The sequence below is a fragment of the Schistocerca cancellata genome, chromosome 5 (assembly GCF_023864275.1).
Source record: "Schistocerca cancellata isolate TAMUIC-IGC-003103 chromosome 5, iqSchCanc2.1, whole genome shotgun sequence".
In the NCBI taxonomy this organism is placed as follows: Eukaryota; Metazoa; Arthropoda; class Insecta; order Orthoptera; family Acrididae; genus Schistocerca; species Schistocerca cancellata.
Genome location: NC_064630.1, coordinates 668,494,898 through 668,566,986, shown reverse-complemented (window position 1 = coordinate 668,566,986; position 72,089 = coordinate 668,494,898).

Here is a 72,089-nt window from a genome sequence, read left to right as displayed (position 1 = left end):
TTACGTGGTAATTCGAGCAATTGTGTAGCTTCTACAGGGGCCATACCGCCATTGTATAATTTCAACGTGCGATAACCACTTATAGCAGATAGGTGGCGTCATTAGCTGTGTAGGATATTATACACTCCTGGAAATGGAAAAAAGAACACATTGACACCGGTGTGTCAGACCCACCATACTTGCTCCGGACACTGCGAGAGGGCTGTACAAGCAATGATCACACGCACGGCACAGCGGACACACCAGGAACCGCAGTGTTGGCCGTCGAATGGCGCTAGCTGCGCAGCATTTGTGCACCGCCGCCGTCAGTGTCAGCAAGTTTGCCGTGGCATACGGAGCTCCATCGCAGTCTTTAACACTGGTAGCATGCCGCGACAGCGTGGACGTGAACCGTATGTGCAGTTGACGGACTTTGAGCGAGGGCGTATAGTGGGCATGCGGGAGGCCGGGTGGACGTACCGCCGAAATGCAGTGGTCGGCGGAAGGTGCACGTGCCCGTCGACCTGGGACCGGACCGCAGTGACGCACGGATGCACGCCAAGACCGTAGGATCCTACGCAGTGCCGTAGGGGACCGCACCGCCACTTCCCAGCAAATTAGGGACACTGTTGCTTCTGGGGTATCGGCGAGGACCATTCGCAACCGTCTCCATGAAGCTGGGCTACGGTCCCGCACACCGTTAGGCCGTCTTCCGCTCACGCCCCAACATCGTGCAGCTCGCCTCCAGTGGTGTCGCGACAGGCGTGAATGGAGGGACGAATGGAGACGTGTCGTCTTCAGCGATGAGAGTCGCTTCTGCCTTGGTGCCAATGATGGTCGTATGCGTGTTTGGCGCCGTGCAGGTGAGCGCCACAATCAGGACTGCATACGACCGAGGCACACAGGGCCAACACCCGGCATCATGGTGTGGGGAGCGATCTCCTACACTGGCCGTACACCACTGGTGATCGTCGAGGGGACACTGAATAGTGCACGGTACATCCAAACCGTCATCGAACCCATCGTTCTACCATTCCTAGACCGGCAAGGGAACTTGCTCTTCCAACAGGACAATGCACGTCCGCATGTATCCCGTGCCACCCTACGTGCTCTAGAAGGTGTAAGTCAACTACCCTGGCCAGCAAGATCTCCGGATCTGTCCCCCATTGAGCATGTTTGGGACTGGATGAAGCGTCGTCTCACGCGGTCTGCACGTCCAGCACGAACGCTGGTCCAACTGAGGCGCCAGGTGGAAATGGCATGGCAAGCCGTTCCACAGGACTACATCCAGCATCTCTACGATCGTCTCCATAGGAGAATAGCAGCCTGCATTGCTGCGAAAGGTGGATATACACTGTACTAGTGCCGACATTGTGCATGCTCTGTTGCCTGTGTCTATGTGCCTGTGGTTCTGTCAGTGTGATCATGTGATGTATCTGACCCCAGGAATGTGTCAATAAAGTTTCCCCTTCCTGGGACAATGAATTCACGGTGTTCTTATTTCAATTTCCAGGAGTGTAGCTTGTCGGGGGTGGGAGAGCGGAAAACAGTGTAGTTATTAACATAATGGGGAAACAGAGCGATTAGTGTAACTTCAAAAAAGCGTTGCCGATGGCTTTCGTGTCAAGGATGTAAGCATTTCAGAGACGGCTAAGTTTGTAAACTGTCCGCGTGCCGCGGGGTTAAAGTATACCGTGCATGGCAAAATGGTGCTATCCAAGGCAAGTGTGGTGCACCATGATGCGTGAAAGACAGGAGTGAACGACGACTGCGGAAATCTGTATGGGCGAATATATGTGCGGCTGTTGAGTAACTGACCGTCCAGATGAACCAATAGTGTTTCCTCAAAGACCGTTCAGCCAACATTGCTGCCAATGGGCCTGCGTAACAGGTGAGTGGTTAATGCTGACTGCTGTCAATCGGCGACTAAGTCTGGAATTTGCATGACAGTACCACAACTGGACGCCAACTGATTGGCGACAACTGGTCTTTTCATGTGAATATCGTTTCATTCTCCATTGGGCAGATGGCCTGTGGCGTGTACGGAGTGAAACGTTTGTGAGCAAACGACCTGCAACAACATTATGGTCTGGGGAATGTTTTCGTGACATTCCTTACCTGATCTCGTCATTCTGGAAGGCACAATGGATCAACACAGTTATGGATCTATCCTTGGAGACCACGTACACTCCTAAATGCAGTTGTTTTTCTTCAGCATGATGGCATCACCGAGCAAGGTGGGGCAGTGGTTAGCACACTGGACTCACATTCAAGAGTACGACGGCTCAAACCCGCGACCGGCCACTTTGAGTTAGGTTTTTCGTGATTTCCCTAAACCGCAAATGCCAGTATGCTTCCTTTGAAAGCGTACGGCCGACTTTCTTCATCATCCCTCCGTAATCCGATGGAACCTATGACCTCGCTGTTTGGTCCCCTCCCCTTGAATCAACGAACTGTGATGGCAGCTACCAGTTGGACAATGCAACGTGTCACACAGTTCGCAATGTATGTGCGTGGTGAAGAACACCAGGATGAGTTTGCTGTATCCTGGCCAACAAACTCCCTGTATTTATACCCACACGACAATCTGTGGGACCACCTCGATCATGGTGTTCGCAACCTAGCGCAGCTGTCCACGGGACTGGAGTCGGCATTGCTCCAAATCCCTGCTGGTAGCTTCCAGAACCTCACTGACTATCTTCCTGCAAAAGGTTGTTATTCAAGCTTTTGACTTGTGATCACATTGATGTCACTCAGCAGTGTATAATTTGATAAGCAACCACTTTTGTGGTGGAGTATTTAAACACCTGGACATAATAAATAACATAGCCTTCACGTCGTGTATTCACAAGTTAACACTGGACATTTAAATACTAAGGCGCGGGCTCGTAATTTAACAAATAATGAGGAAGATGTCGCATGTGAGAACTACTGCTTCGTCTTTCGAAGATAAAGAAGATGAATGTGGTATACACTGGGTGACCCTCCCAAGAGTCGTGAGACGCATTTTCTCAGGTGTTTATGCAAGATATTTTCAATTTAGTTTTTGTGATATTTAACAACAGGAGTCCGTCCAAACAAATCCTGCTCATCACGTCTTTCAGGCTACGCGCAGTCCGACAGAAACTGTCCTTTTGTTTCCTGTTAAGAACAAAATGATTCTTAAGGTGGACAGGTAGAGTGGCCACAAATTAGTCAAATTCGTTATTTGCCTTATCGACATTTATTAACAGGACATTTATCGCCAGGAAATTAAAAATACGGAGAACAGTCAGTACTCCACCAGCGACAGCACTGCCCTGTCCCACGCTGACTGCCACCGCCATGAAGCAGCGCTACTCAGTCGTCGCTGGAGTACTGGTTATTCTGCGTGTTTTAATGTCACCGTTGACGCATATCGATAAAACAAATAACGCAGTTGACTAATTTACGATAGCTCTATCTATCCAACTTAAAAATCATATTGTTCATAATGGGAAACAAACCGAAGGTTTCTGACGAAAATGGGCGTCGTGTGTATGACGTGATGAGCAGTATTAGGTTTGCGTGACTCCAGCTATGCATCACAAATACCGAATTGTAAGTTTCTGCAGAAATACAAGAGAACATGCGCCTGATGATTCTTAGGAAGCCGGCCGAAGTGGCCGTGCGGTTCTAGGCGCTGCAGTCTGGAACCGCGAGACCGCTACGGTCGCAGGTTCGAATCCTGCCTCGGGCATGGATGTGTGTGATGTCCTTAGGTTAGTTAGGTTTAACTAGTTCTAAGTTATAGAGGACTAATGATCTCAGAAGTTCAGTCCCATAGTGCTCAGAGCCATTTGAACCATTTGAACTCTTAGGAAGGGTCATTCTGTGTGCTTGTATTCAAAGAGAATTGCAGTTTTCCTACACATAAACCACAGATGGGCCAACATACTGCACTATTCCGGAAATTCTTCGTATCATTGCCTAACATGGTGTTCCAGAGGATGTGATATTCACTAATCTACATCTACATCTACATGATTACTCTGCAATTCACATTTAAGTGCTTGGCAAAGGGTTCATCGAACCACAATCGTACTATCTCCCTACCATTCCACTCCCGAACAGCGCGTGGGAAAGAAGAACACAAAAAGCTCTCTGTTCGAGCTCTGATTTCTCTTATTTTATTTTTATGAGCATTCCTACCTATGTAGGATGGGCTCAACAAAATATTTTCGCATTCGGAAGAGAAAGTTGGTGACTGAAATTTCGTAAATAGATCTCGCCGCGACGAAAAACGTCTTTGCTTTAATGACTTCCATCCCAACTCGCGTATCATATCTGCCACACTCTCTCCCCTATAACGTGATAATACAAAACCAGCTGCCCTTTTTTGCACCCTTTCGATGTCCTCCGTCAATTCCACCTGGTAAGGATCCCACACCGCGCAGCAATATTCTAACAGAGGACGAACGAGTGTAGTGTAAGCTGTCTCTTTAGTGGACTTGTTGCATCTTCTAAGTGTCCTGCCAATGAAACGTAACCTTCGGCTCGCCTTCCCCACAATATTATCTATGTGGTCTTTCCAACTGAAGTTGTTCGTAATTTTTACATCCAGCTACTTAGTTGAATTGACAGCCTTGTGAATTGTACTATTTGTCGAGTAATAGAATTCCAACGGATTTCTTTTGGAACTCATGTGCATCACCTCACAATTTTCGTTATTTAGCGTCACTGCCACCTGTCACACCATACAGCAATCTTTTCTAAATCGCTTTGCAACTGATACTGGTCTTCGGATGACCTTACAAGACGGTAAATTACAGCATCATCTGCGAACAACGTAAGAAAACTGCCCAGATTGTCACCCAGGTCATTTATATAGATCAGGAACAGCAGAGGTCCCAGGACGCTTCCCTGGGGAACACCTGATATCACTTCAGTTTTACTCGATGATTTGCCGTCTATTACTACGAACTGCGACCTTCCTGACAGGAAATCACGAATCCAGTCGCACAACTGAGACGATACCCCGTAGGCCCGCAGCTTGATTAGAAGTCGCTTGTGAGGAACGGTGTCAAAAGCTTTGCGGAAATCTAGAAATACGGAATCAACTTGAGATCCCCTGTCGATAGCGGCCATTACTTCGTGCGAATAAAGAGCTAGCTGCGTTGCACAAGAACGATGTTTTCTGAAACCATGCTGATTACGTATCAATAGATCGTTCCCATCAAGGTGATTCATGATGTTTGAATACAGTATATGCTCCAAAACCCTACTGCAAACCGACGTCATTGATATAGGTCTGTAGTTCGATGGATTACTCCTACTACCCTTCTTAAACACAGGTGCGACCTGCGCAATTTTCCAATCTGTAGGTACAGATCTATCGGTGAGCGAGCGGTTGTATATGATTGCTAAGTAGGGAGCTATTGTATCAGCGTAACCTGAAAGGAACCTAATCGGTATACAATTTGGACCTGAGGACTTGCCCGTATCAAGCGATTTGAGTTGCTTCGCAACCCCCTGAGGTATCTACTTCTAAGAAACTCATGCTAGCAGCTGTTCGTGTTTCAAATTCTGGAATATTCCATTCGTCTTCCCTGGTGAAGGAATTTCGGAAAACTGCGTTCAATAACTCCGCTTTAGCGGCACAGTCGTCGGTAACAGTACCATCGGCACTGCGCAGCGAAGGTATTGAGTGCATCACTTAGTCTTGGAAGATATCAGTCCTGCTTGATTTTTTAAAAAAATGAGCCTAGAACATTTAGAAATTCTTGAGAACTGTTGTCCTACCGACTAGTGCTAGACTGCGCCTCATTCAGGACAGAAATGGTGCTTTCGACAACAGGCAAGTCCTCAGACTGAATGAATTAAAGTATGAAGAGAAACTCATGTGTGTTTTCCGACCACAACTTGGGATTACCATACCTGAGCTATGTACTTGCACAAAATGTGGATGAAATACAACAGACTTTATCATCTTTTGGAGGCACATGGAACATAATAAATGTGTGGAAAGAACACTATTAATTGTACATGTATTGTTTATGATACAGTGTCATGTATTAAAGGGCTCCGCGATCACAAGAAAAATTAAAAACCTATCAGTAAAATTATGTGTGATACAACAGAATGCAGCGTTAAAGCAAAGCTGGTAGAAATTGTAATGATACAAAAACACAAGCCATGCTGAGCTCAACCTTTTGTCTTAACTGTAAAATGTAACAAAAGATTAATATAGATTCTAGAGCCACGCTGCGAGATCAGCATGTCGCGACCGACGAGTTGGACCCTTTCTTTGCCGGTTCGAGAGTCTTTGATCTCTCTCTGTGAGGAAGAAAGGAGGTGGTCGAAGTGGGGGTGAGAGTGGGGGGTGGGGAATAGTGTCCGGCCGGCCGAAGTGGCCGTGCGGTTAAAGGCGCTGCAGTCTGGAACCGCAAGACCGCTACGGTCGCAGGTTCGAATCCTGCCTCGGTCATGGATGTTTGTGATGTCCTTAGGTTAGTTAGGTTTAACTAGTTCTACGTTCTAGGGGACTAATGACCTCAGCAGTTGAGTCCCATAGTGCTCAGAGCCATTTGAACCATTTGAATAGTGTCCGGCGGAGCGTAGGATCTTCTTTGGTGGCAGTTGACGAGGATTGCTGGTGCACGGATTTCCTGGGTCGAGTGCCGGCTGGCGTTTACCGCATAACAGGGTGCGGTTGTTGACGTGATGTGTTTGAGGAAGCTACCCCTGTCCTGATTGCGCTAGTCCTCGTGTCTGACGGATCCTCCTGAGAAGTTAGCGCGATTCAGCGAGGCCTAGGGATGGCGGCCAGGGCTGTCCTAGTGGCTCGGAGCGCCTTCACCGTGGGATTTTGTCAGACACCGGATGAACGCCTTTTTGGGTTTTTCGGACGAGAACAGAGTCACATCCTGTCTCCTTCGGTTCACGGATGAGCGTCGTTTGTAATGTTCATCAGAAAATTGGTTGTCTGCAGTTTATTTTAAGTACTTAGGGCTTGCCTACCGTTTGATTTTCAACTACAGTGTGCTGCCTTCCCGCATTTACACTTAATTGATGATTATATGAAGGACTTGCTGGCATGTGCTCAATTCCTTCCTGTATGGAAAATGGCTTACCTGTTTATAGAGTATGTGTTTTCTCTTTTTCTTATTATTCTTGGACGTCCGATATTTGGTTAACGTTTTCTTTTTCTTTTTTTTGTTGTTGTTTTCTTTGCAAACACCGGCCAAATGAAAGAGTTCTAAGATAAAGTTATTATCTTTTACGATGTTCATTGCACAGTTCACACAGTCTTCATTCATGTTTCGATAGAAATTATGGTGAAAACCAGGTGTTGCGTATCATGTTACCACACATTGGAGTTCGTAGTTTGCTTGTTTCTCTCTTCTGTCGCTATGGCGTCGGTTGAGTAGAAGTCGTGCCTGGCGCACTTGTGTTTACTTGCATTTGGCGTGTAGTTTCGTAGGCCTTGGTGGTTGGCAAGAGCATCTGTATTCTGATGTCTTCTATGAAGAAGATTTCTTTCATAAGGACATAAGTCACTTTTGAACGCACTAGCTTCGAAATGCAAATGACTCGTTCATAATGGGCGATTTGAACTTTTGTAATGTTACGAATTCGCTGACTTCGAGTTCATCCAAGATTGTGTGGATCTCACAACAACTGAATAATATACATACAACTTTTTCTCAGATTTCTACTCTTTAGACTTCATTTTTTAAATAGAAGAGTGAGCAGAAGTAATTCATATCAGATTATTCTCTCAACTGACTATCTCCCGATGAGATATGAGCTATAATTAAAAAGTGGTGCCACAAATTGCCTTGTTCATGGAACCTTTGGCAGCTAGCGGCTCCAAGTGGCGTCATCATTTGCGTCAGTAGTGTCCGTCGGCTAATAGTGAGGTGAAGGTAAGTACACACTTATAGATAAAATCGAGCGAATGTTTGTAAACGTTCTGCGACTGTCTGCAGACATGTAGCTAGACAATGTATATAGACAGTCCACATAATTAAAATCTTGTACACACGTGAATCACCTGTTCCTAGATATTTGCTAAATATCGCACATTGCGGACCTTGTTGGGATCTCGGCTTGTGCAGTGATAATAATGGATAGTGAAAGAAATCGAAAGAGGAGATGTTGGTGCAAACGTGTAATGTTTGCGGAGGGGCCACATTTCGGCTATAATTTACTTTCGACTTTGGAAGAGGAGGGGTTTTCTTTTCTCTTTTTTTTTAAACTCTCTTGTGGCGATTTTTACAATCGGAATAACTAACTGTTCACAAATACAGACATCAAAAAAAGGTTTGATTGTGGATAGTGTCCCTTTGACTATTCAGAGATTTCACAAAACTCGCCCAAATATGTAAACAACCATTCAAGAGTAGTGCCTAGTAGACAGAGGTGGTCCGACCGCCGATCAGTTCCAGTCATTCCACCAGGAAGGAGGTACACGGCTCGTGTTGTCTGTAGTTCAACCATGCCTAGACGGTCAATACCGCGGTTCGATCGCGTCAGCATTGTTACTTTGTGCCAGGAAGGGCTTTCAACAAGGGAAGTGTCCATGCGTCTCGGACTGAACCAAAGTGATGTTGTTCGGACATGCAGGAGATAGACAGGAACTGTCGGTGACATGCCTCGCTCAGGCGGCCCAAGGGTTACTACTGCAGTGGATGACTGCTACCTACGGATTATGGCTTGGAGGAACCCTGACAGCAACGCCACCACGTTGAACCTTTTTCGAGCAGCCACACGACGTCGTGTTACGACTCAAGATGTGGGCAATAGGCTGCATGATGTGCAACTTCACTCCTGACTCCAATGGCCAAGTCCATCTTTGCAACCATGACACCATGCAGTGCGGTACAGATGGTCCCAACAACATGCCGAATGGACCGCTCAGGATTTTCATCACATTCTCTTCGCTGATGCCTTCCAGCAGACAATCGTCGGAGACGTGTTTGGAGGTACCCCAGTGTGAGGTAACAGGCGAGTTGTGGCGCCCTGGAAATATTCCATGTTCGGATTTGTCGTGGCCGTGCGGGGGCCTCTCGGCGGGCTGCGGCCCGTCAGTAACCACGCGTTGTCGAACGTTAGGTGATCATGAGTGGTAGTCCCAGCTCGTGGTCCAGCCGCGTGGGTGGGAATTCCATGGTGACGTTGTGTCGATGAAGGAGACACGCAGGGAGCGCCAAAGGTGGCGGACTTTGTGAAACCTTAATGGCAGACATTCCACAGTTCGTATAGAAATTAATAGTAGCCAGATGAATCATGATACCTCAAAAAGACACATGTACATTGCCATTATCTGCACAGCGATTCTGATAGTGTAATCAGATTTTCAATATCTTCATTAGTTTAAACTTTAGTATCTGACTGTAAATTGTACAAGTAACGCCCAGCAACGAATTTCCAAAATCTAAACGGTTCATCCGATTGCGTCGACAGACATGTCTTTCGGAAGTTATTAGTGTAAATCTAAATTGGTATAAATTACAGGCATGTAACTTGAATAGTACATGCGTTATTGGAGGTCAAAGTGGCCAATTACTGTCGATCGCGTCAGGCCATAAGTTCTCCACAGTTACACGAAGAAACGGTAACAGCTTGCTTATAAAGATATTTATTCATCTGTCTTTGTTTGTATCCGCTATATACTATTCACGAAGAAATATTTTCTGTGTTTTAGAAAGCACAGAGACATTAGGCTACTTGCCGACTTTTGCTTGCTGTTCCTTTGATAATTGTTTATTTAATTTTTTTATGTATTTAATAAGGTATGTTAGAGCATGTTTATGGTCCAGCCGTAGGAATATTTATTTAATTTCATTATTTAAATGTAAATCCATTATTTCGAATGTGTTTCATTATATTTGTGAATGTGCATTGACTTGAAGACATAGTGGGAGCGCTCTAGCCAATCACAGCCCTCGTGAATGGGGAGACTGGAGGGAAGTTGGAGAACAGTACAACACAGGACACGGGAAGTGCTGGACGCGACAGCGCGATGGACGCACAGTCGCGAGAGAGACTTGGAGTGTGGAGCGGTTTGTACATGGTCGCAAGAGATAGAAATACTTCGGGGTGCGGACTTGTGAACTTGTGAGATTTCCGGGGCTTCTACAGTGAAGACTTAGTATGCGTTTAGAAGTGAATATATCGCGAGCTATGTTGTCATTCATAACTAATTACGTGCAGTAGGAATCTATTATTTCCCTGTTATTCAACTTATATTTTATTTAAATGCTGGACCGTCGACACCAATAAGTGTTTTGTAGAAATATACCACATTCTCAAAAGTACTTCTACTATCGTACTCATCATTTAAAGTCGTTAAGATAGTACCTGCACATTTTATTTATTGCAATCTTTTATTTATAAATTTCTACTTTACATTCGCATTGCCAAGTGATAGGAACCTTCGACCATTCGATTCATGTGTATATTCATATTGTATACTGTGGACTGAGCAGAATATGGCATGCCAGCTCCTAGACAACGAAACCAGCGAAAACCCTTACTATTTAAATTTTGAATCTGAAAGTATTTAGTTGGGGGCCACCACACCATCATTTTATTTGAAAGCCCGCACCGATCAAGCTGATCGCCTTAGACACACTGTCCAGCGAGTGCAGCAAGGTGGAGGTTCCCTGCTGTTTTGGGGTGGAATTATGTGGGGCCGATGTAGGCCGCTAATGGTCGTGGGAGGCGTCGTAACGGCTGTACGATACGTGAATGCGAGCCTCCGACCGATAGTGCAACGATATCGGCAGCATATTGCCGAGGCATTCGTCTTCATGGACTACAATTAGCGCTCCCATCACCCACATCTTGTGAATGACTTCCTTCAGGATGACGACATTGCTCGACTAGAGTGGCCAGCATGTTCTCCAGAGATGAAACCTATCGAACATGCCTGTCATAGATTGAAAAGGGCTGTTTATGGACGACCTGACCCACCAATCACTCCGAGGGATCTGAGCTGAATCCTCGTTGAGGAGTGGGACAAGTTGGACTTATAGTGCCTTGATGAACTTGTGGAAAGTATGCCACGACGAATACAGGCATGCATCAATGCAAGAGGATGTACTATAGCGTATTAGAGGTACCGTTGTGTACAGCAATCAGGACCACCACCTGTGAAGGTCTTGCTGTATGGTGGTACAACCTGCACTGTGTGGTTTTCATGATCAATAAAAAGGGCGGAAATGATGTTTATGTTGATCTGTATTCCAGTTTTCTGTACAGTTTCCGGAACTCTCGGAACCGAGATGATGCAACATTCTTTTTTATGTGTGTGTGATATCACGTGAAAGTCTTCAGTGGGCTACAACACTTTCGCCGTTGGGCACATCTTGGTCACTTATGTTTAACAATAAGAAAAACAAGAGTAACAGAAAATTGTTTTCCACGGCACAGCCAGAATAACTGGAAGTAGTGTCTACCAACACGTGCACACTACGAAGTGTTGTGCAACGTTGTCTAGGATCTGTTTCATGTTTCCCTTTTGAAACTGGAGTCAAAAGTTCTGCGATTTTGTTGCAAAAACGTGTCTATAGACAACAAATATCTCTTAGTATGAATATATGAAGGTGGCATCTGTGATCCTGCAGCTCTCAAAGAATGTATGAAATTAGCTGCTTACAGGTGTTGATAAATATGAAAGGGGATAGCTGAAAATGTGTGCCCCGACTGGGACTCGAACCCGGGATCTCATGCTTAAATAGGGGACACTATTCGACTGAGCCATCGAGGACGCAGAGGATGGACAAGGCATACCGGCCAATGACCTTATTCAGTGCAGATGCACTCACATTGCTCAAACTCTTATGGGAATCGTTAGATTGACCGCCGCGTGTAATAAGTATAGTGAGCAGGGGCACTACATATGTAGTGTGTGGGCACTAAGTTGGAAATGTGGGTCTCATGGGGAGCGTGCCAGAGATGAAGCCCTGGAGTCGCACTTTACTCATGGCTCAGACGGATAGAGCGTCTGCGTTGTAAGCAGGAGATCCCGGGTTCGAGTCCCTTTCAAAGCACACACTTTCAACACTCCGCGTTGATATTTATCAACCCCTTTAAGCCGCTAATGATCTGGATTTCATTGTAATTTCATATCTGTCAATTGTCTATACATAAAATCACTCGACTGATTATAGACGCTGTCTAGATACAAAAATCGTGCTAATGTGTACAAGACCTAATTGGTCGCTGGCAGTACGCTGTTACTACAGCGAGATTATACTGCAGCGGTGTTCAAGGAACGTCCGACTGCGCCCTAGGACGTCTGAAAATATTTGAGAATGTTGTTACAAGCCAGACTTGTATTCTCTTATCAAGAGCGTATTGTTTTGTCAAGAGAGAGAGAGAGAGAGAGAGAGAGAGAGAGAGAGAGAGAGAGAGAGAGAGAGAGAGGGAGGGAGAGAGAGAGAGGTGTCTTGTATTGCCTGTAAGTGGCGCATTAGAATAATCTGATTTGAATTTGAATTGAAATATTACTGAACGTCAGGGAATTACGGTGCGATATAAGTTCAAATGGCTCTGAGCACTATGGGACTTAACATCTGAAGTCATCAGACCCCTAAAACTTAGAACTACTTAAACCTAACTAAGGACATCACTCACATCCATGACCGAAACAGGATTCGAACCTGCGACCGTAGCGGTCGCGCGGTTCTACACTGAAGCGCCTAGAACCGGTTGGTCACAACGGCCGGCGCGATATGAGTATAACAAGAATGCATTGCAACTGAGTTACTGAAATTCTTGACTTGTGATTGGTAGTGAACTTTATCGAGTGAATCTATTAATGTAGTTGCTTGGTTGAAGTTTTATGTTGAGAAGGAACATTCGTTATTGCGTGTAAAAATATTGACGTCTAAGTGATAGACCGCTTCCATGAGAGAGCTAAACATTTCGTGGCAGAGGAAATGTTTAGCAGTGGCGGTGATTCTGATTTCTTCTCATATTGAATACGAAGCCAGAATATTGGAAAGAATATCTAGAGCTGTTTAGATGAAATGGTTCACAATTTCCCAGGGGATGTATACTTTTAGGCCCCTTTTATGTAATGTCTACTTTGACTGATGACTAACACGGCGCATCCAAGTTCGTACAGGCTGTTAGTGAAATAAGATCTTACCACTCAGCATTAATTAAAGCCTGCAGATAGCCAATACGCAAATCATTTTTAAGTAAAATTTAAAAAATTAATCAATTTATTGTGTATTACATTAACGTTTAGTTTTTCACTATGCTACATTGGAAGCATATTATATGCATACGCATTACTGTTAGCAAGTAATCTAAAATATACTTTGAATAATATGTAATTTACTTAGCTCCGAATTTAATCTCCAGTCTGGGTGTGTTCACCTATCCACTGAATCGTTTATCGATTAACGTGTTATACAAAAAAAAGGTGAGGCAACACTTTGGCTCGGATGTTTAATTCATACTAATAGCAGCGCGAACACTACCATCACGATAATGGAGCGCGCTGCATTTGCCATTGTTGTTGCTAAATGCAATCCCGCCGTTCTCTGTGCAATGCGCTAATCAGCCGTGCGTGGCGCATTAACGGCGCTCTGGGACGCGCCCGCCACCTGGAGAGGACTCTGTGAACTACGCTCTGCTCGGCTTGAAACGTTGAATGCAGATGACACCTTCTACCGCACTGTCTCCCGTCTAATGCCACTTCACTATACTCCATGTAGGTTAACTGACTATACATTACGGCATTTCAGAATTCAGTCGGCCTAAGTACGTAAATCGTTACACTCTCTGAAAACTTTCAATTTGTTGACCTTTTGTTTTCTTGTAACTAACTGTACATACAGTAATTTTATCCTCAGTCCTATGTACCACGTTCAGTAACCCATAACCATAATTTAACTAAGATAAGTTTTCCGAAGATGGGTGCGGTCTACAGGAAATTTAAAGTCATCTTTGGAGGAAAGAGGAGAAGTTGTATGAATATGTGGAGATCAGACGACAAGCTGTTACTAAACGAAGAAGAGAAATCTAAAACATGTGGAGGAAGTAACGGAAATGAGATGAATGAAATGATACTGCAAGATGAATTTGAAAGATCTAACGGATCCACCGTCCCTTACTCAATGATGAGCATGTTTTATTGGCACAGGTCGAGGATAAGCCAAGAATCGATAGTAAAGCGCCGAGTGCACCCAATTAGTAATATTGTTGTAAAATGGTTCAAATGGCTGTGAGCACTATGGGACTTAACATCTATGGTCATCAGTCCACTAGAACTTAGAACTACTTATACCCAACTAACCTAAAGATATCACACAACACCCAGCCATCACGAGGCAGAGAAAATCCCTGACACCGCCGGGAATCGAACCCGGGAACCCGGGCGCGGGAAGCGAGAACGCTACCGCACGACCACGAGCTGCGGGCTATTGTTGTCAAATGCAGCTGAGTAGGTAAGAATAAGTTGCAGTTACTAAGTGGCTGTACTATCGTAGACTTGGCTGAGTGTCTCCATAGGAAACAGAATTATGCTGGTCAGTGATAAACCGTTTTTAGCAAAGGTGACTATAAATACGGAATCCCGATATCACGCGTTCCGGATAACGTGTTTATTTGACATGTGTTGAGATTAAAAATGAACAGATGTTTCGTTGGTTAACGGGCGTCACGTCGCATCATTTTCTGGAAACTACACAATATTTCGACTTGGCAGCGGCGCGAATGAGAAGCCCGTGGCCTGTTTGTACGGCATGGGGCACTGGGGCACTGGATGTCGCCATGACGTCTCAACCCTTGACGCCTACGCTTTGCTAGCGAGTCAGTGTATATATTGGCGAGCCATTGTAGCATCACGTTGGTAAACACCTGAAGATGTCGAGCAGCGGTCTCGTCGAAATATGATGCAGCTTTCAGAATAAGATCCGACGCGACGTCTGTGATCCAATGAAGCAGATACTACGTCGGGAAAGTCTTAAACAGCACATGAATAGCTGTGTCTGCCAACGGTAGTGCTTGTCCCCATTCGTATTAAATGAGAATATATAACTTTACGTTGTGGAATTTTTTCATTATCTTGATTAATGCAAAACCTCTGTTTTTTTAATATAGTAAGATCAAACAGCCATAATCCGATTGAAACAACGCCCGTAGTAGCCAAAACCAATTAGTGCTTATCCGTTAGGCCACGCTCATGTAAAATATAAGTTTAGCTGATACGTTATTCGACAGCTAAAAATACGAATATTTAGTCGTGGGTGTTTCATATTGGCTGCTGCGCCTAGGATCTTTCGTTTCGATCGAATAATAACGAATATCAAACTGTGAAGAATGTGATAGAGCGCATTTTTGAATGTCAAAAATCTCCAAAAGAAACAGTAACATTTGGGATGTACAGTGCAATAATATATTGTAAAGCATGAATAAAATTGTTTTCACATAATCGAACAGTAGAAGTATTTTCCATAATCAGTATCTAAAAATGTAAAGCTTAAAATTCCTACGTATAACTGTGAAATTCATATACTAACGAACTACACATGCAGACACTATTGCGACGAAAACAGATCAAATACTCGTCACGAGCGTAGTGGAGAAGTGTTTTCTAACGATTTTATGTTCAAAAATACATTTTAAAAGGCTGAATGTCTTTCAAAAAATTGTTTGTACAACTAGTTCAGGAGCCCAATCGAAGTGTAAATACAAAAATCAAATAAGTTTTGCATCCTCTCGGTTCCGAGAGTTCCGGAAACTGTACAGAAAACTGGAATAGAGATAAACAGAAACATCATTTCCGCCCTTTTTATTACGCATGAAAACCACACAACGCAGGTTGTGTCACCATACAGCGAGACCTTCAGAGGTGGTGGTCCATATTGCTGTACACACCGGTACCTCTAATACCCAGTAGCACGACTTCTTGCATTGATTCATGCCTGTATTCGTCGTCTCATACTATCCACAAGTTCATCAAGGCATTGTCTGTCCAGATTGTCCCACCTCTACGGCGATTCGGCGTAGATCCCTCAGAGTCACGACTTCCATAAACAGCCATATTCAATCTATCCCAGGCATGTTCGATACGGTTCGTGTCTCTACTCTAGCGATGTCGTTATCCTGAAGGAAGTCATTCACATGACGTGCACGCGGGGGACGCGAATTGTCGTCCATGAAGACGAATGCCTCGCCAATGTGCTGCCGATATAGTTGCACTATCAGTCGAAGGATGGTATTCACGTATCGCACAGCCGTTACGGCGCCTTCCATGACCACCAGCGGCGTACATCGGCCCCACATAATTCCACCCCAAAACAAGAGGGACTCTCCACCTTGCTGCACTCGCTGGACAGTGTGTCTAAGGCGTTCAGTCTGACCGAATTGCCTCCAAACACGTCTCCGACGATCGTTTGCTTGAAGGCATATGTGACACTCATCGGTGTAGAGATTGTGATGCCAATCCTGAGCGGTCCATTCGGCATGTTGTTGGGCCCATCTGTGCATCGCTGCATGGCGTCGTGGTTGCTAAAATGGACCTCGCCATGGACGTTGGGAGTAAATTTGCGCATCATGAAGCCTATTGCTCACAGTTTGAGTCGTAACACGACGTCGTGTGGCTGCACGATAAACGTTATTGAACATGGTGGCGTTGTTGTCACGGTTCCTCCAAGCCATAATCCGTAGGTAGCGGTCATCCACTGCAGTAGTAGCCCTTGGGCGGCCTAAACGAGGCACGTCATCGACAGTTCCTGTCTCTCTGTATCTCCTCCGTGTTCGAACAACATCGCTTTGGTTCACTCCGAGACTCCTGGACACTTCCCTTGTTGAGACTCCATCCTGGCACAAAGCAACAATGCGGATGTTATCTAACCGCGGTATTGACTGTCTAGGCATAATTGAACTAAAGACACAACACGAACCGTGTACCTCCTTCCTGGTGGAATGACTGGAACTGATCGTCTGTGGACCCCCTCCGTCTAATAGGCGCTGCTCATGCATGGTTGTTTATATCTTTGGGCGGGTTTAGTGACATATCCAAATAGTCAACGGGACTTTGTCCGTGATACAATATCTACAGTCAACGTCCATCTTCAGGAGTCCTGGGAGCCGGGATGATGAAAAACTTTTTTTGATGTGAATATAATCGCTCGCTCGCAGAAAGATCGGTACTCGGAGAATGTTAAGTTGCACAAGTCATACCAAAAGCCATAACGCTAATGTCGATTCGCAGCAGGATTCTGGAATGCATAATGAGCTCGAACATTATGAATCACCTCGAAGAAAACGGTTTATTGACAAGTAGCCATCACGGGTTCAGAAAGTATCGGTCATGTGAAACAACTAATTTTTTATTGGTAATGAGTGCTATCGACTAAGTACATTAAACTGATTCCATATTTTAAATTTCCTGAAGGATTTTGACACCGTCTCCTACAGGCGGCGTCTAACTAAACTGTATGCCTATGGAGTACCGTCTCAATTGTGTGAGTGGATACATGATTTCCTGTCAGAAAGATTACCGTTCCTAATAACTGACAGAAAGTCAACGAGTAACACGGAGGTAATGTCTGGCGTTCCCCAAGGAAGTGTTATAGGGCCTCTGTGTTCCTCATCTACATACACGATTTAGGAAACAATCTGAGCTCCCCTTTTAGATTATTTGCAGATGATGCTAAATCATGAAAAGCGTGTAGTCATCTACACGAGCACTAAACAGGAATCCGCTAAATTTCAGTTACACATTAATTCACACAAATCTAAAGTGTGTAAATTCAACTAAATATTTAGGGATTACATATAGAAGTAATTTAATGGGAAAGCGAAGGAAAGACTACGATTTACTGACAAAACACTTAGAAAATCTAACAGGTCTACTAAAGAGACTGCTTGCACTACGCTTGTCCACCCTCTTCTGGGCCGGCCGTGGTGGCCGAGCGGTTAAAGGCGCTTCAGTCTGGAACCGCGTGACCGCTACGGTCGCAGGTTCGAATCCTGCCTCGGGCATGGATGTGTGTGGTGTCCTTAGGTTAGTTAGGTTTAATTAGTTCTAAGTTCTAGGCGACTGATGACCTCAGAAGTTGAGTCGCATAGTGTTCAGAGCCATTTGAGCCAGCCCTCTTCTGGAGTAATGCTGTATTATCGGCATCAGGTAGAATTGACGGAGGACATCGAAAAAGTTCATAGGAGGGCAGCTCATTTTGTATTATCGCGAAATATGGGAGAGTCTGCCACGGGTATGCTACGCAAATGAACTTTCTCCTCAGAGTGTGAAACTATTTTGCCGGTGCTCGTCTACATACGGAAAAAAAATGGAAATTAGCGTTTTGCGTCATTGACCGGGAGGCTCCTTGTGGGGCAGGTCCGGTCGCCTTGGTGCATTCGACGCCACATTGTGCGACCTGCGAGCCAGATGGGGATAAAACGATGATGAAGACAACACAACACCCAGTTCTTGAGCGCAAAGAAAATCTCCGAGCCAGCCGGGAATCGAACCCGGGCCCGTAGGATGGCAATCCGTCACGCTGATCACTTTTTAAAAAAAAAATTGTTCGGTGTTGTTCGTTGGGTTTGGTCTGGGCGGACGTTACAGACATCCGTTCAAGTTGATCGTTGATTCCTTTATTCAGTTTTTTCTTGCAGAGGGCGATCAGCCATCTGACCTAACCACTCAGCTATCGGAGCGGACATCTGCATATTGAGAAATTATCATCATAAAGAAATAAGAGAATACACAGCTCACACGGAAAGATTTATGTGTACGTTCTTCCCACGTGGGGTTCGAGAGTGGAACGGTAGAGAAATACACTATGTGATCAAAAGTATCCGGACACCTGGCTGAAAATTATTTACAAGTTCGTAGCTCCCTCCATCAGTAATGCTGGAATTCAATATGGTGTTGACCCACACTTAGCCTTGATGACAGCTTCCACTCTCGCAGGCATACGTTCAATCAGGTGCTGGGCTCATTCTTCACGGAGTGCTGCACTGGGGAGAGGTATCGATGTCGGGCGGTGTGGCCTGTCACGAAGTCGGCGTCCCAAAACATCCCAAAGGTGTTCTACAGGATTCCGTTCAGGACTCTGTGCAGGTCAGTCCATTACAGAGATGTTATTGTCGTGTAACCACTCCGCCACAGGCCGTGCATTATGAACAGGTACTCGATCGTATTGAAAGATGCAATCGCCATCCCCGAATTGCTCTTCCACAGTGGGAAGCAACAGGGTGCTTGAAACATGAATGTAGGCCTGTGTTGTGATAGTGCCACGCAAAACAACAAGGGATACAAGCCATCTCCATGAAAAACACGACCATACCATAACACCACGGCCTCCGAATTTTACTGTTGGCACTACACATGGTGGCAGATGACATTCACCCGGCATTCGCCATACCCACACGCTGCCATCGGATCGCCACATTATGTACCCTGATTTGTCACTCCACACAACGTTTTACCACGGTTCAATCGTCCAATGTTTACGCTCCTTACACCAAGCGAGGCGTCGTTTGGCATTTACCGGCGTGATGTGTGGCTTACGAGCAGCCGCTCGACCTGAAATCCAAGTTTTCTCACCCCCCCCCCCCCCTCCTGTCATAGTACTTGCAGTGATTCCTGATGCAGTTGGAATTCCTGTATGATGATCTGGATGAATGTCTGCCTATTACACATTACGACCCTCTTCAACTATCGATGGTCCTGTCAATCAACAGACGAGGCCGGCCAGTATACTTTTATGCTGTTCGTGTTCCTTCACGTTTCCGCTTCACTAGTAGGTGGCAGCCCAATGCACCAAATATGAAAAACATATTTTTAGGGGGTTGTCTGGATAGTTTTGATCACAGTGTTGCTTAAAGGTGTTTAGACGAATCCTCTGCCAGGCACTTAATTGTGAATTGCAGAGTAAATATCGGTTGATTTTATGCATACGCAAAAATTCTAATGTGTACGTTAGCTCTGATAATGGCGTTATAATTGTTGAGTGACGTCAGAAAGGCATGCAGAAAAGCTGAGTCGATGAATAGAGATGGTCGAGTGACCTTACACCAAACTAGACCTGATATACACAAGGATTTTGGACATCACAGACAAACTACACCACGCTTTGTGATATTAGCGACTTCAAGTGGCACAACTAGGAACCCTGAGCTCCGACTTCGACATCTAGGGTGTGAGCACCAACAAGGAGTAAGTGAAACTAAAGTGGGAAGCTACTAAGAGAGAAGGAAATCGGCGACTTCCAGTCGATGGTACTGAACTAACGGAGCTAACTACTCTAGGAGTAATTTTTTCATTTAAATCCGAAGTACAATTATTTACTCCATTACTGGTGGATAGTACCATTGAAGAGTACGTTACTGCGTTAGTAACTTGAGGAGGAAATAAGGCCAAAATTCACTCCTAGGCAGTAGTATGAGTAAAGTAAAAGAGTAAGGTACTATCTTTGAGTTCTGTGTTTTAAGTGTCGAATTCTATGGATTATCTGGACTACAAAGATTATATGGAGGTGGAGGAAGAGGTGAACATCCCAAAAATGAGTGTTGTAATCTAGAGAAGGGACCCATTTGTGATGTATATCGACAGTGATTTTAAAGAGCGATTTGGGATTCGTAAGGAATCTTTTGAGTTGCTGCTTGGATTGCTGGAGCCGTTACTCCAGCATTATTCTGAGCGGAACCGTGGTTTGTCTCCTAGGCTGCAAGTTCTTTGTGGACTGAGAACGTTTCGCACAGGTACTTACCGAATCTTAGCAGGGGCTCTCATTAATATCCATCGGACTACTGCTGGAGGAGTTTTAACAGTGTGATAGACAGTTTAATTGCCTTAAAGCCATCTACAGAGCCAAGAAAATATATGAAAGAATAAAAGGGACCTCTGTCGGACTGGTGGACTCACAAGTGCCATAGGGGCCATAGGTTGTGTGCATTTACCCATACTCTGTCCTTCTGGAGCGCAAGCAGAGCTATACAGGAATTGCAAGATCTATCAGACACAAATCATCTGTGGTGCCAATATGAAGATTTTGAACGTGCTAAGCCGGTGGCCGGGTTCCACGCATGATGCACGGATTTGGGAAAATAGTAGAGTTGCTGCAGAATTTGAAAATGGACAATTTGATGGGTTGCTTGTTGGAGATGGTGGACATGCTCCCTCCCGACATCTTACGAGGCCTGTGTTCCGAGCCCACACAGGAGCCGAACGGTGCTTCAATAGAACACAGATCGCAGCCAGAGTGTAATAGAGCGAGCGGTCGGTGTTTGGAAGAAACGTTTCCAAATTCACACTGAAACAATCGATTTAAACCAAACAAGTGTGGGAATATTATTGCGGCTGCTGCAGTTCTACACAATTTTGGATTAGAAGTTAGAGATTTGTTTCACCCTGGTGCCGTGGAAGTGAATGACATCGAACAGTATGCATTTCAGCCAGAAGCAGATTCTGCAGGCCGAACTGTTAGGTCTATTATACTTAACGATTTTAATTAAAATTTTATCTAATTTGATAGTAAAATTAGAGGAAAGGCTTTTCCTTGTTAAATGAATAAAGAAGCCACCGGATGGTCACTACTGCAGTGAAAAGTGACTCATATTATTTAAGTGTAATTTTATAGTTATGTTCTTTCTTTCTTTCTTTCTTTCTTTCTCATTTTTTTACTAGGGGATTAACATTCTCATTTCATTTCTTAATTGAGTGTACTAAGTCATACAATGTTTCGATTATTTCTAATAAAGACTTATTTTATAACATTGCAAATTCAGATAAATATTAGAATGTGGTATTAACAAAAATTAGTACCGATGCTGAATGATAAACACAAAAATTGTGCCATACAAGAAACATAAACATATTAACCATTTGTAAAAATATCAAGGAAATAAAAGGTGTTTTATAATATGAATATTTTCTTATTCATTCGCCAAAAAACAAATTTCTCGAGCACATTGGCTGAAGAACTGGAACCTGAAGTGGGTTCCATTACGTTTCTGAGCTTATTCATAATTTACATTTTAAGGTTATGTTCTTCTTCGATGATTTCGCTTTGTCTTTCTACTAATAACATTACTCTCGTATTAAACGAATTTTTAAGGAATGAAGCTCGTCTGCTTTATTCAACAACTTAAGGTTCTTCACTACAACCACATGTTCTCTCCCTCTTTAGCTGGGCACACCTTCTTATAAGCTCCCATCAGCAAATGCAGGCCGAGGTTTATGACTGTGGGAGAAAGTTCCATCATCAATAGTTTCATTGCTTCCTTCAGAGCAGCTATCATCATCGAAGTGGCTTGAAAATATCACATTATCTTCAGATGTGCTATTGTCGTTAACTCCAGTTATCCACTCGAAAACTTGTGGGATTACATCAACAACAATTTGGCTTATATCGTCGATCTTAGTCTCACCTACTCCACTGACAGTTTGAAATTGTTCTCGATTACATTTAGCTTTCATTTTCTTTGCTTTCGCTTTCACGTTCTTCCAGATTACTTCAAACTACTTTTGTGATCCTTGTGTAAGAGCTTCTGGGTTGTATTCAAAGCATCATTTTTCCTTTTCAGCGTGTTGACATCGAGCTTTTTACTGCCTTTCAGCACGAATTGCTGGGACTTCTCTATATAACAACTCGTACAGTTTCAGTACTCTCCAGTGAACAAAAAGCAATTGGCTGAGCTGATGATATGTACAAGAAAAAGTACCACCATAGCCGCATCTCGAGAGTATTTTCGGCGGCACATTACCACCATTCTCAGATCCCACCAGCGCCAAAAGAGTGATTTGTTGGAAACAACATGGTGTTGAGTATAGACTCCCCATGAAAGATATCCCACGTGTGATACTAACAAGGATCTCACAGCAAATTCGCCAAGGAAATCAAATAGTCTTGTGGTAGTGGTTGGGCCTGAGAATGGTGCCAACGTGACGCCGAAACTAGTCGTGTGATAGGCTTTTCCAAGATACAGCTGTGGTGGCAATTTTCTCATACAGCCACTTCTTCATGCCTGTTTTCCTTATATTCCTTAACACGCTGATTCTGTGGAGAATCTCCTCATTGCTTACCTTATGAGTCTGCTTAATTTTCTACTTTTTTCTGTATCACAACATCTCAAATTCTTTAATTCTCCTCTGCTTATCCCGCAGTCCACGTCTCAGTTCCATACAATGCTGTGCTCCAAACATTACATTCCCAGAGATTTCTTCCTCAAATTAAGGGCTATGTCTGTTGTTAGTAGACCTCCCTTGGTCAGGAATACCTTTTTACCAGTAATAGTCTCCCTTTGATATCCTCCATGTTCCATCTATAATGGAGGATTTTACTGCCTAGGTAGCAGAAATCCTTAACTTCATGTACTTGGTGATATCGTGGTAAGTTCCTTGCTGTTCTCATTTCTGCTACTTTACATTAGTTTCGTATTTCTTCGATTTTCTCTCGGTCCATGTTCTGTAATTATTAGACTGCTCATTCCATTCTGTCCATTCCAATCTGTAATTACTTTTCACTTTCACATAGGATAACGATGTCATATCGTTGATATCCTTTCACCTTGAATTTTAATTCCACTCATGACCCTTCCTTTATTTCCGTCATTGCTTCTTCGATGTATAGATTTAATAGTGGCGGAGAGGACTACATTCCTGTCTTACAGCCTTTTTAATCGGAGCTCTTCGTTCTTGGTTTTTTTTACCCTTATTGCTCCCCCTTGGCTTTTATACATATTGTTCTCGTATACTATCTTAGCACTCGATGCTTCACTGGCGTAGAATGTATGGCCTGCAAAGATTTCTCTGTTTTTATTTAATCGCATTTTTATGTTGTTCACAAACTGCAACATCTTCTAATCTTTTCGCGCTAATTAAGGCCATATAAGTATGGTCTTTTCCGAATGCACTTCTGACCAAAGAGCGATTCTGGTAGCTGGAGTCCTAAGGTTTTGTTGCTCATGCCTTTGCGTTCTTGTGGAGGCATTTCCATAGCAACCTATGCCCACTAACAAATATTTATTTATATCTAACCAAAAAGTGAAATACAGATTTTCATACATTTTGCTTTAAATTTTTTTAATGTCACAAATTATTTTCTTAATAATTTTCATCCCCTGTTGCACTCTCTTAGGGGTTGAATTTCTTTAATTACTAACCAAAAGTCAAATACCAACTGTCATAGATATAGCTTTAAAAATCCTTCAATATTTCTTTAGTAATTTCTTATTTTCAAAAACTTTTAAGCCAAAATATTTCCCCTCACATTGGTAGAATTCCCAAAAATGCTGAAATAAGTGTTTTTCATTTTCTGACTGCGAAACCAAATACCAGTTTTCCTAGTTCTAGTTTCAAAATTCCCCGACATACTTCCAAAAAGCATTTCGTCCCCTGTTTAATCCCCTTAGGGATTGAAATTTGAACAGACCTTTCCTAAACGATGGCTACATTACAAGCAAAGTCCATACTTTCTCCAAAATTCAAGTTGCTATCCTTAGCGGTTTAGCCTGAGCGTTGATGAGTGAGTTAATCAGTCTGACCTTATTTCACATCCTTAGGCGTGAAATATATTTTTCTCTGCTCTAACCAAGAAACAAAACATTAATTTTCAAAGACTTAGCTTCAAAAATGCACAATGAAATATTTCCATAAAAATTATCATCGCGTGTTTTTTTCCTCATAGGGGTTGAATTTCCAAAAACAGTGAAACACGTTTTTTTTTTTGTTTCTAACTGAGAAGCAAAATTTGAATTTTAATACATTTAGCTTTGAAAGTGCTTCCATAATAAAATATTTTCATACAAAATTTCATCCCCTATTTCACCTACTTCGGGGTTCAGTTCCCAAAAACACTGAAACAGGTATTTTTTTGTTTGTAACCGATAAGCCAAATACCAATGTTCATATATATAGCTCTAAAAATACTTCACCAGTTCTTCAATAATGATACATTTTCAGAAAGAACTTTCACCCACTATTTCACCCTCATAGAGTTAAATTTTCCTATAATGCTAAAACGCGTGTTTCTGTATTTCTGACCGAGAAACCGAATACCAATTTTCGTAAGTCTTGCTTCAAAATTTCCGTAATGGCGACATTTAAAAAGAAAAAAAAACGCTTCATTTCCTATTTCACCCCATTAGGGCTGGAGTTTCGAAAAATTCCTTCTTAAACAGCGCCTACAATATAAGATCCACACCTTCTCAAAAAATTTCAGGTTTCTACCCTTAGCAGTTTTGGATGAGGGATGATGAGTCAGTCAGTCAGGACATTGCCTTTTATACACAGAGATTACCCATATTTCCCTATAACCTGTTTTTCTCGGAATCTCAAACATTTTGCATCATTTAATATAGCCAAACGCTTTTGAAGGTCGACAAATCCTATGAACATGTCCTGATTTTTCTTCAGTCTTGCTTACATTATCAACCGGCTGATCGGTATCTAACAGATCCCAAATTTTGTTTCCCATTCTTCTGTACATTATTCTTGTCACCAACTTGGATGCATGAGCTGTTAAGCTGATTGTGCTTTAATTCTCGCACTTTTACCAGCTCTTGCAATCTTCGGAACTGTGTGGATGATGTTTTTACGAAGGTCAGATGTTATATCGCCAGACTCACACATTCTACACACAAAAGTGAATAGTCGCAATCTAGCCACTTCCCCCAATGATTTTAGAAATTCTGATAGAATGATATCTATCCATTCCGTCTTATTTGACCTTAAGTCTACGAAAGCTCTTTGAAAACTGATTCTAATACTGGCTCCCCTATCTCTTTCTATATCGACTGATCCTTCTATCACGTCTTCCCCCTCATAGAGACGTTTACTTTCTCTTCTGCATTTAACAGCCGAATTCGCATTGCGCTCATAATGTTTTTGCTGTTAATTTCACTTAAGGATTGTTTTCACTTTTCTACGTGCTAAGTCAGTCCTTCCGACAGTAATTTCTTTTTCGATTTATTCTCATTTTTCATTCAGCCACTTAGCCATAGCTTTCGTATGCTTCCTATTTATTTCATTCCTGACTGACTTGTATTTCTGTATTCCTGAATTTCCCTCAAAATTTTTGTACTTCCTTCTTTTACCGATCAATTGAAGTATTTTTCCTGTGTTTTTCTTTCCATCTTCTCTGACTGCCCTTTCTTAGAGATGTTCATTCCTCTTGCTGAACTACCTGCTATGCCATTCCTTATAGCAGTGTCTCTGAGAGAAGTTCAAGTGTATTTCTTCGTTCCTTTGTAACTCCATATACCACTTCTTTGTCCATTTATTCTTTCACACTAATCTCTTAAACTTCAGCCTACTCTTCATCACTAATACGTTGTGATCTGAGTCTATATCTGGTTCTGGGTACGCCTTACAGTCCAGTGTCTGATTTCGGAATCTCTATCGGATCATGGTCTAATCTAAATGAAATCTTCCACTATCTTCCGGAGTTTTCCATATTGAACACAGTATTCGCCAGAAGTAGCTGAAATTTATTGCGGAAGTCAGTTAGTCTTTCTCCTCTTTCGTTCCTCCTACCAAGCCCTTATTCTCCGGTAATCATTTCTTCTATCCTTTTCCGACGGCCGCATCCCAATCCTCCATTACTTTTCGTACTGAATTAGCCGTTTAATATCCTCATACACTGTCCCCACCTTTTCATTTTCAGTTAGCGACGTTGTCAATTCCAGTTTTCTGTCGATTCTGATGAGAACAACTCTATGTATGAACTGTCCACAATGACTCACTTTCTTTCCTCCCTTCCTATTTATGACGCACCCTACTCACGTTGTACCATTCTCTACTGCTGTTGATATTACCCTATATCTATCTGACCAGAAGTGCTTGTCTTCTTTCCATTTCACTTCACTGATCCCTACTATATCTAAATTGCGCCTTAGAATTTCCCTTTTCAGATTTTCTAGCTTCCCTACCACATAAAACTTCTGACATTCCACGCCCTGTCTCTTAGATCCGTATCTGTCGTTGGTTATTCAGTCTTTTTCTCATGGTGACATCCACTTGGCAGTATCCTCTCGGATATCCGAAAGTGGTACTACTCCAGAATATTTGGCAAACTGAGAGATCATCATCACACTTTTTCAGCTAGAGACCATATGTCCTGTGGATACACATTGTGTGTCAATGATGCAACGGTTTCCATTGACTTCTGTCTACCCTTGTTGTTGATCTATACCGATTCTTCCTCCCATAGGGGCAGATTCCCATACCAAGCGCGTCAGAGTGTCCTGAAGTTCTGTCCCTTCCTCCGCCCTCTTTGATAAGGTGCTGGCTGAATGAGGGTGACTTTTATGCAGGAAATCTTCAGCCTACAACGCTAATGGTTTTTATTCAAAATCTAAGAGGTGGTGGGTTTCGAAGACGTGACCGAGGACGTTTAGACGATACCCCATGACTACAAGTGCTTCCTCAGTGATCGTACAGACTGTTAACTGTTCTTTAGAAGGGACCTACCGCCTGTTATTCCGTGGTCTAAACCACTCTGAATGGTAACAAGAGTATTAATTTCGTGAAAAAATAACACAACTGCCGATCACTGTCACGTTATTTGTCGTCCATTGTCGGTCATCTTGTAAATACTAATTTCCTAGAGACAGTATTGTGAATTACGTGTCATTTCATACCTCATTTGTTTCTCCGACCTCTACTGTTAATGGTGTTCAGATGCTCAATGGGATATCTAGTGCATCTCATAAATTATGTAGAAAACAGTTGGTGACACATTTCATGTGCGACCCTGTATTCACACTACTAGGCAGCGACTGTAGCAAGCAACATGAATTGAAATGCACTATTTATTGTAAATTACAGGGTTATACGATTAGTATTTTATAATGAATACCTTATTTAAATGTTTTGTTTGAAACTGTGAATGGTAATGTTAGTCTATGATTTTGGTAGGATGGTGAGGATTACTGTATCAAGAGGTGATAGCTATTTTGTTAATTTTGGTTAACTGAAATGAAGCTGTGAATGATTACGTAATTGACTGTAAATTATGATGGATGTTTTTTAGTAGTACTTGTCAGTATATTATGAACAGTCAGGATATCTTCCGCGTCAAAGCGAGAGGTTGGGCGTAAAGTGTCTGGAAAGATGGAAGTAGGGCGGGAAGAAAAAGTTGGTTCAGGGATCCATGATTGTGGACTTCTCTTTTAGTCATTCAGTCAAAGACACTGAGACACAGGTAAAACCAGAGACAGATAACCGATATTGGTTGGGGAACAGCTACAATCAGTTTTTGAAAGGTTAATGATCCATTTGTCCCAAGAAATTCAAAGACATCACAAAAAGACAAAGAGAAGAGGCCTGAGGAAACAAAGGAAACGTGGAGAATATACGAGAAACCAAAGACAGCGTAGAAAAGACACCCCTAGAAAAAGAACAAAGTTCGCAAAAGACCCAAGAAAGAAAAGAGAATACATCCCAAGAAATATTGTAGAAATTATCCAAAGAAAATGAAAATTTGAAAATAGAGTTGTAGGAGCACCAGGAACAAATAAAGAGAGACTTCGATGAGAGAGATATAGGAAACTGCAGCATAACATGGATCAGCTCCTTGAAGATGAGGGCAAGCTGGGAGTGGAGATCTCCAGGAAAGCCAAGGAAACCAAAGTGGTAGGGAAGATTCAAGAAGTAGAGCCACAACCTGATCAACAGATTGAAGAAGCAACACAGATACAACAGCCAAGAAAATTTGCTATTAAAGTATTAGATAAACTGAACTCGTTATAAATTTAAAGAAGGCGGCAGTGGTGCAAAGGCAAGAAGACAGTCAGAGCGTCAGGGAAAATTTACAGGAAGGAATATACTAATCGAAGATTAAAACCAGTGAGAATGATAGGAGAATTAGCTGTACAACCTTGACAATGGTGGAAATAAATCTTATTTTTGTTAGTGAACACTGACAACAGGCACACCCAGTATAAAAAACTAAGTGGACACTGAAACCAATTATATTTGCTAAGGGGTTTTTTCCCAGTACACTTTAGAGATGCGGGTAAAATCCAGGTCCCAGTAGACAGAATGGAAGGCAAAACTTTCACCGGAGACGTTACGATCAACTGAGGGAGCATTTATGAAGAAGTACTGGTTCAAGAGTCACAAACGTGAAACACTTAGAGACTCATTATATGGCAAGTGTCTGAACACATGGAGAGTTACGTTGAGTGAATTTTCTGAGAATTTATGGGAGCTCAATGAAACTTTAGAGCAAGCCTTGATCCACTATGTAATAATATCCAAAATAAAGAGGAGGTTCAGTTGGAGACTGTAAGAAAATTTATCAGGGAGCCTGATTAAAGACATAGGTACATTACTGGAAGTATTGGAGCACTTAAGAGTCCATTCGCTCACAGGAAAACAACCAAATGAACGAGCGAAACAAAGAGAGAAATAATTACCAACGAAATCGAGTTTATAACACAATATTACAGAAGAAAAGGCAGTGGTCAAAGATATGGTAACCATGGTAACAGCTGTCAATTTCATGATGGTCACAGAAGAGAAGGTGAGTCAAGAAGTTATGAGAGAGAAGAAGGTAGGCAAATTAATAATGAGGTACGAATTGAGAAAGTAGGGAGTACAGGAAACTAAATGTCACTCCAGATACGGTCCAGTCAGGAGTGGGACCTAAAAGTACTAGCAAACATGACATGGTAGAGGACTGAGATAAGACGCAATGGAAGAAAATGAGAAAATTTCCAAATAACCCATGTTACCTATTGTTACAATCAAAAAGTGTGAACTGGCTGTTGACACTTCGTTAGACACTGTAAGCGAAGCATGTGATATGGCCGAGAAACTTTATGAACAAATTCTGAACGTAAAGATCAGCTTACCCAGTTTTCCAGTAAATGGTGTGAGAACGCTGTAGGTGCCAAGTGGAAACTCATTAATGGGCAAATGTTAATTACCTTTAAAGCATAAGGAGAAGAATATGAAGCAACATTTTTAATAGTGCCGGGTTTGGACATAATTATTTTCGAGATAGATTGGTAGAATGAAGTGGAAGTGATTATGAGTTTTGATGAAGGAAGGCACTTTTGACGCGAGAGGGAGAAAAGAGGAGGAGAGGTTAACTTTTATAGAAGAGAACGAAGCAGAAAAGGAGGAAGGATTTATGTGGATGAACTTACGTTGTGAAGAACAGCCTACAATAGAACAGCAAAACGTAGAACTGGAGCAGAAAGGTGTGCTATATTCTATGTGGAAGCAGTACAAGAGTACCAATATAATAACGACATGATCAGCAAGAAATTAGAAGGAATGGCATACTTTAATGAAGAGCTTTGGTGGAGTCTGGCTACAGTATTACACAAACGGCATATAGTCTATCTTCAGCAGCCAGGTATCATGAAAGGCTAGAATGTTAACTGAAGATGAAGGACCATAAACTATTCTGTATTAAACAATATCCCATTGAAACGGTCCTGTAGTTATCATTTTATTTGCTTTCGAGTGACACAGAACTCTCTTGCATGCGTGAGTGAATGAATGTGGGTGTGTTTCATTTTGCTATACGGTTGTTTAGTCTGCTGCAGAGAATCAGTGGTAGTCGTACAGAATGGCGAACCCTTGTAGTTTTCAGGTAGACAAAGAGGTTTGTTCCCCTTGTGCGAAAGTTACCGGTGTTGGGGTGGTGGCGGAAGCGTCATCTCTGGGGTTTCCTGGCCACGGGGTCGTGTGGGAGGCGTTGGAGTGTGTGAGGCGACCATTCTGCTTCCAGCTCGCGGAGGATCTGCAGCCGAAGTCCCTTCGAAGAAGGGTGAGTTGACTTAACCGCTTGGCGCGTTGTCTCATAGGAAGAGGGGAGCTTTTAGCTTTTGGTCTCGCGTTTCATCTTGGTTTTCTGGGTCGCAGAAAGGAATGCAAGGCTTTTTCAGACTTTCAGTTTGATTTCTAATGCAGGCTTGACTTTGATCCGTAAGAAGAACGTAGTACAAAGGTGTTGCATATGTTGAAGCGCCCTCGGTTCAATGTGAATGTTTGTGTGCCTGCAATTGTGTGTGTATACATTCTAATCTTTTCCGAATCTTGGTAATTTTTGCTTCTTTGTGAATTTTCTTTGTCTCATTGGTTTATGTCCGTTGGAAACCATCCACATAGGTTAATATTAGAGTTTGTTGGCCCCTTTGTCATTATACTTTGTCTATTCAAATGTGTCCTCTGTAAAATGTTAATTGTTCGCCACTGCGTGGTTTGATGTTGCTAAAATTTGACCACGGTGTGTAGAAATTGTGTCTTCGCGAACCACGGGGGCACACGAGTCTGTTGTGGAACGTATAGCGTTTCACAAGCAATTGTACTTAGTTACCAGGCAACAGCAGTCTATAGATGCATTACTTCAATGTTTTAAGGAATAAATAATTTTGCCTCCAATCTTATCTAAAGTACTGGTGTTACGTCTCCTTTACCTAAGCCATTTACCTTGTACATTTCCTTGTTAGCCCATCCATAGCGTTTCCATGCGCACGGGTCCAATAATTAGTGTACCATTTTTATTTAAAACAAATGCTTTGGAAAAGATCTTGTTTTCAGCAATGTTGCTGCAAGCTGCACTTCTGCACAGTGTTCGCACACTCTTCACTTTATTCAATATTTGATTCACGTGAACAATTCCTGGATCATATTAATAATTACATCCCATTCTTTATCAGTGACTTTACAATGAATGTTCTTTAGTGAGTTTTTCTTATGAATAAATTAAGTAATTTTCCGACACAGCGCAACCCCTTATTTGTCGTATGGCTACAGTGGGTGGCGACCCAATATTTTACGTTGACTTCAATGTCAGATAGCATTTTCTTATTCAAAGTGCACGTGGCTCTTTCAGCCATCAGGATACATTCCAAGTACGCTTCACTCACCTTACACACAGCGACCCGTTACGCACGCTACGTACACCATTTCCGAGGCAAAAAGGAGAGTGATAGATGTGCAGATATGAGGAGAGATACAGAAGATACTGGACCTTGGGAGTATAGAAACAGCCGATAGTCAGTGTCTTAGCTCCCATTCATGATTGATAAAGAGGACAGGAGAGCGAGGTTAGTGTTGGATGCATGCACGGTCAACAGTACCATTTAACTGAAGTGAGATAGGCCTGAAACAATAGAACTCATTCACAAGTTCGAGGAGCGAAAATACTCAGCAGTATTCACTTGACTGCTGGGTGCTGGCAAATATCTTTTGTCCCAGAATCTCGCCCATGTACTATCTTCAGATATGCTGACAGGAATGATCATTTCAGAGATTGACCAGCAGAGTACTGGATAAAATTCTAGGTGAAGGTTTATCTAAGAAAGTCACTTTGTGTAGCATGTGATCATTTTGAGCGAGTCGTGGGATGAGTATTTAGATAAATTAGATGCAGTCTTAGACGCTTTTGAGACAGTAGAGTTATGGCAGTTCCGGATGAATAAGAGTTTAGTAAACAGCAGATGAAATTTCTTTGCCATATAATTTCAGAGGAAGGTATTTACCGAGATCCAAGTAAATTTGAGGCTATTAAGCGGTTTCCCATTCCCAGTAGTGAGAGGCAACTGAGGTCATTTTTATATATCTGTTAATTCTACAGAAAACGTATCACAGATCCTGTAAGTAATGCCCAAAACTTGAGGTAGCTAACGAATGCAAATCTGACATGCAAAGGGAATGAAGAATGTCAACAGTAATTTGAAAAGACTGAACTGTGTAAGGTAGAGATATTATAAAACCCCTCTTTTACTATGGACAGCTTGGATTACAGATTATACATATGTCTATGCCAGGTGGAGGAAAACAGAGGTACGGTGAGAACTATAACCTGTCGTACCAGATGTTTGAATGTTTGAGAAATAAAATGTTCTGTTACTGAACATTAAGTGTTGTCAACTGTGTTTAGCTTCAAATAGTTGCATTACCGTCTTGCAGGAAGATGCACAAAATTCACAGATACGTAAGTTCAATCATGTTTACAATGGGCCACACGGGATAATAACGACTGAACATCCAAACACCACGGAACTAGAGTATGTGCAATTTAACAGAGCTCATATTAAGGGGGATGTGTTGAAAACGTAAAAATATACTATCCATATGAGGACAATGGAAACTCAGACAATAAAGTATATTCAGAATAGGCGTAGTGAACCAGAAACTCTTTTACTGGTATACCAGTTGGTGACTGGTACACTCTCAGCTGGGTGAGTTTCAAGTTTCACTCCTCTCCTGTCTTACCCATCCATATATTAAGAAAATTGTAGAAATGATCAAGTAGATTAAGGTGTGGCCATCTGGGTATTCAAATTAGGGTCACTGGAACAGTCGTCATAATAATAAGAATTCAGTGTTAAAGTAGTTACAGAGATATGAAGCAATCGATTACTTGTGTGTTACGGAAATAGTTGTACCAAAAGATTAGATATAAGTGCCAAATCTCGAAAGGATGTTCTGTCTGATTATTGTGTGAAGATAGCTAGTATCAATAAAGAATTTTTTGTAAAGTTGTACATTTGTTTCAGGAGTCATGAAAAAGTAGAGGAACTAAACAGAACTAGAATGACATAACTGCTGAAGGTTTTAATTAGGAAAACATGTAAAATAACATGTAGATGAGGAGTTACCTGTTTGGATGAAAAATGTGGAGGTTTGTTGATATAATGAAGTTAACGATGTGGGGAAAAGTTAAGGAGCATGGAGTAATTATTTTGAATTTATTTAGGTGTACAAGGCTGATTAATGGATGTTGAACGGTATACCATTATATGTGGTGGCCAATATGCAAGAGGCCCCATGTTATAGTGAACGTGGTATTAGAAACTATCTGAGAATTGTTATTTCTTACCCCTAGTTCGGCGCTCGAGTGGGTCACACAATGTTACGTGGTGTCCAGCATCGATTTAGTGATCCGTGCTGCATTTTCAGTAGTCAGTTAGGAGCTCGTTGTGAATACATTTCTGCGGAATGTCTTTTCTCAACGGGACAAAGAGTGTTTATTGTTGAAATATTTTTTTGGGTTTATTCTTTTAAAACTTTAAATGAAAGGTTCACGAAAAAATATCCAGAACCAGCTGCTCCTGCAAAAAGGGTTGTGCAGAAATTGATCACTGAATTTAGAGCAATAGGTTTAGTCGTTAACTCCAAACAACCGTGTTTGTTCGCCAGAATATGTTGATCGGTTTCACGAGACTATCCAAAGAACTCCACGGAAATCAACTAGACGTCCATCGTCGCAACTAAACATCAAACGAACGCCCTGCTAGAACATGTTGAATGTGTTATATATGCGAGCACACAAAGTAAGACTGATGCACATCGTTTATGGTTACCTGGATCCATACCTTAACTTAGACGAAGAATACTTTGACCTTAAACGGTACGTGAAATCTCAAAATACGCTGTGCGGCAACAGACAATCCCAGGGAACGCTTTTAGGTGCCTCTGCATGATTTGAAAGTACGCGTTTGGTGTGCAGTTCCAGGGCATCGATTGTGGCCCCCGTTTTCTCCAACAGCGCCGTGAACTTTCAAGTGTATGCACCGGAATTGTTGCAACCGTTCATAGCGCAGTTAACGGAGGAAGAACGAGAATATGCGTTTTTTCCCGCAAATGGCGCTGCAGCACGCAATTCACGATTTTCAGTGTCATACGTCCATGACGCTTTCTGAGAAGCAGGTATAGTTTCTGCAGGTTTATGGCCTCCCAGTTCGAGAGATATGTCTACCTGCAATTTTTATATCTGGGGATATTTAAAGGGTGAACCATACAGCAAAAACCCGCATACAATTGAAGAGCTGAAACAAACATTGGCAGTGCGTCTGCAGAAATCACACCAAATGAATTGACAAAAGGTTACAGAAACATGTTACACGTGCAGAGTTGTTCATCGAAGTTTATTACGAACATTTTCAGTACCTCCTATGAACTACTGACCTACTGAATTTTCAGTACGTTGTTTTTCATAATAATAATTTACTACGATAAACGAGTGAGCTGTCTGTACGTTGTTTATAAGATGTGGGGCTACGGTTATTTTGGCCACCCTATATCAGCTAGCCATGAAATACATACACTCATTGCCACCATGTGAGGTCATATCCAAGAGAAGACAGAGACGTTGTCAGCTGCCGGTTTTGTTTTTCTATGTAATTTTTTTTTTCTAATTCATATCATAATAAAAATGTGTAGTCGGAGACTTTTGTTAAAGAGGACAAACGGAAACGAACTCTGCATATATTTTGCTATAAAACAAACCATGTGGCATTTCATTTATTCTCACAGTTCTGTGGTAGCTTCTTTCTTTTTTTTCGGATTCTTGCAGGGTAAGCACATACGCTTCTGTGTTCCATATCTTTAGATAGAAAATAACATATTGTTTTTGGAAATCTGTAAGTGGAATTTAGTTACAGTACCAGACCTGATAATGACCCATGATAGTAGCCATAACTTTGTATAAATATTTGTATCGTTCTTTTCAGAGTCCACAAAGATAAGGAAGCTATTTGTGACAAATTATTCATAAGTGGAAGGACCGAACACATCACGTGTTCTCTCGTTACCATTCAATATCGCTAATTCCTGAGACCGAGCGGTCGATCATTTCTTTTCATTTCTAACTTAGGATGACCGGTCAATTAATGTCGAACAATGTCGTCGACAGTTCAGTGGCTTGATATTAATAGACGTTAAAGTGATAATTTTCTGAATACGTAATTTACATCTTTTGACAATAGTCATTAATTTCATTTAGCTATGTTGTTTTGCTCAGGTTTCCCGTTTCTGAAAGTTTCTTCCGACGGTCACGGAATTGCATAATAATCATTATTTAATTTGCCTTGATACACTGGCAAAAGTTTTCATAATAGTAATATCGAGATCTTTTTCTTGTACTAAAATTTCAAGAGTAAAACATTTCAATGGCTCAAAAGCGAGGGCCCGATAACTGAACATTTTATTACATATTCTGTATAATGTTAGTTTTTGTTGCATGTAACTACATGGATGGAAGCTATTGACAGAAACACAAACTGTGATGAAAAGTTGTAATAGCAAAAAATTTTCCAAAGTTATAAGATTTCTTTGTTATAAAACAGCTAACAACTTTACTATATAAATTACGAAGAATCGACGCAAAAAACCTGATAGGTGCACCACTGATCAAATCTTGTCTTTTTTTGTGTTGCAATGACTTTCACACAGTACCATAAGCAGCTCATGGCTCAAATCTGCCGTTGTAATTATTTCACTTTTTTTTCTTTATGAAAATCAGTATGTGTAAAATTCATTATTGTAATAGTGGAAGTCGAAGCAACATTGCCGCTGTTTAGTTTTATAAGAACAAGACGGGTAGAGGTTGTTCGTCTTATGCTTGAATTAAAGGCATAAGTCTTGCCACGTCTTAATTCAGTTTTTCTGCCCGCCAGTGTTACTAAGTATTTGTATGTGCTGTGTGGTGTATTTTAGAAGAATCTATCATTCTGTCGTGTGTCAAAAATCAGGAAAGTTACAAACATGAATGACTTGGATAATACTGAAAATAGTTAATATTTCAATGACGACGTTTGGCCACAACGCCTGATGTAGATTTAAATAACTTACAAGATAAGAAAACTATGCAAGCTGAATTAACTGTAGAAAATTCGAAAATTAGCCGTGCTCACGATCCATTTAGTGCATGGCTCAATAAGTTGGCAAATATGATGAATGATAATTTCCACGGTCTTGCATTGAAACAAGCAGAACAAGTAATTACGTCTCTAGAGCGAGTAACGCGAAAGCAGCAGGAAGAATTAACAGCCAGTGTTGGTAAAATGTTTGAACTGCAAGCAGTGCAGATTGCAACAGCACTCTAGTGTGTTTCCAGGGAGCACTACGAACAGTTAAGGTCTGTTTTTGATTACACTGTGCAAGAATAATTAACAGAAAGTTCCGTGGAACAATCAGAATAGATGACAACTGAGTTTGATCGTATTGCCAAGGAGTTGTTAAAGGTCAATTCTGAACAGTTAGGGAAGTGAAAAATCCATGTGATTAACGAAAATTTTGATGAGATCTGTATCGAAATGACAGCGTTAAAAGATGCTCATCAGGAAGTACTCGAAGAGTAGAAAATTTATTCGACAATATCGGTGCGCTAAAAACTGCGTACTTGACACCGCAGGGAAATGTCATATTTTTAGACTGTAGCATCATATACGAAACATTTTCATTCATGAGATGCACGTTATAAACTTCGACGAACTGCAGGAGCTCTCTAAAAGGCGCTCTTTCAATTCTGTTTTTAAGACCCAAATCGTCGACGTATCATATAGGGAAATGGGCTAATCATTTGAATCTCTAGGAGTGATCTATAATCCAATTCTGTTTATCTTCTTATTCCTTGAAACTCTCAGAATTAATATTTCGGGTGTTTTTATAGATGTATTAGTACAATGTGGTACTACACACTATTCCTAACTCATTTTCCGAAACGTAAAATCCAAAACACGGTAAGAGGTGCAATGGTAACTGCAAATGGGGGGGGGGGGGAGGGGGTGCAGCCTCCTTCGGTCAACAGCCGCAACCGTCAAGTTCATTTAGCAGGGAATAGCGCACCTTCATATCACGCAAATGAGCACCAAAATAGACAGCAAAATATGTTCAACCATTCTCATGCAACGAAATCGGAATAATGGACATCGTTTTACTCTAGGGTACAACGGTCATCGTCAAACAGAAACCATGGTAGATGCCGACCACAGTACGCCTATTAGGCGTCAACCACTCATAATCATGCCATGCGATATGTAGAGGTATCCGAAGAACAGCCCTCAAACGACGCCGGCGCTTCGAATTAAAACCGACCCTATCGCGCTCCCTAATGGGGGCCAGACAGTAATGGCAAGGGACTGATGAACAACTTCACAAGTTACAATGCAATGCAAATGCCGATGTTTGAGAAGAGCTTCGTGGCAATTTCGGCTCGTGGGCAGTACCTAAGCGTGTACTAGTTCAGGTAGTAATGAACGCTGTAGTGCGAGGTGTACCCACGACAGCTGTGTTAGACACAGGCGCGAGTGCAAATAACCTTGATATGACTTTTTTTTTAAAAGGATAGCCATTCAGATTCCAGTGCTGACGTTACCTGTCTGGCATTGTACAGTCTTCGGTGTTGTTGGCACCGAGGGGCAGTAAGTTAAATGGCAGGCGCAGATTGCTAAGGAATTTGAGGGCGGAACAGTCAAATGTACTTTTCGCATTGTCGAAAAAATCGTCTGTGCCCTGTCCCTTAGCATGAAGTTCCTGCGAGGAGTGGACGCAAAGTTCAGCCTTCCGGGCGAACATGTCAGTTAGTAGTAGGTAGTAGGAAATTAATTTTGAATTTATTAATGACAAAATCACGTCATGGCAGATACTGCGAGAAAGTGAAGGTTAACGTAATAAAAACTACGGTGCTGTGCACTAATATTGAACAGTACTGAATTCTCAATGCACCGGAATGACAGAATACATAGAATGCCATGGGTATTTTATCCCGCACTCGACTAAAATCAAAGGGCTCTATCAAGAGAAGGATCCATTAATATTTGAAAGAAGAGTAATGAGGAAGATATTGGGATCAGTTTTAGTTAACGGAGAATGGAGGAGGAGGAAAAACGAGGAAATCTACCTTCTGATGCGACAACCAGCTATCGTACAGAAGATATAGAGCAAAAGAATACAATGGGTTGGACTTGTAGTCCGTATGCCAGATTGAAGACAGACGAAGATGGCACTAGCGGGGAAACCAAACACCAAACGCCCCGCCCCGTTGGACGACCAAGGCAGCGCTGGATGGACGACTTGGCGAAGGATCTAGCAGCCCTGGGAATTGAAGAAACCTGGAGGAACCGGGCACAAAACAGGAGTGAATGGTGGCAGTTTGTGTAAGCAGCGCATGGTCTGCAGGGCCTGTGATCGCTGAACATCTATCTATCTAACTAGAAAGATTATTCTCTATAATGATTCTGTATATAGTATATTTTAGTTAAGAGATAAAGTACATAAAAATGTTTGTTTGTTGTGGATATGTGTGTAAAGGCTTCAAATAGTGCACTGATTAAAACAAAGACAGTACTTAAGTACTTCATTTGTTTCATAGCAAGGTGTGAAACACGAGCAATATTTAAAATTTGTGCATGATCCTAATTCGTGTTAGTATAATTAGTTAAGTTTGCATTTCATAGTAAATAAGTTTGGAGAATACTTCTTCTAAAATGGAAGAACTTTTGTTGAACTCTCGACATTTAAAGAAGGATGAGCAGTTATGGTAGTGACATGCACTCATACGAGTACATACCTGCATGCATACTGATTGAAATTTCAACACAACCTTCGAAATAGTGGAAGTAATTTCGTTTTCAATGGACCAACTAGGCAGTGACATTTAAAGCCATGAAATGTAATTTTGTCAAACAAGTGGCAACATTTAAGTTGTAGTTTTCAAAGAATACTGATCAATGACAGAAACAGGTATAATGTGAATAGATATGAACCATAAAGTGACAATTTTGGCGTCTAGACACGCAGTATGGTTGGACTGCACTCTAAAGGGCATGTAAATACAAAGCATTAGCTATGCCAGTAAGACACAAATATGTACACATTTATGGCTAAAGTTTAGTTTTATTATTTCATATGTGATGATTAAGTTTTGCACAGAATCTGGTAATTAAGCATTTGTTCGTCAATTTTCATATGTAAATGCTGCAAGGTTGTAGTACTAGTTGAAGGATCTGATTAAGAGTTGCTTATCGCGGTACTTTTAAATCTTAAATTTAGACAAAATTTCTCTTTGTGTGTCTTTGGATACACAATTTTCGATTCGTGTACACGATGGACGATGTCTTTCCCAACTTTTTACTGTTTTGGTCTTTTCGGCTCATTCATAGGCGCCCTAATATTCTACACATTTAAGTTTTCAACAATGGTGTCCTGTAGAAGAAAAAACGATTTTATGATAGAGAAACAATACACATCTAAACGTCAGGGCACTGAACCAAGTGACTAGGCAAACTGCCAAATAGTAATACATTATAAAGATATTATACATATGGTTCCACGTTTAAAATCACAGAGAGAAATATTAAACATGTAGACAGTTTCAGTATTGTAACATACTTCGCGAGCCATTGGAACCAACGCTAGTGTAGCCCATATTCGTTTGTCAACGTACATAGAAAAGTGTGACAATAGAGACTCTAGGATTCTGTATCAATCGCAGTTTAAACCGAATGAGAGGCTTAGGAGAAATAGTTCAATGGTACTGAAAAAGGACGCAAACGTAAAAAGATAGAACATTTGGAAGAATCATCTCTCGTAGCGACGGCTATTGAAGTAATTGTGTGAAGTATCCACGGACACTTTTAATCCATTGTGTCTTCAAAAAGTGTTTTACACCGAAACGCGAATGAACACACGTAATGAACATGGTACTGCTACAGCAAACTGATTTCTGCCGTAATGGTAGTCAGTCATAGCGCTTTTAAGGATACAGTGTACTTATAAATGGTGGAAAAATCGAAATTCTTGTACAACTTTATTAAATTCTATAGTCTTTCCTGATTACATTGACATATACATCATAGGGTTTCAAATGAAAAATGTCCTATATATATCAAATTTTAAAGTTACGGTCGTGAATGCCGCTACACCCTATTTATTTCTGTTACAGTAACCAGTATTATTTCGAGAATAATGTGAACTTTCTGTTTCCAGCGATTATACGTATGATACATTGTATATGTTGGTAACAGTGCAGGTTTCTAGCGTGTGTAAATGATTATCTTTGCTAGTATTTACTTTCGTCTCGCTGAAGCAGTCTGTTTACCTGCTACTGAATGTTTGTTGCCCATGCGTTCCATATATTTGTGGATGTACATATCCTTTAGTGCGCAATAAATAACAACTATGCCACGCATCAAGAAATTCAATGAAAGGAAATTCTGTGGTAACCAGTTCACAAACAAAGCAAGCCATGCTGTTGAAAGTAGTCTGTTTCAGTACTTCACAGAAGAAGCTCCCACTTGACACGCCTCCAGATTCGAATTTTTGTGTTAACAGTGACGCTGTTTGTAGTGGATTTGTTGTTGTTGATATGGGTATCTAATCTTCCGTGATAAAGGAAGTGGCGAAATGTAAACAATGTGTTGGTGTAGGCTGTCTGGAAATAACTAAACAACAAAGTAGCAGGAAGGGGTTAGCGCAAAAATTAGCTGTTCTGTGTAGATCCTGCAATAAATCTTCCTCGAAAATGGCTACGAACATTGTGGATAATTCATATGATGTGAATTTGATAAAGTGTGTGCAATGCGTGCAATATGAAAAGGAAAAAAGGCTGCTCAAACGTTCTGTGGTTTGATGGACCTTCCTCCTCCTCCCTGTAGTTCAGCAAGTACATAAAATAGATTTGGTGCCTTGATGGTTGTGTCTAAAGCATCAATGAAACGTGTAGTAGAAAAAACTGTAAATGGTAGTGGAACCAGGGACATTGCTGTTACACTTGATGGAACCTGGAAACGTCGAGGACATCGTTCCTTGAATGGTGTTGTAAATGCTGCTTCTCTTGGAAATGGAGAAATTGTTGATGTTGAGTGCTTACCTAAGTACTGCCACACCTGTCATGGTACCACTGAAGGACATATTGAACTTCAGTGTTGTAAGAATAATGATAGGTATAGTGGAGGTATGGAGTGTGATGGAGCTCTAAAAATATTTCAGAGGTCGGTACCCGTTTATAACGTTAGATATACGAAGTATCTAGGTGACAGGGACTCTAAAGCTTTCAATAAAATTTATGAGTTCAATGTTTATGGTGATACCTTGGTAAGGAAACTGGAGTGTTGTGGACAGATGAAAAAGAGGATGGGTGCTAGACTGAGGAAGCTATGAAGACAAATGAAAGGAAAGTTACCATCTAATGGAAAATTTCTGTCTGGCTGAGGCAGATTGACAGAAACTGAAACAGATCTTCTTCAGAGTTATTGTGGACTGGCGATTAGACGAAATGCACCTCTGAATAATGTTACAGCAATGAGAAAAGCTGTATGGTCTACTTACATTCATAAGTTGTCCACAGATGACCGCCCTGTTCACGGACTTTGCCCTAAAGGAGCAGAGTCTTAGTGAGGTTACCAAAAAGCAAAAGAAAGTGGTCAAATATACCATCATTAGCATTCTCTTCCTGAGCCTGTTATGAATAACCCTGATTTGCTTAGAAAATGTCTTCGGGGGGGTGGGGGGGGGGGCTCTCAGAACACAAATGAAAGTTTCACCCATTCAATATGGGAAAGATTACCCAAGAATGTTTTTTTAGGACTAAATACATTAAAAGTTGATGTACTAGATGTAGTAATATGTTTCAATGATAGAGTGGTAGGAAGTTCTGAGAAATTTAGCCATAAAATGTGGCTTTAATGTGGAAGATCAATTGCTTGTATGAGACAGACAGTGGGTGCACGAAGCTGAAAGACTCGCTCTTCAAGTTCCCAAACAAGCAAGAAGTGCTAAAAGGAATGCCATGAGGAAGCCTGAAGATGAAGAAATGCTACAGGATGAAGACTATGCTTATGGAATGTTCTAAGGCACAGTTTAATTGGACTCGTATCTTCGTTTGCAATTTCCGGTAAGTTGTATTTTTCAGAATTCAGATCCAAATATTTCCAAAAGTTTATAAATCATTGCTCTAAGTTTTTTCTGTAACTTGCAATACTCCATACTTATGTAGAAGACTTAAGCTTTATTGCAGAATCAACTACATTACAGAAAAAATAACATTTTTATTAGGAAAAAATTATAAAAATTAAAATGTAAGATGTGATATTTTTATCATTGTAATATACGTAACAGGTGGTATTAAATAGGTCTAGTACCTCAGCCATCATGTCATGCATATCTGGTAAAAATTGGGTCGCCTTCAACTATATAACATTCCATTAAAAGGTACCTCAATTTGAGGAAGCATTCTGGAAAACGAATTGCATCAATTTCTTTGTAATTTTTAATAACGCTAAGCAGGTTCAAAAATATTCAAAATACTTCTAATTTGTTTAGAAAGTGTGCTGCATTACCTGATATGACCAAAAAGTCTTTAAAACATATACATTATCAACAACGCCTGAAAGAAATAGGAGCTGATTTTTACATAATATTGAGCCAGGAAAGTACCCTGTATTCTTAACTTGACCACTATTGTTGTCGCATGTGATGGTGCTCGTATTACGTACAAAACTTAAGGAATATATAAAGCAATATATAGAAGAACACCCAACCAGTGTTTGTGGAGGACACTTTTGTAAATACAGCACTGAGAGCTGAACTATAGGCAACACGCCAACGGTGACTGTTCAGAGAGACAAATCAGAAACAGTGTCACCAACGTAATGTTTGTGAGAAACGTAAGTTTCCACTGCACAGATCGAATGATTGATTGTGATACAAACTATATGAAACAACTAGCAAGATAAATGTATTAGTCAAAACCTTCTTTAGGACAGCATAGCGCGCAACAAATATGTTTCATATAAACCGATAGCGAGAAGTAAGAAGAGATACGACTCAGAGACGCCTTGCCAACCCTTATGCGAGCGGCATGCATCTGGTTGCCAGCTGGCGTGAGGACGGGGCCTCATCAGACAACGAAAGTCTCCGACGACATGCCGACGCCGCAACAACAGTTCGCTGTTGACGACCTGTTGGCCACGAGTCTACATTGTGTTTGCATAGAGTAAGATCTACTGGAATTTTAAAGAACGAACATTAACGCTGACTTATGTCACATATATCTGAACTTTCTAATCATACCAAATTTTAGTTTCGCAAATTACAAAAGAAATATAGGGTTCACTACTGAAGCATAAGTAAGGGTTTTTTATACGATAGATACATTTACTTGGATGGTACAAAGCAAATTAGACAAATATGAAATTTTCTCTGTTTCATGTAACAGTAACTTTGGGCAGTATTGCATATTTGAATAAGAACTATTGGTCTATATTCAGACATAATTGTCGAAAGAAGTGTGACTAAATATGAGTTAAATGTTTATTTGACACTACAGTAGTGAAGCCATAGTCAAAGAAAATATGTAGTATACTGCAACTATGGCTTCACTATTGTGTAGGGTCAAGTAAACATATAAAAGCTATTATGTTAATTAAAAGAATGGAAATTTTATCCATCACTGTGGTTTTAGCCCCTTTTTCCCTTCAGCTGCGGCCAAATGGAGAGGGCAGTAATTAAATGACATGTGATACTATGCAAACACAATTGTTCAACTGGACCTCATAAATTTAAACGTAGCTATATCAAAATTCTCGCCCAATGATTTATTAAACTTTTTAACAATGAGAGATATTTTATTGATACAGCACTCAGTAACGAAACCACTGAAAATCTATTTGGACGACTAAAAAAATGAAAACATTCCTAAAAGTAATTTGTTGCTGGATAGTTTTAGATAGTTCATTCATCAAAAAGTAAAACTCTCTTACAAAATATCTGAAATGGAACTATGTACTAGTTGCTGACTGAATGCATGAAGTGTGTTCCGTTCATCACATTACTCCATGCATTCAAGGGGCTATATAACGCTGTATACGCTAGATGTGAAATACATACACTGCCTCCATGTGACTTCATAACCTGGTAAAGGTAGTCATATGGTGAATTTCTGTTTTTGATAATGCAGTATATGCTAGACGTGAAATACATACACTGTCTCCATGTGACTTTATAACCTGGTAAAGATAAACATGTGTTGAATTTCTGTTTTTTTATGTGTAAAAATTTGTCTTCTGATTAAAATCATAATAAAAACGTTAGGTCAGAGACATCTGATGTATTAATTCTGTCAGATACAGTGAAGGACTTGGAAAAGCAATTGCATGAAATGGATAAAGTATTGAAATGAGGTCATAAAATGATCATAAACAAAGCAAATCAAGGATAACAGCATGTAACTGAATTAAGTTGGGTGATGTTGGTAAAATTATATTAGGACGCTACATGTATTAGACGTGTTTTAGGCGTTGAGCAGCAAAATAACTGCGAACTGCTGAAGTAGATAGGATATAAGAGACCGATTGGCAATAACATGTAAAGAATTTCTTATAAAGAGGCATTTGTTAATGTCTAACACGAATTAGAATGTTAGGAAGCTTGTTCTGAAAGTGTTTCCATGCAGTGCAGCCCTGTGCGGAAATGTAACATCCCCGATAAGCAGCTCAGAACAGAAGAGAATAAAAATGTTTGAAGTTTGGTGCTACAGAAGAATGATGAAATTAAGAGGGTAGATCAAATAACTAATGCGGAGGCGATGAATTGGATTGGGGAAAGAAATTTGTTGCACACCTACTCTAAAAGACTGTATTGGTTGTTAGGACACATCAAGGAATCATCAGTTTGGTAATTCATGGCTGCAAGGTGTTCATAATTGTAGAGGGCGACCAGTTCTTGGAACAGCAAATAGATGTAGGTTGCACTAGTAGAGACTGTCTTGTTCAGGACCAACTAGTGCAGAGAACTGCGTCACAGCAGGCTTCAGACTGATACCACAAGAACAGGAACATCATCTCCACAAGTTAGATTATCCGGAAACAGTAATTGACGTCAGTTAATGCTTCTTATACAATTATCACGACTATAGGATGCGTGTGATCTGCACCGAGCGATATGGTGTTGTCAACACACGATGGTGCAAGAATGGGTCGTGAAGCCTGAGGAGCGGTAGCGGGCGGGAGAGAGGGTTGGAAAAGGGTCAAGGCTGGTTTCATATCTTGGCCCACCTGTCTTCAACGAGGATTTTGATGGCTTCTCCCAATATTTTCCAGTAAGTGCCAAAATTTTACTTTCAAAGGCCATCTGTTACATCTCCATCGACTATGTTTTGTTTCACTGATGCGCTAAATGCGATTACTGAAAAAATTTTCCTGTTGTTGTTGTTGTCTGTCTGAAGACTTACTTTACGCGACTCTCAAAGCTAGTCTAACTTCTGCAAGTCGTTTCTTCTCTGAATAATTACTGAAATCTACATCCAAAAAAACTGCTTGTTGTATTCGTTAACAGTTCCGTGATGTCTCAGAGTTAGTCGTATTCACCAATTCCTACGTCACGTGACGTTTTGACATAAATCTTTGTTCTCTCCAAATCAATACAGTAACTCTCCATTACTTATTCAGTCTACACATACAACTTCCGGTATTATTCTCTAGCACCACAGTCGACTGATTTCTGTTCCCGTCCTGCATACAATTTATGGTACATAGTTCGCCTTCAGAATTCTTCCATAATACTCGAAATAAAAGATGCTATTTCTCTGTTGCTTACAACTTATCTACACTCTACAGACATTCTGCAGGGCGTCCCAGGAGGGATGGTCAGTATTCGGCTATGTTACAGGAACGATCAATCGAAGCAAAAAGCTATACTAGATATCTGCTCTGAAATGCAAAACTAAAGTGCTACAAACACTTTTCACCTTCGATACTATGAAACATGTCTTTTCTTTCCTTTCCAATTTTGAGAGGTGGCAGTATGGACAAAAGCAAGAATAATGTGAAGTAGATTGGGCTCTAAAATGCATACCTAAAGCACTATGAGCACTTGTTAATCTTCGCTACTGTGAAACACATCTCTTCTACTGAACTAGAGCTCATAACCCTAAAGGTAATGCAGCCTTTCTGCCAAATTTTTCGACCACATTACGTTTTCATTTTACTTCTACTTGCTGTCAGTCAGACAAGATATTCAGTGTCAGCAAAGTGGGGAAAGAGAACCATGTACCGAGTTGCGTTGCAGTTGGTTTCAGAGTGTGGGAACGCCCCTGCTAGCAGTGGCGGTATCACGCTGGAGTACCATATAGACAACCGGGAATCACATGCTGAGCGTGGAGCTGAACAGTACAATGTTCTTAATTACTATTTATTGTTTGAACACTGCTTTGTTCCTTCAGCCATACCCTCCACATTAGTTGCACTGATAGATCAATAATAATTTCCATAAAGTCATTGACTACATTAAAACCTCGAGTGAGAATAACACTTCAACGTAGTCGTTATTGGTGGAAGACGACGGACTAACCAGAAGTGTGTGCTGAATAAGCAGGCGACAAACTGTCAGTGTAACTCGCTACTTGTTTTCTACCAGCTACGAGCGAGGCAAGACGCGTCAGAACAATCAAGTGGAATTCGATGCCGATAATTTTTCGTCGCAGTTAACAGTGCCTCGGGAAACGACTGCGTGTAACAACTCATTAAAAGTTTTATGTAAAGTATGAACAAGTGCAGCATGTGGTATCGTGTAACGAATTACTGACAATATTTTTTTGTGTTAAACAGTGCCTTGGTGAACGGTTGTATGAAGTTCTAAACATATTGCGGTGCTCTGAGCACATGTTCCGAAGAATTTGATTTAATGAATGAATATAATCAGTCTCTTACTTGCGTTTATTGACTGAACATAAATTGTAGTGGATAAACATCAAGAGGCATCTCATATTTTGATAATTTTGTTTCAGAGCTATATATTTTCTCTCACATTGCCAGTTCCGTTTAGTACAGTTTGTAGTTTGCACATCAAAGCCAAAGCCTTGCAGACAAACAAAAATTACGCGAAGCGAAATGTAGTGTGAGGAGGGCAATGCGAGAGGCGTTCAATGAATTCGAAAGTAAAGTTCTATGTACTGGCTTGGCAGAAAATCCTAAGAAATTTTGGTCTTATGACAAAGCGGTAGGTGGATCAAAACAAAATGTCCAGACACTCTGTGACCAAAATGGTACTGAAACAGAGGATGACAGACTAAAGGCCGAAATACTAAATGTCTTTTTCCAAAGTTGTTTCACAGAGGAAGATTGCACTGTAGTTCCTTCTCTAGATTGTCGCACAGATGACAAAATGGTAGATATCGAAATAGACGACAGAGGGATAGAGAAACAATTAAAATCGCTCAAAAGAGGAAAGGCCTCTGGACCTGATGGGATACCAGTTCAATTTTACACAGAGTACGCGAAGGAACTTGCCCCCCTTCTTGCAGCGGTGTACCGTAGGTCTCTAGATGAGCGTAGCATTCCAAAGGATTGGAAAAGGGCACAGGTCATCCCCGTTTTCAAGAAGGGACGTCGAACAGATGTGCAGAACTATAGACCTATATCTCTAACGTCGATCAGTTGTAGAATTTTGGAACACGTATTGTGTTCGAGTATAATGACTTTTCTGGAGACTAGAAATGTACTCTGTAGGAATCAGCATGGGTTTCGAAAAAGACGGTCATGTGAAACCCAGCTCGCGCTATTCGTCCACGAGACTCAGAGGGCCCCACGAGACTCAGAGGGCCATAGACACGGGTTCACAGGTAGATGCCGTGTTTCTTGACTTCCGCAAGGCGTTCGAAACAGTTCCCCACAGTCGTTTAATGAACAAAGTAAGAGCATATGGACTATCAGACCAATTGTGTGATTGGATTGAGGAGTACCTAGATAACAGGACGCAGCATGTCATTCTCAATGGAGAGAAGTCTTCCGAAGTAAGAGTGATTTCAGGTGTGCCGCAGGGGAGTGTCATAGGACCGTTGCTATTCACAATATACATAAATGACCTGGTGGATGACATCGGAAGTTCACTGAGGCATTTTGCAGATGATGCTGTGGTGTATCGAGAGGATGTAACAATGGAAATTGTACTGAAATGCAGGAGGATCTGCAGCGAATTGACGCATGGTGCAGGGAATGGCAATTGAATCTCAATGTAGACAAGTGTAGTGTGCTGCGAATACACAGAAAGATAGGTCCTTTATCATTTAGCTACAAAATAGCAGGTCAGCAACTGGAAGCAGTTAATACCATAAATTATCTGGGAGTACGCATTAGGAGTGATTTAAAATGGAATGATCATATGATGTTGATCGTCGGTAAAGCAGATGCCAGACTGAGATTCATTGGAAGAATCCTAAGGAAATGCAATCCGAAAACAAAGGAAGTACGCTTGTTCGCCCACTGCTTGAATACTGCTCAGCTGTGTGGGATCCGTACCAGATAGGGTTGATAGAAGATATAGAGAAGATCCAACGGAGAGCAGCGCGCTTCGTTACAGGATCATTTAGTAATCGCGAAAGCGTTACGGAGATGATAGATAAACTCCAGTGGATGACTCTGCAGGAGAGACGCTCAGTAGCTCGGTACGGGCTTTTGTCAAAGTTTCGAGAATATACCTTCACCGAAGAGTCAAGCAGTATATTGCTCCTTCCTACGTATATCTCGCGAAGAGACCATGAGGATAAAATCAGAGAGATTAGAGCCCACACAGAGGCATACCGACAATCCTTCTTTCCACGAACAATACTAGACTGGACTAGAAGGGAGAACCGATAGAGGTACTCAAGGTACCCTCCGCCACACACCGTCAAGTGGCTTGCGGAGTATGGATGTAGATGTAGATGTAGATGAAATTCTGCGCCTATATGTAGAAGTGAATCGGGATGAGGTATACGACACAACTCTAGCAGAAGCGAGATAAGCAAACCAAAGTCAGTGAGGCTGAGGAAAAAGATGTACCCTCATAAACTGTAGTATTGACTGAACCTGCCATTTCTGTAGCGTGGGTAGGGCATGTTGTGAAACCCACCGTATAACGGATATATAGGTGAAAATTGTAATAATAATCCATCGTCGCCATTCATCTACTTTTTTAAACGCTACAATTGGCGTCGCTGGCTGGGGAAATGGCCAGTGCACTGTGACTGATTGGTGTGTAATGGGCAGTGGACGCTGCGAAATTTGATATCACTTATTAACTTTGTAAAGCAGTGATTAAACAGCGATTAAAGTGGGAGACATTTTAAATCGGGGCATAAAAAGAACAGTGACTTCTGGTGTTGGTGAAGTTTTGAAGAACAGTAATGTTAGTAAAATTTTGAATAATAGTAGGTAACATTTTTTTGAATTATCGTTGTATGATCTCTGATGATTAGTTGTTATTTTGAATGTTGATTTTTGACGACAAATGAACGAACAAATACTTCATTAAGCGTGTCATGAACTGAAGGGACGTTGGTTGATTTTTAGTAATACGATATCTCACAATGTTATGATGGAACAGCTGCTACAGCAAATGGAACTGGAAGACTGAAGACGGTGACATCTGATGGCGTGAGCGTTTTGGAGTACGCCGACGTCAGAGGAGCTGTACTGGCGGTGACAACGTAGGTCGACAGCAGCGTCTTTGTCATCTCAACTTCAGCGGCATGCGTAACGGCGGCCGAGACAGCATGTTCCAACATCGGCGCAATGGTTATCGGCGTCTGGCAGCGATTTCGCAGGGGACGCCGTTTTCAAGCCGATGTGGTGCTTCACTTTGCAGTTGTTAACGTAAGCTGTGCTTACAGCCCTGTTAGAGGAAGGGGCTTTTACCATAATTGTAAGAAATATTCACTTAGTAATTCTGTAATTCAAAACTATTTTGCTTTTGTGAGCCAGGAGTAGACCAACATGGCTTCTGCTAATGTAAATGTGAATAAAGGAGCCATCGCTCAAATAAATATTGATAGCAATGGAGTGAATAATAATTGGTTGATGTTAATGCGGGTAATGAGATCATTATCCAGGCAGATGCTCATCATGCTGTAAACAGTATTGATGAATTAATAATGATGATAATAATTTGTTAGCCTGGAATAAATCCCATGATGTAGCACATCATGACATTGTTGCAGCAAATCAGGAACAAGAAATATGTGATAAGGTAAGTCAGGTTGAAGCAACGAGATTACCAACAGTGATAATGTTAGTGTTGGGATGCCAGAAGATTGTAGTCCTAGGAATGTTATATACACACTAATAGAGATGTCAAAAGCAGATCATAAGGATAATGTGATGTTGACTAGTGGAATTACTAAAACAGATGAGTCTAATAAATGTTTGGGTAGAAAACTTGACCAAACTGACAATGACTTGGACCAAACTAGAAAGGATCTAGTAAATAAAACTGATGAGCAAGTTGTTCAACTAACCAAATCCTGTCCGAAATTAGAAAAGGAAGTCTGGGTCAAATTGTCTAAATTTAAGTTTTAATGAAAGGCATGAAGGGTATTTTTAGCACAGAAAAGTCAAAAGACAAACACCAGAATTCGTTAGCTGGATATTTAATTGGAGAAACTGTCAGGAAGCATTAGCTCCAATGAAAATAAAATGAGGGAAGAACATCTAGTGATGATCAAGTAAGGAAAAAGAATCAGGTAATACTGCTCAGTATTATCATAACAGCATAAGACATTTCAATATTGGAATTACCCAAATAAATTAAAAGTAGATGAAATCACCTATGAAATAACTAATGTTAAATCTCATAATCATCTTATAATAGTGAACATAATAGTGAACATATTGAAATCATAAAATAAACTAAGGGGTCTGTAACTAAAAATACTGATATTAATAAGCAATTAAATCAATATGGTGCTCATTTTGAAAATAGCACTAGACAATCGTTAGAGGATTGGTATTTCCAGGAAAGGAGTCAGATAGGAATAGGAAGCTGTGATGCAATCGATAAGTTTTTTGTAGGTATGCGAGTTCCATCAGTTTTAAAGAAACAGTTTTATTCATCCTTTTGCATGCATAAGCCAGTTCGAGAATGCATTACCTAAAGCATTCGATGATACCAAGAAAACTGAATTTGTAATTAGTATGTTAGAAAGGGAATTATTTCAAAATTATTGGGAGACGAACTTATACTTAGATGATCCCCTGAAGGAAAGGGATTAATTTCTATTTTATTGCTCAAATTACCTGTAGGTGTGCAAGAAAAATTATTAGTATTTCTGAAACATTGTGCTGACAGTATATTGCATGGTCTTGAAAATCTGTGTGCATTGTCTGATGTAAATAAACAAGGAGAACGCTGGAGAGGTAAGAGGTGTAGACAGAGTAATCAAGATGATGCTCGAAAAGGTAATCATAGGGAAAATTATAGGGGACCACATGCTAGAGGTAGAAGTGGATGGATGTTTCCACAATAATACTGGACAATATCAAAGAGAAGCAAGAGATGACATAGGAAGGACAAGGCTAGAAAATTCAGGTGATAGGAGGGTAAATGACAGGCCAAGGCAGCAAGGGAGAAAGACTAAATAGGACTTTTGATGAAATATGGTCCAGAACTGATTTTGAACAACCGCCAGCCAATGTTAATTATTTGTGATGTTAGAAGAAGGATGCCACTAAGGAAGGTGTAATATTTGAAGAGGAGAAGGGGGTCACTCAAAGTTATTATCCCACATTAAATGTACAGTTATATGACACAGAAGTGTTACGTATTGTAGAATCAGGGCGTGACATTCGTGCAATGAATGAGCTGCAATAGAAGTTAAGGCAAGGAAATGATATTCCACAATTGCCACTACAAGGGGTGAGAATAACTGGAGCCATTGAGGCTAAAAGTAAGTAAATGAAGAACTAAGCGATGTTGATAACTGAGGTTAAACATAGGATTGTGCATTGAAGTAATTTTGGGGATGAATTGGTTAATAGAGACTTGTGCTGTAGTAGATTTTACAAGAGGGCTTGTTAATATAAGTATTGGCAGAGAGGAAGATGAGTCTTTGTTTATGGGATGTATGATCTGGAGGTATAAAAGAGTGACGTTCATGTTAAAGTACTAAAGGCCACAGTTAATGATTATATGGAAATGAAAAGTAGAAGAGGTGGGTGGGACAAATGGAGAAGTTGAGGTGGCAATGACTTGCACAATGTTCAGTTAGGGAGACCCTTAAAAAATGGTGTAGTGAGCCACTAAAGATGTTATTGAGGAAACAGGTAAAAATATTTTCAGACAGACCAGGTCTAAGGGGGACCATGTATTCTAGTTCGAAGCAAAGAGCATAATCATATTAAATGAAGACCATATATTATCCCTATACCAAAACACGAAGTGGTAGACAAGGAAATTCAACATATGTTGGATTGGAACGTCATTGGAAGATCACAAATATTGCTGTCCATTAGTATCGGTCTTAAAGAATGTTGGATCTCTTGGAATAACCTTGGCTGCAAGAGAAATAAACAAAATTATCATTCCAAAAACAGGAAGATCAGAAATATTAGAGGAGCTCCTGCAAAAAGTTAATAATATTCAGATTACAACTAGTATTGATCTGAAGACCAGCTTCTGGCACATGAAATTGGATAAAGAGTCAGAATGTATTAGAATGTTAGATGATGTACTAGGAGGAGGTAACTATTTTGAAAATGGCATGTTAAACGGAAGATATGCTAATTCCAGCACATAGCTGGAAAGAATATAATGAAGTTTTGGATCAGGTGCTGAATAGCTTTTTCTGAGAATAATATCGAAGTTAACATTATAAAATTGGAATACGGACAAAAAAGATTAAAATTTCAGCTGATGGTATCATGGCAAATCATGAGAATACACAAACAATTAGGGAGGCATCAAAACCCAGAAATAAAAAAGACCAGGTTAAAGCTTTCCCTGTATTACGTAATTTTTACAGAAATATATGCAAATAATTAGGCTATGAATGTGCAGCGATTATTAGATAAAATAGAAAAAGTACTGCTTTGGTTTGGACAGAACAATGTATTAGATTAAGTAGAAAGAGTACTGCCTTGGTTTGGACAGAAAAATGTAAACAGGAATTAGGAAAATAAAAGAAATATGTGCATTGTTACTGATTATAATATGGAATTGCAGCCAAAATTTTCCTTTTAATAAAGACTTCAGATGAATGTGAATACGAATAGAAGACAAAAATATGGGGAAGACAATGTTCTGCAACAGAAAAAAAGACTTTAGCATTAGTTTGGGCTTTTCCAAAGTTCATAAATTATTAACAGGGCTGAAAGATTATAGTATACACAGCTCATAACGTCCGTCATTTTTACGTAAGTGTAAGTTGACTCATGGTCAACTATTGATACAAAAGTATAATTTTGAAATTAGATACCAACATGGAAACGAAAATGTTGTGACAGACATGCTATCTAATTTACAAATTGATATTGATAAAGCTGACTTTAAAAATAACAGTCAAGAAGATGGAAATACATTTGTGTTAAAAAATGTTTCATTTGAAAGCTATGTGAAGAGAGTTTAAAAGATATGAGGAAAGAATAGAATGATAACAATGTTCTAGGAACGGTTAAGACTAAACAGGGGATGAGAAACTGTGATAAGCTGCAGAACTATTACGTAATTAAGGATGTGGTGTTGTCATGTAGCGTAAGCAAATCAAAGTAAGACATACCGTCATAAACTGTTATACCACACAGTGTACGAGGATACTCTCATAAACTGTGATACCACACAGTTCATGAGGGTATGTCTTTTCATTTTTCTAGCATTACTGACTTTGGTTTCCTTATTATCACATGTTCTAAATTTGTCTCGTAGATTTCATCATTACTGGCTCCTTCTCCATATAGGCACTGGATTCGATGTGCAATCTACAAACTGTGCTAAACTGAAGTGGCAGTGTGGTAGAAAATCCAGAACTACGAAATAAAATTATTAAGAGATAGGCTGACACTTGATTTTTATTCATTGACGTTTGCCTTCAATCAAGAAACGCAAGTAAGAGCCAGACTGCGTTCATTCGCTGAATCAAATTCCCCAAAAATACGTTCAGACCACCGCAACAGGCACAATCCAATGATTCATAGTATTGCAAGACGTTCAGAACTTCACACAGCCGTTCACCAAGGAACTGTTCAATACGCAAATGATTTTTGGTAACTCGTTACACACCGCGTGTTGCATTTTTTCGTACCTGACATGAAACTTCTAGTGGGTTGTTACACATAAACGTTTACCGAGGCACAAATAATTATCAGCGTCGTATTCCACTCGATCGTCCCAGCTCATATTGACTGGGTCGTACCTAGAAGAACCAAGCGTTTCTGGAAGATCGGTATGGCATTTTATGTAACACACATGCTACGGATAAGTAGGCAAACATTATAATAATACAGTGTCCCATCCCATTCTTCTATTTCTTTAACGTACAGTATGCATGGGAGAGCACATGTTTACTAGACAATTTATCCTTGTTTTGGTCCGTCTTCACCTTAAATACGGAAAGCAAAGTGCTTGCAGCAGACAATATTTGATTCGCAGTATCGAAGAAATGCTCCTAGCTCTTAACATATGCACTTTAGAGAACATTTTTACTGGACATTTTTATTTCTTATGATCGTTCCTGCCACATTCCTGAATATTTACCATTGCTCCTTGGACATCTAGTACGGGAAAAGACTTCTTAACACTTAGAACAGAGTTTAACATGCTTGTTCTCTTCAGGAAGGCTATCTTCGTCTCAGTTCATCACTTATTTTCATGCCAGAATACAAACCAAAGCCCCACTACTGAATTTTCTTATGTGACCTTTGGTCCCATAAAACTTACCACAAATTTCCTAAATTTATCTGGCTCACGCAAGATCACTTAGTTCGGTTACTATCTGTGTTTTACTTCGATTGATACATGCATAACCTCTTTTGGAAGCACTATCAATTCTATTCGATCGATACCTAATTTTCTGTCTACAACAGAATTGATATGTAATCTTTATACCTTGAACCATTTACTTATTCCACCTTAATTTTAATTCTTTTTCCAAATGTCAGTTTGTTTCATTTCCTGCCTACTCTGCGTAGCGAACTAACACACTCCTAAGTTGTAACATCACTATATAAAGTGCGTTATTTGATCGTATTTTGGTAGCGTGTAATGGTGTGTAGCAAACAGTTAAATCTCTATTGTCGTTTGGATTATACAAGGTACTGAAATTCTGTTTTATTTAAACAGAAACTCGCAGTACCAAATATGAGAACAGATTCATATTTTCTGAGTCACTATACACGGAATTTAACATTTTACGGAATATAAAAATTAGTTAATAATAGGTATGGAGGGCTACTGAAATGAATAGAAAGGGATCATGATTTAACGTCTGCAAATCTCCACTTCTCTGTTACCAGTAATAAAGAGTGTGTAGTGCTTCTCGACTTTATTAAACAGGTTATAATCATTTACTATGTTTCACTGAACAGGAATAAAACGCTTCTGAGGAAGGTAGCTAGAGATGATTTACTGACAAATGTTTGTCGTTTCTATTTTAGATGTTGTTTAACGTTGGGACTGTGTTAGAAATTTAATGTGGCTTCAGAAGTTATTTTCTGCAGATATTGATATTTTCGTTTGTTAGATTTCAATCCTCTGCTTATCTCATGATGATTTCAATAGCAAATTAGGTCGTAAACAACTTCCTGTAGGGATTGTATGTTTGTTGTTTCCTTGATGATATGCTATAAATGTCATTAGTATGGGATAACACTTTTCGAGGGAAAATAGATTGTTCATATTTGATTACACTAAAATATTTAATGTATATTCCACTGCTTAAAGGTAAAAAATCATAGTTCGTATAAACCCACACGAGATTTTCTTCACATTTGGGACATAGTTTTCTTTACAAGAAATTGTAAGAATAACGAAATTTGTTATCTTTCCTTATAACCCAGCTGAATTAATAGTAGCGGTATGACGGTAATTATTGAATAATAATATCGTGAAACGCTATGTCCTTCTGTAGTCACAAACGGTTACAGTACATTTTTTAAAGATTTGTTGTAAAAGTAATAGACAAAATTGACGTAGATGAATATTATATAAAAAAGCGTGACAAAATTTTCGAAGCTCATTTATAACTACGGCAAACGGTGAAGAGAGATTTCCTCAAAGGACTGACGGTTGCATTCAGCCGTCAGCCAGTGAGCAAGGGAAGGGATCCCGTCCGCCCCACGGCTTTTATTAGACCCTGCGACCCGAATTTAAAACTAATTAATGAAAATTAAGTTTAATTTGATTGCTATCTCGATATTACGGTAGAGTTATTAGTGTGATTACTGGAACATCCCAATCAGTAATGGCCTAGTGGTACTCTTCAAATCATATTAATTGCCATCACCAAAATTGAAAATTATGTTTCGAAGAGAAGAGCTTTATATCCTATTCTATGTTCTCGGTAATATATTAATGATATTATTCAGTATTTTACAACGACAGCCATTCCCTGTGTAGTTTCACGAATGCCAGGACATGTACGTGCGATTAATGAATGTTTTGATAGAAACCATAGAAAAATATTGAAAATCTTTATGGATTTTTAAGCTGTGCCTATACAGTAATGAGGCTCCTTGATTTACAATGTACTTTTTAGCAGTGGAAAGATTATGGCTAATAGTAACACAGAGATAACATAATTGTTCCACTCTATTACACTAAGACCTCTGTTGTAATACAAACACCAGAGGAATCGTTAAAATGACAGCTGCAGCTGATACTGCGAATATTATTTGCACTTTTTAACCAGTCTTGACACCGACATAATTACTTTGTCACACAACACATATAGTATCTCCTTCGTAATGTGTGACGTCTCATTTGGACGTTGCTGTAGATGAGATTAGATGTACTTTTCGTTCTAATTGATCCATAGTGAGGAGATCCTTTGGGATGTGGAACACGTCAGGGAAAAAGAACACACAATAAATATTTACAAAATTAGAACACATAAGCAACTGTACCTTCCACAGATCCCAATTGAAATTGCCCTTGTGGATGTGGAAACGGTAAAAAAACTTAAACCCATTTATATTTAAATGGATATAAAACGTGTCACCAAGTACTAAACGTTAGGTGAATTCGACTATTCTTAGTCTATTGTTGCCGCACATCATGAAATAAAATAAAAATAAACATTCTACAGCATTTATTTAGAATTATCGCATTACTGCAAAATATTTGCACAGAAGTCAGACTGTACGCAGCATCACATTATGTGATATTATTGATAACATACACGAATCAGTCTGTTCCGCTAGTTAACTTATCAGTGGAGTTGGCCACCAATAACTCCTTTAGACTCTTCTCAAACTGAACTGTAATATTAGTTAAACTTTTTATTGCTGCTGGCATGTTATTGAAAATGTATATTGCCGAATAGTAGACACCTTTCTGAACCAAAGTAAGTGACTTTAAATCTTGACGAAAGTTATTCATATTTTTAATATTGATTCCACGAACTGAGCTGTCGGTTAGAAAAAAATATATACATTTATAATGATAAATTTCATTAAGGAATAAATATATTAGGAAGCAGTAGTTAGTATCCCCAGATCCTTAAACAGCACTGTGCAGGTCGTTCTTGAGTTCAGACGACAACTTATTCGTTTTGGACGTCTTTGGACTCGTAAAACTTTAGCTTGGGTTGATGAGCTACCCCAGAAAATAATCCCGTGAGACATTATGGAATTAAAGTAAACTTAATAATATAGCCTTTTTAATTTTTATATCACCTATGCCTGAGAACATTCTCATAGCAAATACAGATTTGAAACTTCCTGGCAGATAAAAACTGTGTGCCGGACGGAGACTCGAACTCGGGACCTTGACCTTTCGCGGGAAGAGTAGAAATTTCATTGTGGAAACATCCCCCAGGCTATGGCAAAGCCATATCTCAGCAATATCCTTTCTACCAGGACTGTTAGTTCTGCAAGTTTCTCAGGAGAGATTCTGTGAAGTTTGGAAGGTAGTAGACGATGTACTGGAGAAATTAAATCTGTGAGGAGGGGTCGCGAGTCATGCTTGGATAGCTCAGATGGTAGAGCACTTGCCCGCGATAGGCAAATGTCCCGATTTTGAGTTTCGGTCCGGCTCACAGTTTTAATCTGCCAGAAAGTATCATATCAGCGCACATTTCGCTGCAGCCTGGAAATTTCATTCTGGGAATAGAGATTTGTTTAGGTACTTCAGCTGTTCTGTGGTATGCTGTACTCAATCTGAATTGATGGGCAGCCACATGAGCAGAGCTCGAGTGCTCAGACCAAAGTTTTTTGACAGCTTGAAGGTCTGTAGAAGTAGGGAGCATCACTCACGCCGCTCGATTTCTGATGTCGTGCGCGTGAAAATTATGAGAAACCACAGGAAAAGAAAACAGACTGCCTTTGAAATGGAGACAGTATGTGCTGCTGGCGGTCTATGACTACGTGTCGAATGCTAGCAATGTCCACCAATTGCAAGCGTATTGCGATGTCACCCTGTCTCTGTTGTTCCTGGAATGGTCAGTAAAAATAAACGAATCCTGAAGTAATTGGATGACCTGCCACTCATAGGATAACGCAAATGCTAAGCCTGACTCGTGTTAGATTAACGTACACTGGTGAAATTGGGCCTATTACCCAGCCCCACACTAAGTTAATGACTATTCAATTTTCTTTAGTAATTATGAGTCAGCGGAAACTTGTTCAGATGGATACTTGGTATCTAGTCAACATCCCTCACCACAGGAAAAAGTGTAAAGTTAACCTTAAACAGTGAGGGATTATCCACATAGCAGGAGTTAGCAAGTACTACGGGTCCCACGCATTAGAGGCCCCCGCGCCACGGTGTAAAGGAATCTGTGGTTAAATATGATTGGTATTCTGCCTACCGCCCAACGGTAAGATATGATGTCCAGAACTGCAGTGAGCGGTAGCAATTTTAGTTCATTTCAATAAGTGAGCGCCGTTCACACCCTACATTTCGCGTCGTAATTGACGACACCGCAGATCTTATAGGGAATGTTGTCTGAACTAGTCGTAATATGCAGACCATTTAGAACAGTATTCTTTTGATTAATAATAAGAAAGTAATTAATGGATATCGTGTTTGTTTTCGTAGATCTAATTCCACTGTGTACTTACCTTTATTACAGTACTTTTGCCAAGAAGCATCTATCTAAATTAAAGGATGCTTTTTCGTTGGTGGACTACTGTTGTATAAAGCGTTTTAGTGTCGCGGTTTTCTTTTGGTCATCATTTATCTGCCCTTCACATTGGCTAAGAGGATACAGTGCTACTGTTTATCAGTAGATGATACTGGAAGAGAGAAATATAATTTTATCCAGTGATTTTGAAATTTGCCGATAGGAAAACGAGAAGCACTGAAGAATACGGTAAGCTTATTTGTTTTGTTTATATAAACTAACAGGTTAAAAGCATCACGTAAGTTCTATGAGCAGCGTATAGAATAATGTAGGTAGCACTATCGGTGTTTGAACTGATGATAAAATTTTATCGTTATAATTCATTCACTTTCAAATATAGTGAAGATTTATTTGCCACTGTGGCAGATGGGATCTATTGACTTTTTGAAACCACCCATACCGAATTGCAGGATTGGGTGCCAGGTTTCACACGGTACTGTCATCTACCTTGGTGGGCCCTCGTTTCTGGAAATGTGCCGAAAATATTTTCTCACGATAAACCGAACAATTAAAAATAAGATGAGTTTACCAATTATCTCCGTAGCGTAACGGCTAATGCTGTGGGCTCGTAAGCTAAAGGTCGCTTGTACAGTACTTCAACAACGACAATTTTTTAAAAATTGTTATCAGAATAATTATGGTCTTTATTTTTAGTTGTTTAATTTGGTTTTAAACAATAACATTTTCTTAAATTTTGTTACTGACCCTTGAATGCCTCATTTTAGTCATTGTATTAATTTTATTTCATGGAGAGGATTTGTGTAAACAAATTGATTGCACTAACGTAGCGTTTATATTTTCTCATGATGCGAAGGTATATATGTTTTAAATGTTTGTATGACAATAACCGTACAATAAAATGCACGTATCGTTTTTGGACTAATGCATGGCAAGTATATTGTCTGTAAAACTTTTAGTGACTCTAGACACTCTAGTTCCGTTTGGAACGACATGGTTTAACGCTTGTAAGCGACTAGCGCTTCACTGCAGTCGTCTGATCAAAACCTCAACACGGAATATGCCCTTTATAAATTGTTAAACAGGTGCATGCGAGCAATACGGTCCGCATTTGCAGATATTTATGCAAAAGCCACAGTGCAGACCGGTTGTGAAGAATATAAGCAACAGTCTTCTAGACGACGCAAGGGAAATACAAAGCTCTACTGCACTCGATAGAGTTGAAGAAAATCAGACACCTGGACAACAGATTTGAATTCAGATGTATATTGTCATAACTGATTACGTGCTATCCGTGCTATCTGCATTAGCTAAACAAATGAAAGTGTACCATCACGCGACAGGTATTTTTGGAATACCTCGGCAATTTAAGGCTTAACACTAGATGATGATGTCCCATACTCGGAGGAGCGTAGGGGACGTTGCGGGAGACCAGCACTGCCATACTAGGCAAGGACCTAGTGGAGGTGATTTGCCGTTGCCTTCCTCCGACCGTAAAGGATATGAATGATGATGATGAAGCAGACGACACAAAGTACCCAGTCATCTCGAGGCAGGAAAAATCCCTGACCCCGCCGGGAATCGAACCCGTGTTCGGAAGGGAGAAAGCTAACGGAAGACCGCGGACTTCACACCAGAAGAGATCTCGAAAAAATTCCAGTTATCGTCAATGCTTACCTAGATGATTTTGAAGAACGCCTAGATGATGAACTGGTGTAAACTGCTGAGCTGCTCAAAACAGATGTGGCTGCTCCTACTGACAGATGAGCCGCTGGAACTGTACTTTTATAAACTTTTAATGGAAAATTGATTAGAATCGTGTTTCCTAAATGAAGAAAGAGTTTCACTCATTTTCTTGTGTTTGATGATCACCAATTGCAGTAGAGAATGTTCTTTTACAGAATTAAATCGCATTAAATATTAGCTAACAGTCATCACGGCAGAAGAACGTGTTTTGTAAGAGGCTGTTTTATTTTATATCCTAATATTTGAGGACCAAAGCAAACCAAAGGCGTCTTCTTAGCATTTGCTTCGGGCCTCGCGCTGGCTTAATCCAGCAGTGACATTAACTGTTATATCCTAGCCAGTAATGCCAACCGAGCCCGCTGCCAAAAGGTTGGCAGCATCAAAGTCCGGACGCCGTCCGCATAAGCAGCGCCAGCGATACAGGAAATCGCCGCAAGTCTGCAGCCCGCATCTCGTGGTCGTGCGGTAGCGTTCTCGCTTCCCACGCCCGGGTTCCCGGGTTCGATTCCCGGCGGGGTCAGGGATTTTCTCTGCCTCGTGATGGCTGGGTGTTGTGTGCTGTCCTTAGGTTAGTTAGGTTTACGTAGTTCTAAGTTCTAGGGGACTGATGACCATAGATGTTAAGTCCCATAGTGCTCAGAGCCATTTGAACCATTTTGAACCGCAAGTCTGCGCGCGCCACCGCTGGCTTCTGGCTTCTTAAGCGCTGGAGTCGCGAGCGCTAGGACAGTTCTGTATTCGCCGCTCAGTTGTATACTCGCCACCGATTTGTGTACTTGCTAGTCAGTTGTGTGTTCATCGCAGCAGAGTTGTTGTTTGTCGTCAGCCGACGCTGACCTAGCCGCTCCGACTCGAACTAGACAGATTTCTGTAGACACGGAGTTCACTACTGTGTTTCTGTATCTTCGTTAATAAAGATAAGTACCGACTTTTATTTAATCAGAGTGTTTGGGTTTTCATCTTTCTGTTCACTGTTCCAGCGGACCGGTTGGCCCGCTATTAAAAGTGTGGCGGTGATTTCGTAAGCCGTTTCTACAGCGAAGTGTTTGTCGCTACGAACGCCGCCACAAAATTAACTATTTACCCTTCATAATGATGTAAGTCGAAACGAATTGGAATAATAAATTTGTGCTCAAGATATCTCTACATGTTTAATTTTAGACGTATGACTGTGATGACGTGCCCAGTATGAAGAACGCCATAGGACCATGTCTAAAACAACCCTTCCTCTCTTTATGATAAGTGCCACTGTAGTGTACCGAAACTAATCGGTCTGAGGAATCTCGTTTGTGATGTAATCTGTGGACGGAATACAGTGTCTCCTAACCCTGTCCTGTATTGATTTCTACTTTCTTTGCTCTGTGAGAGTGTTCATCACATGTCACTGTGAATGTGCAGTTGAAGAAGCAACCCTGTGATGACTAACTGCAATGTCAAATAGAGCCACTGTTCTCCCTGTGGAGAGCCAAGTGACGTCTGATGCTCACTGAGAAAATGTCGCGAGCTAGGGTTGCGGTAATTCTGAGGAACTTGGGACTGAAGTAGCCCTGGCAGCAGCGATGAAACGTTGCGCGTCATAACCCGAGGTGAAGGGAGGGTCGGGGTAGAAGAAGATGGTCCTTTCGACAGAGGCACCGTAAGGCAACAAGGCAGTCGTCATAGGTCAAAGGGAACCCACTTTCGCTGTACAAACTGACCAACGTCAAATCCATGTCGTATATCTGTGGCATGTGCTGCGCTTTGAGACAGGTATGTCGAAATCCAAGTCGTGCTGGTGTATGTTTGAGATAGGTCAGAAACATCAAATTGATTTCTCTTACTCTGTTCTCTATGTTCTATTTCCCATCAGAGACTCATGACTTTACAATATTAGATGTTATTTTCCGAACATCCCACCTGTATGAAATTAGTTGGTTTTCCTCTGTCTAATTTGTGTTGTAATTTCATGTGTTTGCATGGAATGTGAGAGCTTTTATCAAGTAGACAAGTCACGATGTACACGATCCAGTCACATTAAAGTGTCAAACTGCCAAAAGCCTGAATAACCATCTTTTGCAGCATGTACATTAAGGAAGAGTGTCAGTGAGTTTCTGGAAGGTGTGGAGCGATGCCGCATTCAGAGCCATGTCCAGCAATGCTAGGATTCATGTTTGAGGACACATGGCCTGAACAGCTAGAGCGACGTTGTCCTACAGATTCTCGATTGGGATTAAGTCCGTAAGGGGTGGGGGGGAGGGGCTGGTAGCGAGGGAAGAGGGTAAACCCATTCTGGTGGTCTTCGGACCACGCACTTACACTGAGAGCTGTATGACATTTAGAATTATCCTGCTAGTGAATGCTGTCGTACTGAAGAAAACAAATTGCATGTAGGAGTGGACACGTTCCCCTTACGTTGATCTAGTGTGCCTTCCTGTGTGACGAGATCCCCCAGGGAATGCTACGCATAATTTCCCAGACGATAACGCTCTGTGCTCCGGCATGAACCCTTACGACGATTGTTGCTAAATTCCATCTGTCCAATGGAGCATAAAACGTGATTCATCTGCAAAGTCCAACTGTCGCCACTCACTGGGTGTCAAGTTGCGGTATTTTCTTACCAATTCCAGCATTCGTCGGGGATGAGCAACAGTCAGCGTGTGCGCACGAAGCAGGCAGCAGGTGCAAAGTACCGAAAACAGCAACGTTCGCTGAATGATCGTTGAGGAGACACTGTAGGTAACCTCTTGGTTCATCCGAACGGTCAGTTGCTCAACAGTCTGTTGGCCCGTACATATCTCCGAAACTGTCGTTCATCCTTGTCAGATGTAGCCCATCCGCCCCAGTAGGTGAGTGGTCAGCGCGACAGACTACATCTACATCTACATCTACATTTATACTCCGCAAGCCACCCAACGGTATGTGGTGGAGGGCACTTTACGTGCCACTGTCATTACCTCCCTTTTCTGTTCCAGTCGCGTATGGTTCGTGGGAAGAACGACTGTCTGAAAGCCTCCGTGCGCGCTCGAATCTATCTAATTTTACATCAGTGATCTCCTCGGGAGGTATAAGTAGGGGGAAGCAATATATTCGATACCTCATCCAGAAACGCACCCTCTCGAAACCTGACGAGCAAGCTACACCGCGATGCAGAGCGCCTCTCTTGCAGAGTCTGCCACTTGAGTTTGCTAAACATCTCCGTAACGCTATCACGGTTACCAAATAACCCTGTGACGAAACGCGCCGCTCTTCTTTGGATCTTCTCTATCTCCTCCGTCAACCCGATCTGGTACGGATCCCACCCTGATGAGCAATACTCAAGTATAGGTTGAACGAGTGTTTTGTAAGCCACCTCCTTTGTTGATGGACTACATTTTCTAAGGACTCTCCCAATGAATCTCAATCTGGTACCCGCCTTACCAACAATTAATTTTATATGATCATTCCACTTCAAATTGTTCCGCACGCATACTCCCAGATATATTGCAGAAGTAACTGCTACCAGTGTTTTTTCCGCTATCATATAATCATACAATAAAGGATTCTTCTTTCTATGTATTCGCAATACATTACATTTGTCTATGTTAAGGGTCAGTTGCCACTCCCAGCACCAAGTGCTTATACGCTGCAGATCTTCCTGCATTTCGCTACAATTTTATAATGCTGCAACTTCTCTGTATACTACAGGATCATCCGCGAAAAGCCGCATGGAACTTCCGACACTTTCTACTAGGTGATTTATATATATTGTGAAAAGTAATGGTCCCATAACACTCACCTGTGGCACGCCAGAGGTTACTTTAACGTCTGTAGACGTCTCTCCATTGATAAATACATGCTGTGTTCTGTTTGCTAAAAATTCTTCAATCCAGCCACACAGCTGGTCTGATATTGATAATATTCTTCTCGGGTATGCAGCCGGATCATAACGTCTTCATGACACAATATTTCCGCGGTCCAACTGGCCGCCATCTTCAGGTGAGGGTGCTGGTGCACGATCTCGCCGGAGTTCCGGCGAGATCGTGCACCAGCACCCTCACCTGAAGATGGCGGCCAGTTGGACCGCGGAAATATTGTGTCATGAAGACGTTATGATCCGGCTGCATACCCGAGAAGAATATTATCAATTATTACGCCGGGAAAGCCTTCGTGGTCTGATATTCCCTAGGCTCTTAGTTAGTGCGGAGCTGTATCGAACGCCTTCTGGAAGTCAAGGCTCAGATGGCTCTCAGCACTATGGGACTTAACTGCTGAGGTCATCAGTCCCCTAGAACTTAGAACTACTTAAACCTAGCTAACCTAAGGACATCACACACATCCATGCCCGAGGCAGGATTCGAACCTGCGACCGTAGCGTTCGCGTGGTTCCAATCTGTAGCGCCTAGAACCGCTCGGCCACTCCGGCTGGTGGAAGTCAAGGAAAACAGCATCTACCTGGGAGCCTGTATCTAATATTTTCTGGGTCTCATGAAGAAATAAAGCGAGTTGGGTCTCACACGATCGCTGTTTCCGGAATCCATGTTGATTCCTACAGAGTAGATTCTGGGTTTCCAAAAACGACATGATACTCGAGCAAAAAAACATGTTCTAAAATCCTACAACAGATCGATGTCAGAGATATAGGTCTATAGATTTGGGCATCTGCTCGACGACCCTTCTTGAAGACTGGGACTAAAGGCCCGGGTTCGGTTCCCGGGTGGGTTGGAGATTTTTCTCCGCTCAGGGATTAGGTGTTGTGTTGTCCTAATCATCACCATTTCATCCCCATCGACGCGCAAGTCGCCGAAGTGGCGTCAAATCGAAAGACTTGCACCCAGCGAGCGGGCTACTCGACGGGAGGTCCTCATCACACACCATTATTATCTATGGCCCGTGGTGCACCAAAGCTGTGTCAGCGGCGGTTTTCGATAGCACCGTTTGGCCATGCACGGCATACTTTAACCACGGCTGCACGCGAACAGTTTATAATCTTAGCCGTTTCGGAAATGCTTCCACTCTTGGCCCGAAAGCCAATGATCATGCCATTTTGGACGTCAGATAAAGACCTCTGTTTCCACATTAGAACAACAACTGCAGTTTTTTGCGATGATCACATTAATGTCCCTGGACCGAGTAGTAAAAAACACCGCGTTAGGCGATGTTTTGGGTTAAGAGCATTTTTTTTTTCTTCCCCTGTCTTAAGTTCTGCTAGAGTTGTTGAATTATTCGGTTATCTAGTATCTGTTCTATCTTTTTCATTTTTAGGTTTTCGAAAGGAGTGTCTTCACTTGTCTCATCTTTGATATGAGCAGTATGCCATTCTAATAATAATTTGCTTAGTGCACTGAGTTAGAATGTTGGTATTATAACAAATGTGCTATTGTACTTTCTGGTATGCTTATTAGGGCTAATAACAATCTTTTCAATACCTATATTGTTAAGGACTGAATCTGCTTCAGTGTGAAAGATAGGCCATGGTTCAAATGGTTCAAATGGCTCTGAGCACTATGGGACTCAACATCTTAGGTCATAAGTCCCCTGGAACTTAGAACTACTTAAACCTAACTAACCTAAGGACATCACACACACCCATGCCCGAGGCAGGATTCGAACCTGCGACCGTAGCAGTCCCACGGTTCCGGACTGCAGCGCCAGAACCGCTAGACCACCGCGGCCGGCCGATAGGCCATGTTTGATTGTCTTGGAGTAGTGCCATCACGAGGATGAGAGGGCAATTGACTGACACTTAACAGGGTGAGCAACTGTAGCTTATCGGAATGACAGAGATGTAAATAAGAGAGCATTGTAATTGAGTTTTGTTGAGAAAGGCGAATGAGGCCTGAATTCATATTACTTGAAATTTATATAAACTAAAGTATGAGTTCACACCAGCATTCTGAACGAATTATAGCAATGGGCGTATCATTATGCACGGGAATTGTTATTTTGCAAACAAGAAGAAAAAAATAGATGTATCGGCGTAGCTATGCATTCCTTATTTACTGTCTCACCCCTTTCTCTAGTATCTAAAGGCAGGAGACTTGGAATAACAAAATTTAGTTGATATTTCCCACTGTATGATCAGCCTAAGAGCGAAACACATGGCACAGATTTTCCACGGGTTGGAGTGTTATGAAACACGTCAGGCTGGATCCTGTCCATCGTTTCACTTTTATTGCTACACTGTGAGACTATAATTATCCGGACATCGACTTAGCAATGATACGCGACAACAGCGTTACCAGCGCATTAAACTTGGACAGCACTGGCCGGTCAGTTGGTAGAGCTAGCCTACAGTGACGTGGCCAACTGCAGTTCACACGTAAAAAGAGACGAACAGAGGAGCAATACAGCTCGAATGTCATTTAATTTTTAAGCAGAATGGAATAATACACTGCAAATCTCCCACAATACGCTCATTAGACGACTAGACAAAAACCGCAACACGTTACCGTTTTTAATGGCTCTGAGCACTATGGGACTCAACTTCTGAGGTCATTAGTCCCCTAGAACTTAGAATTAGTTAAACCTAAGGACATCACACACATCCATGCCCGAGGCAGGATTTGAACCTGCGGCCGGCCAGTGTGGCCGAGCGGTTCTAGGCGCTTCAGTCTGGAACCGCGCGACCACTGCGCTCCCAGGTTCGAATCCTGCCTCGGGCATGGATGTGTGTGATGTCCTTAGGTTAGTTAGGTTTAAGTAGTTATAAGTTCTAGGGGACTGATGACCTCAGATGTTGAGTCCCATAGTGCTCACAGCCATTGAACCTGCGACCGTAGTGGTCTCGCGGTTCCAGACTGCAGCGCCTAGAACTGCACTGCCACTTCGGCCGGGTTACCGTTTATAGCTAACGTACCACTGTAATTAAAAACAAGAATGACGAAAATTCATGACTAAACCTCGGGGCAATTTTTTTGCATAAGCTGTGTGAAAGGTGTGAAGGATTTCACCATATAGTTAAATATAGAAGCCACTGTGTGTAAGGTGTGAAGGATTTCACCATATAGTTAAATATAGAAGCCACTGAGGGTATTACTTACAGTCAGTCGTCTGGTAATCTCTTAGCACCTTCCTTATCCGAATCCGAGAAATACATTTCAGTTCTGGAAGTGTCACCTGCTACGTTGATAACAAGCCTATCAACAACAGAAACCACCGAGCGAGGTGGCGCAGTGGTTAGACACTGGACTCGCATTCGGGAGGTCGACGGTTCAATCCCGCGTCCGGCCATCCTTATTTAGGTTTTCCGTGATTTCCATAAATCGCTCCAGGCAAATGCCACGATGGTTTCTTTGAAAGGGCACGGCCGACTTCCTTCCCCATCCTTTCCTAATCCGATGGGACCGATGGTTCAAGTGGCTCTGAGCACTATGGGACTTAACATCTGCGGTCATCAGTCCCCTAGAACTTAGAACTACTTAAACCTAACTAACCTAAGGACATCACACACATCCATGCCCGAGGCAGGATTCGAACCTGCGACCGTAGCAGTCGCGCGGTTCCGGACTGAAGCGCCTAGAACCGCTAGACCACCGCGGCCGGCGATGAGACCGATGACCTCGCTGTCTGGTCTCCTTCCCCAAAACAACCCAACCCAACAACAGAACCTACGAAACACACCAGACGCAGCACTTTCTCTTCTTTTAAGACGAGCAGTTCTATACCCCGTCAGCGTTTGGCAGTGACGTGTGAAAAAGCTGCGTGCGTTAGTTCCAGCCCGTCTGTCAGCTTAGTTTTGTTACTTCTCGTGCCAAATACCGCTGCTTGGCTCCAGGTCACTTCTGTTGGGCTCGTATTGTAATGGTACAGTAGCAATTGTAGAAATGCAGCATTTGTATGATGTGCTCGATGCTGTGAAAATGATTGTTTCTCATGTTTCTACGATACTTACCTACGCCTGTGGTATAAAGCGATAGACATTGTCCAAACAAAGAGGATTTGTTCTTCCATTTTTGGCTTAAAAAATTAAGCTGTTATAATTTCGTAATTTAAACAACTTTTATGAACAGTCCTTAATGAAACATCGATAATTAAGAATTTTTATTTGAAACGGAAACAGGAATTTGGCATCAAGTATGTAATTAGAAACAAGAAGACGTGCATTATTCATAAAAATGATGATGAGTTTTATAATTACGAGATGTAAGCATTTCAAATTGAACCAGGAAAAATGATACTGGGCAGATTTGACCAACGCACAAATAACCGCATATGGTTTACGTTCCAATACGCCACCGACTGCGCTGCACGTTCAATGTAGGTATACAATACTGGGAAAACTTCAAAGCCGATTATCTCTGTAAATTTATGAAAAGAATTAAGAACAGCCTATTTCTCGGCAATTTTAACAGTGTTCCACGCGCTTTTCACTACAGAATAGAAAGCAACCTCAGCCATTTTCATACTGTGCATTAACAGCGCGACAATCAGAGCACAAGGCTGCAAAGTGTGAACAAGAAAAATGCTGATGGCTGTTAATACATTTGAATATCTGAAAGTTTCATTTGACATAACTTGGTAACAAGATATCTAATACTTAATTAGGACCTGGTTCCAAGAGCCAACAACACCAGTGTACGTGCGCTATGGCTTCTGACCAGTCATCGCGTTTGTGTTTGTTTAAATCAGGTTTATTCTTATGATGAACGGATTATAGTCCGTTAGCGTTCAAATGGGACCCGCAAACGTTTGATGAAGAGGCGACAAGTTAACAGAATACTCTACTGGAAAACACATCTATAGTGTCATACACACCATTAGTAACAGTACGTGTGGCATATAATAGGAATCTGTTACCGACAGACCTCATTTTACCGCTGGTAAGTAAGTCAGATATGCCCCTTTGCCTGATATAAGTGTTCATATGAATATGAATGCGATCATTCCCAAGGAAATGAGGGAAACATAATAATTTGTCACTTAAGCTGCAACGAATGAACGCAACAGTTTCACAATCACAGTTTCTCTGTCCTTTTTCAAAACATATGCTTTTAACGTTTTTGAACTTGGAGCCCGTTTTGGAAGTCTTGACTTCATTTGTTGTTTTAATTTCTGTGAGACGTCTATGTGGCACGTCGCCTGCTCTTACTATTCATTACATTTACTTGCGACGGTAATCTATTCTTACCACATGACTCATATTCTGTATCCAATGTATAGTACCACAACTGCCAAGACTACAGCAAGAGAACACCGAACAGACAGTTCATAATGTTGTGGAAAAAATAAACAAATGACACGACAGAGTTATGAGCACGGTTCACCCGCCTGGCAGTTCAACACCATGACCATTTACCAACGACGCCTTTGCTGTTTCTGGCTGCCCTTTATTGCACTTCTTGTCCTTGGACCGCTCACTGTCTCTATTTTGCTTTCTTTTCACAGTTCAGTACACCTTCTTCCTGGTTTCATGCTTCATCTGTGTTCGGTTTCTGACGGACTACCCATCGGGCCATCTTACCACTAAAGTCCTTGTAAAGAGGACAACGTGTCTTTAGGAATCACTTTCGTTAGACTTCTTCGAAGACTCTTCTGCTGGGGTTCCTGCACTGGACTTCGGCTTCTAAGGCCACTTGGGTTGCACTCCGCGTTGTCGTAACGCAATGTTACGGCAATTTCACGCTGCCTATGGAATGCCGGTCAGCGCGACGAGAAGGTGACAGACGCGTTTCTTTCTAATATGAAGATGATCTTGAATTATGTTGTTGGAGGACTTGATCATGATTCACGTACCTAGGGTCCCTGCATTTTTTTTTCCGATCACTGCACAAAGATCGATCCAACCACCATGTCTGATATGGAGAGCTCGCTCATGTTTCAGGTACTGGGGTTCCTGCATGTATTTTATTTACTGCATGAAGATCTATACACCTATCGTGTCTGATATGGAATTGAGTGTTTGATTTATTTCGGCAGAGAGTTGGTTAGTTATTAGATTCTGTTCTCTATCCCCTCTCCATGGACTTTGTCGCACAGTAGTTGTTTTCAGTGGCCTTAATTATAAAGATTTTATGTTCTCATTATCTCTAATCTCCCTTGGTTTGGAGAAGTTATTGATCCATTTGTAAATCATGTTATTGTTTCCCTACTGCATTTTGATAACAATAAACTAATGTCAAAGTAGACCCATCTTCGATTTCAGTAGACAGATGAACCGCATTACTCCGTTTTTATCGAATTTTTTAAAGGACCACGCCCATAATTCAGCTCTTAGTACCATTTATTTCCAAATCTTTTCAATTGAGCACAGTTTTTCACGACACATATTCGTCGAAGGGGTCGATCTGTATATCAAGAAGGTTCATTCGATACAGACCAGAGGCATTCTTTACTTGTAGTCATAGCCCAGGGCATCTTGCGACATCGGGATGGTAACTGATTCTGGCGGTTGGGTTCACACTTGTGCGAGTTTCGACGTTTGCTCTGTTTTCGCTAGCGCTAATGGTCGACCGCCCATTGTTTAGAAATTGCAAGTGAGCAAGCCTTTCATTTAGAAGGTTGTTTTCACATTCTGGTTATCGTAGACAATCTAAGGACCGACCTAGCAGTGCATTTTTAATTCATATTGTTAATGAATTTTATAGTTCCAGATATCATTTAAATTAAGAGTGCTTTTGATGGTTACTATCTGTGATACTTCAGCTAACATATTTGGTAGTTACTATACTAGCGAGTATCTGGCTC